At 45.5% G+C, this 68,637-nt stretch overlaps 4 protein-coding genes across 8 annotated transcripts in view; 1 reads left to right on the top strand and 3 right to left on the bottom strand.

The window, feature by feature from the left end:
* Window positions 1-17,826: 17,826 nt before the first annotated feature.
* paqr3a (progestin and adipoQ receptor family member IIIa) lies at window positions 17,827-25,834 on the top strand. Of its 3 annotated transcripts, none has more exons than XM_067227649.1 (7): window positions 17,827-18,235; window positions 20,592-20,808; window positions 21,120-21,282; window positions 22,479-22,634; window positions 23,987-24,178; window positions 24,429-24,519; window positions 24,651-25,834. In XM_067227649.1, the coding sequence occupies exons 2-7, from the start codon at window positions 20,624-20,626 to the stop codon at window positions 24,791-24,793; spliced, it is 930 nt and encodes a 309-aa protein (XP_067083750.1). In that variant the 5' UTR covers window positions 17,827-18,235; window positions 20,592-20,623; the 3' UTR covers window positions 24,794-25,834. The 3 variants fall into 3 exon arrangements, with proteins under 3 accessions (XP_067083750.1, XP_067083749.1, XP_067083748.1); XM_067227648.1 differs by lacking the exon at window positions 17,827-18,235 and adding an exon at window positions 19,288-19,473; XM_067227647.1 differs by lacking the exon at window positions 17,827-18,235 and adding an exon at window positions 19,978-20,140.
* A 122-nt stretch (window positions 25,835-25,956) lies between these two features.
* bmp2k (BMP2 inducible kinase) lies at window positions 25,957-58,323 on the bottom strand. Its single transcript, XM_067227646.1, has 16 exons — window positions 57,508-58,323; window positions 44,669-44,787; window positions 44,116-44,221; window positions 43,863-44,005; window positions 41,770-41,891; window positions 39,654-39,735; window positions 37,836-37,968; window positions 37,437-37,540; window positions 37,167-37,246; window positions 36,866-37,005; window positions 36,294-36,640; window positions 35,991-36,068; window positions 34,947-35,128; window positions 34,599-34,783; window positions 34,258-34,345; window positions 25,957-28,842 (listed from the first exon to the last, which is right to left on the bottom strand). Exons 1-16 carry the CDS (start codon window positions 57,650-57,652, stop codon window positions 27,396-27,398), a joined length of 3,501 nt encoding a protein of 1,166 aa, XP_067083747.1. The 5' UTR covers window positions 57,653-58,323; the 3' UTR covers window positions 25,957-27,395.
* A 2,543-nt stretch (window positions 58,324-60,866) lies between these two features.
* On the bottom strand, window positions 60,867-64,170 carry anxa3a (annexin A3a). 3 transcript variants are annotated; one of them, XM_067227797.1, is made up of 13 exons: window positions 64,108-64,170; window positions 63,857-63,892; window positions 63,399-63,486; window positions 63,128-63,222; window positions 62,782-62,895; window positions 62,609-62,699; window positions 62,422-62,501; window positions 62,207-62,263; window positions 61,998-62,091; window positions 61,772-61,867; window positions 61,523-61,581; window positions 61,230-61,352; window positions 60,867-61,049 (listed from the first exon to the last, which is right to left on the bottom strand). In XM_067227797.1, the coding sequence occupies exons 2-13, from the start codon at window positions 63,869-63,871 to the stop codon at window positions 60,990-60,992; spliced, it is 972 nt and encodes a 323-aa protein (XP_067083898.1). In that variant the 5' UTR covers window positions 63,872-63,892; window positions 64,108-64,170; the 3' UTR covers window positions 60,867-60,989. The 3 variants fall into 3 exon arrangements, with proteins under 3 accessions (XP_067083898.1, XP_067083899.1, XP_067083900.1); XM_067227798.1 differs by having other exon boundaries at window positions 63,857-63,962; window positions 64,108-64,159; XM_067227799.1 differs by lacking the exons at window positions 63,857-63,892; window positions 64,108-64,170 and adding an exon at window positions 63,713-63,829.
* Window positions 64,171-65,838: 1,668 nt separating this feature from the next.
* The window catches only part of fras1 (Fraser extracellular matrix complex subunit 1), a 71,920-nt gene continuing 69,121 nt past the window's right edge, over window positions 65,839-68,637 (bottom strand). The window contains exons 42-46 of the mRNA XM_067228524.1: window positions 68,635-68,637; window positions 68,149-68,315; window positions 67,755-67,960; window positions 66,963-67,109; window positions 65,839-66,752 (exon numbers count right to left, since the gene is read on the bottom strand). The exon at window positions 68,635-68,637 is cut by the window's right edge and continues 114 nt beyond it. Coding sequence (XP_067084625.1) covers window positions 66,114-66,752; window positions 66,963-67,109; window positions 67,755-67,960; window positions 68,149-68,315; window positions 68,635-68,637 — 1,162 coding nt within the window. The 3' untranslated portion in view covers window positions 65,839-66,113. The remainder of the gene's footprint in view (window positions 66,753-66,962; window positions 67,110-67,754; window positions 67,961-68,148; window positions 68,316-68,634) is intronic.

Raw genomic sequence — 68,637 nt, 5'->3', positions numbered from 1 at the left:
GCAGCTGGGCCATGTGCAGCTCAGAGGACAACCCAAGGAGGTGGGGAGAGGAGAGGAGGAGGAGGTGGGGAGAGAAGAGGAGGAGGTGGGGGGAGGTGGGGGCCTCCTGAGGAGGGTGGACTGTCTCAACACCTACTAACCTGAACTCATCACTGCACATCTGCTCAGACTGAACCTTGAGGCACAGGTGGGCAGGTAGAGCCCATATCTGGGGAGGGTTGCAGATTTTATGTGTCGCTTGACTTTACATTTGTGTCTTGTGACTGACTGACACTGATCTCTGCATGACTAAGTCAGGATTAATGTTTATGTTGATTAGATTAATGTGTGACAAGCCTGAAAAACACCCGCTGTATAGAGAATACCTCCGTATAAGGGCATATCCACACAGGGAAAGCCTTCAAACTAAAGGAGACATTATAACATTACGACACCAGAAACAAAAAACTGCACATTTATGTTGTGGTTAGCCTACATGTATTTCCTCAAAAGCCACCCTTTGAAAGACATAGATATAAATGCCTTTCTTCTAACCAAAAAATATAGAATATAATCATACAATAAATACGGTTTCTCTAACAAAGTGGTTAAAATCCAGCAGATAAAATCCGGTCAACTTAATAAGGGGGACGAGAGAGGGGGAGTGGAGGTTTTACATCCGCATCAGCAGCGTTCCACCACACCAGCCGTGAACAAAAGAGGGCCTCCTGATTTATCCAGCGGAAAAGAGGTGGCAAGGAATTATCCCAAAAGGTCATCCTCAATTTCTGTCTAGAAATGATCTTTTCCCACTATGTAATAAACATTTATCTGATCCCTTTATTGGCTTTATTGGATCTGACAGTTTAGTTAAGCCGTTTCCCGCCGCTGAGCGAGGTCATGACAGTTAACGTTGCGAAAAGTTCCATTGCCTGGTTTTGTAGAGAGGGTTAGGGACAAGGGTTAAGGACAGCAGAGCCTGGGCAGGGGCCCTATTACCCAGGGGCCCCAGCAGGGGCACTATTACCCAGGGGCCCCAGCAGGGGCACTATTACCCAGGGGCCCCAGCAGGGGCCCTATTACCCAGGGGCCCCAGCAGGTGCCCTATTACCCAGGGGCCCCAGCAGGGGCACTATTACCCAGGGGCCCCAGCAGGGGCCCTATTACCCAGGGGCCCCAGCAGGGGCACTATTACCCAGGGGCCCCAGCAGGGGCACTATTACCCAGGGGCCCCAGCAGGGGCACTATTACCCAGGGGCCCCAGCAGGGGCACTATTACCCAGGGGCCCCAGCAGGGGCCCAGACCTGCCACACACATTTAGCTGCTCAGAAATATCAGAGCACATGCTGGCCAAACACCTAGGCAGCATGAGGTGCAGGTAGCTTGTCGTGTTTTAGTTTGTTTTTGAATGTTTAACCGAAACCAAAATGGGCTAAGGCTGTATGGTTGTCAAGTGTCAGAATACCTCCAGTATAACTACAGTACAGCTGGGAGGGTTGAGCATTGAGTCAGGCATGCTTTCTAGGGCCAATGTAGGGTACCAGCTTAGGGTCATTGTTTATCTAGTGTCTTTCACTATAACTACATTTGCTTTGTTAGGTAAGCTGCATTTACACGTGTATAAGTGCAGGTGAATATGTATGTAATTTCCAGCGTACACAGTCCAGATACATCCTGTTTGTACACAGGGTCTGCTGTAACGGACCACCAGCCCTGGGAAGCTGCTTGCACACACAGGGTCTGCTGTAACGGACCACCAGCCCTGGGAAGCTGCTTGCACACACAGGGTCTGCTGTAACGGACCACCAGCCCTGGGAAGCTGCTTGCACACACAGGGTCTGCTGTAACGGACCACCAGCCCTGGGAAGCTGCTTGCACACACAGGGTCTGCTGTAACGGACCACCAGCCCTGGGAAGCTGCTTGCACACACAGGGTCTGCTGTAACGGACCACCAGCCCTGGGAAGCTGCTTGCACACACAGGGTCTGCTGTAACGGACCACCAGCCCTGGGAAGCTGCTTGCACACACAGGGTCTGCTGTAACGGACCACCAGCCCTGGGAAGCTGCTTGCACACACAGGGTCTGCTGTAACGGACCACCAGCCCTGGGAAGCTGCTTGCACACACAGGGTCTGCTGTAACGGACCACCAGCCCTGGGAAGCTGCTTGCACACACAGGGTCTGCTGTAACGGACCACCAGCCCTGGGAAGCTGCTTGCACACACAGGGTCTGCTGTAACGGACCACCAGCCCTGGGAAGCTGCTTGCACACACAGGGTCTGCTGTAACGGACCACCAGCCCTGGGAAGCTGCTTGCACATCCTCTGCATCAGGCATGAGAGTTAAAGTGCTGGAAGACCTTTTCATCTTGAAAAGATATTAAATAAACCCTTTCAGCTTTTCCATGGCTGTATCTTCAAGGACGTCTCTCTCCTCTACCATGATGGAATGTACTCTGTCTCCATTTCAGTCATTTGCGGAGGCAAACGATAAAAGCCCTGAGACACAAATTCTTATTTGTCTGTTTGAATGCGGCTGTTTACTCAGCTGTCGCTGGGTGAAATATTTCTCACTCACATTACTGGCCAGCTTGACTGATAAGCAGAGTACATATTTCCAATTCTTTACCTAAAGAACGGCATGCTTCAATGTCCTAACATGTTTTTTATGTTTGAGTTGGAGCTACTTAATTAGATTTATTAGCCCCCCCTTGCCACTGTTCTAGTGGGCTAACCATGTCAGAATTAGTCATTGCCTTTCCAAGGTTAATTAGGTGATCACGTCTTTAAATAGCAAGATCACATTGCTCTTCACTTTACTGCACCCTCCCCTCCTTCCACCGCTCTCCCCCCCTCTCCCCCTCCCCCTGTCGGAGCGCCTGGCGAGAGGGTCGCGGGGGGGCTGTCAGCAATTTAAGAAAGTCTTGGCGCCCAGCGCAGGGCAAGCGGGCTAAGTTGGTGTGAAAGTGAAGTTGTCAGTCCCAGACAGCAGAGGTTGGGCGTGGGGAGGAAGGGGCTGACGGGTCCTGCGCCCCTTCTGAATCTGGACCATCTGTGGCCCCAGCTGGAGCTGCTGCGATGGTCTGGCACTTGTACCGCGCCATATTTACAGATCTAAACACAAATGGCTACTGCCTGATTGTTTCACGATTCATTAGTCAGACAAGCTCTGCTCTCTCGCCAGCCCAGCTGTTACAGAGTAAACCTTTGTCACTTAATAGGGCTGCTTATTGCCTCCCATCAAAGTATTGATCTGGAGCAGCCTTCTGTAAGGTGAGAGGATGGGAGGGAGGCTCTGAGGTGCTACGTGGAGAGAATTAACTTGACATGATCCCAGAGGACTGTGTTATCTCCAAGTCTCCAAGAATGTAAGAATATGAATGTCATGTATCAATATACATTGTACTATAAAGATAAAATAAATACAGTATGTCCAGTATCCAACAGCCTAATGCATGACTGTGTTGGACTGATGTTGTTTCCTCCCTCAGATTATAAGGAGAGGGTGGATGTGGATGAAAGGTCTACAGTTAATACAAACCACTGGTTCAGCAGCAGCTGTAGCGCATTGAAAATCAAAAAAAAATCTTATTTGAGCTTATGGAATCTGAGCCACTGAGGTGAGAGGCAGAGAGAGGAAAGAGAGGCAGAGAGAGAAAGACAAAACTCAGGTCAACAGATTAACACCACTGGGGGCCTATTGATTTCACACGAAGGGAGTGGAGCAAGTCCACACTATCAACATCAGTCAGTGATCTGGACCTGAGAGGAGGGCTGGGCTATCGGCTTCCTGCCATTCTCCATCCACCTCAGCAGTATGTATGTGCGAGTTGGAAGCAACACTGAGCATATGGTGGTGTAACTGTTTTTTTCAGCTGTGATCGAAACACCGTTCATCCCAACTGCATCGGCAGGTCATTACTACTGATCGGGGGGGGGGGGGGGGGGGGGGGTTCTCTAACACAGAGACACATGTAGGAGAGAAATCCCTCTGGAACGGAAATCTGCCCCGGGATCAATTTACTTGACACTGTGTAAATTGTATTGACTCTGCCACCTCAGACACACAAACACATTCACACACTCTCTCCCATTACTTGCTCATGCAAACACACGCACACATCGGTAGCTTTCATACCTGGAGGTAAATTAAACTGTACGGTAGAATAAGCATTACATGTCTCAGAACTTTAACTACCTGATTTAATTAACATGTTATTAGCTAATTAGTGCATGTTAATTAATGCTCTATTAATTTTCTACAGAGCCAATTGAATCTTAAATTACTATTGGACATCAAAGTGGCAATTGTATAATTAGGCTCTGTCAATTTTGCAGTTGTGCTGATAAGATATTTTCAACATTCCTCACAAAACTGAATGTTGTAAAACTACTGTACAAACATCCAACGCCTTTAGGCCACTTTTTTATTGGACATGACTTTTGTATGACTTAATTAGCACACATTAGAAAATATGTATTTAACATGGCACGTGTGTCATGTGTTGTGGTGTGTGTGCACGTGTGTCATGTGTTGTGGTGTGTGTGTCATGTGTTGTGGTGTGTGTGTCATGTGTTGTGGTGTGTGTGCTCCCTTGTGTCTCCATGTGTGCTCCCTGTCACGTGTGTTGGGTACGTTTTCACACATGACGTCCTGTGGGTTTGCATGCACATGTGTACGTGTGGTTGTCTGGAGGTACGTTGCAGCTGTCGCACCAAGGCGGGCATGCGGAGGCCAGACGCTCCTCCGGGTCATCCATCATGGCGGTGACAAGCCTGTCCCCACATACTGTTCAAAGTGAGGTCTTCAGTATGGCTGCTTAGTGGAGAATTGATGGGTGCTGCCTGGTTTTTAGAAAGGGAAGCGAGGAAGCGCCTGCCGTCCGGTCAGGAGAACGTTAATGCGAAGAGTGAATCACTCTTTCATGACCCATAAAGCCATCTGCAATAACAAAGCTGCTACTCCATTAGAACTTAGCCCCAGAGTTGGGTTCAGGGGAAATTGATTACAGGCTTCGTGAAGTGTTTTGCAGATTTTTTTCACAGGATTCTGTTGGTAAGAAGGGGTTTCAGCTGTTTCTTTCAATGAAAATATCAAATCATTTGAGCTAAATAACATAATACATCCCATCCACAGGTGTAGAAGTTGGAGTCAGGTACATCAAACTACTGTTGGGATAAGAGTCCCTCTCTAACTTTGAAACTGTCTGGGAGGGATCAGGGATAACGCCTTTAAGCAGGGCCCAAATTACTTCCTATTCATGGTATGATTGAGGGAGAGAGACTCCCAGCCTGGTGTCCAGCAGGGTCCTGTATTCCTGGTGTCCAGCAGGGTCCTGTATTCCTGGTGTCCAGCAGGGTCCTGTATTCCTGTTGTCCAGCAGGGTCCTGTATTCCTGGTGTCCAGCAGGGTCCTGTATTCCTGGTGTCCAGCAGGGTCCTGTATTCCTGTTGTCCAGCAGGGTCCTGTATTCCTGGTGTCCAGCAGGGTCCTGTATTCCTGGTGTCCAGCAGGGTCCTGTATTCCTGTTGTCCAGCAGGGTCCTGTATTCCTGGTGTCCAGCAGGGTCCTGTATTCCTGTTGTCCAGCAGGGTCCTGTATTCCTGGTGTCCAGCAGGGTCCTGTATTCCTGGTGTCCAGCAGGGTCCTGTATTCCTGTTGTCCAGCAGGGTCCTGTATTCCTGGTGTCCAGCAGGGTCCTGTATTCCTGTTGTCCAGCAGGGTCCTGTATTCCTGGTGTCCAGCAGGGTCCTGTATTCCTGGTGTCCAGCAGGCTGAATAGGGAGGCACGGTGCACCTTGTCCCAGCAGATGGACAGCAAATATGAGAACGATGTATCTGCCCAGTGATGAACTGTGAGAAAACAACACCAAGAGGAGGCCCGTAATATATTCATGAAAATGTATTCATAAAAAATTATAATTGTGATGGAAGCCTTAGCTCAGCAGATGAGTCAATAAAACAGTTGAGAATTGACAAGCGCGTGTTGTATGGCCAGTGCCTGTGACACCAGATGGGAGGCTGGGCTGAGCGGGGCTTGATTGATCTCCATGTAGAATGGGGAAGTGTGAGAATGTTGCACAACACAAATGACTGCACATGAACTGATATCACTGATAAACTAGAGAGGATACAATTTCTGGGGAAATTGTAGGGTGTGCTTGCTTGCGTCGGTTGCACAGGGGTCTGTATATTTTATATAAAAATGCATCGGGCCTACTTATTATTTATAAAGATTACATAGATTTAAAAGCATCTTTTTTTTGCTGCTCATTTACAACTCAAAATACGAGTGAAGTGTAGAATGAAATATGATGTCTTCTCATTTCCCCTGCAAGAGGCAGCTGACAGGCTGAATCAAAACGAATACATTTGGCAGACCGGTGTACAAATGGACCTAATCTCTATGACTTAAACGTCCTTTTAAGTTGTCCCTTCTCGTGATATTTTCAGGCATTTAGCCTACTCATATCGCATTCATTCATTAATAAAGAACCCCCTTTGAAGATTATTCTACGACTTTACCGGCAGAAGATAGAATTGCGATTCAAACAGTACCATCTGCTAACTGAAAATATGCCCCCAAAAACGTAAATAAGCTTGACATTTATTTAGTGGAAAATAGCTCATTCATAAAAAGCTCACTGGTAGCGATCATTGTCAGTAACAACTCAAAATGCGATATAGCCCTGTGTGGAGAAGCTGCCCCGGTAAATTCTACTACTACAGTACAGTACTAGACTACTGCTGTGTTCGTCTTGATAGCGATTGCGTTGGTTGAATTCGATTAAACGTTCCGTTGTACGGTTTAGGCTGAAATTAATTATTTTCATGAACAGATTGACAAAGTTTAGGCTGTGGCAATGAAGTTCAGGTTAGTAGTCAGATAGTTTCCCTACGGAAAGACTTTTGAGTAAGGGGAGTGCCGAACATGTTCTGTTGCCGTTTGACTTAAACAGCTGAGGAGTTGTTGTTAGCTACTCACACTAGTGTCTCGGGTACAGTAGGCTACAGCGTTGCAGTGAGCTACACTGGTTTGAAACCACAGGTAATGGTAATTTCACCAACAAATCGTTTACTAATGTCAGAATAAATCCTACAACGAAAATGTATATGTGAGGAATGTTTATTTTAACGATTGAAAACAGATACATCATAGACCACTGTAGTATGTGTTGCCCGGGCAACACAGGCTAATGTCATGATGCTAATATGTCAGTGAAATAGTAGACTACTGTTTCCGAAAGTAGATGTACTTCCTTAATAATATCAGCTTATATTGTACATTACACATCACAATTGTGTGTCATATCACAAAGTAAAATGAGTAAATATTTATCACCCTGGCCTCTTTGTTTGTGGCGTTTCTGCAGCTGCCTTGCAGTAAAGCTATAGTTAGCCTAGCTATCCCCCAAGTTAACAGATGTGAAACGAATGTTCTGCCAAAGGTAGTCACGCGTGTTTTCGTGACATTATTGCAGACCGGTGTAAAAATTGACCTAATCTCTATGATTTAAACGTCATTTTAAGTTTTTCTCTTCTCATGATATTTTCAGGCATTTAGCCTACTCATATTGCATTCATTCATGAATAAACAACCCCTTTGAAGATTATTCTACGACGTTACCCGGCAGTAGTAGATGGAATCGCAATTCAAACGGTACCATCTGCTAACTGAAAATATGCCCCCCAAAACGTAAATAAGCTTGACATTTATTTAGTGGAAAATTGCTCATTCATAAAAAGCTCACTGGTAGCGATCATTGTCAGTAACAACGCAAAATGCGATATAGCCCTGTGTTGAGAAGCTGCCCCGGTAAATTGTACTACCACGGTACAGTACTAGACTACTGCTGTGTTCGTCTTGGTAGCGATTGCCTTGGTTGAATTGGATTTAACGTTCCGTTGTACGGTTTAGGCTGAAATTAATTATTGTCATGAACAGATTGACAACGTTTAGGCTGTGGCAATGAAGTTCAGGTTAGTAGTTAGATAGACTTTTGATTTAAGTAAGGGGAGTGCCGAACATTTTCTGTCGCTGTTTGACTTCCTAAACAGCTGTGTACTGTAGCTAGATGTTTTTGTAGTGTGTCTCGCGTAAGCTACAGCGTTGCAGTGAGCTACACTGGTTTGAAACCACAGGTAATGGTAATTTCACCAACAAATCGTTTTCTAATGTCAGAATAAATCCTACAACGAAAATGTATATGTGAGGAATGTTTATTTTAACGATTGAAAACAGATAACGCTACATCATAGACCACTGTAGTATGTGTTGCCCGGGAAACACAGGCTAATGTCATGATGCTAATACTTCAGTGAAATAGTAGACTACTGTTTCCGAAAGTAGATGTACTTCCTTAATAATATCAGCTTATATTGTACATTACACATCACAATTGTGTGTCATATCACAAAGTAAAATGAGTAAATAGTTATCACCCTGGCCTCTTTTCTTGTGGCGTTTCTGCAGCTGCCTTGCAGTAAAGCTATAGTTAGCCTAGCTATCCCCCAAGTTAACAGATGTGAAACGAATGTTCTGGCAAAGGTAGTCACGCGTGTTTTCGTGACGTTAGTGACGCAGTGACGTTAGTAACGTCAGTGACTGTGGCTAGCAAATTAGCCACCGTTAGCTTCACTTTTCGCCACAAAAACTTAACTTACGCTTAAACCATGCAACGGAACGTAAATTCCAATAGAAGCAACTCAATCGCTACCAAGACGAAACTTTTGACACCTACGTTGTCTATGTAGGCCAAGTATTTACTGAGTTTTAGGGGGGCAAAAAGAAATAAAAATAATAATAATAATATATATGTGAGAGAACAAAGGTTGTGCTCTCGCCGAAGGCTTGAGCACACCCAATAAGCTTTCTTTACCACAAGAAACGGTGGTTTTGCGACGGCAAGTGTGGAAACCCTGGTACACTTTCTCTTGTTAGGCTGCGGCTGACTGGCAGGATTTGGTCCAAAACTGGACACTTTTCAGACACGGATAGATGTTGGCCATTATCACAAGCAGCCATTTGTGCTGCTGTCTGACTTACTAATGACTGTCTTCCAGGCGGGAATCATCAGGTCCAAAACAGACTCATATATTCTGATTTAGTAGTTGGACATTAATTCTACACAATTAACTTATTAATAGTTCTAAATCTATATATAATACAGAAGTTGTATACTGTATATAATCTTAGGTTGCTATTATTTAGTCAAATGTGTCTTAGTGATCTGTTTAACAAGTTGGCAGCTAATTAGATGTGAGGTAGGATGCCAGCGTTGTGCCAGGCCAGGCCCATCTCTGGCATCCTCACCTGGACCCAGGCGCATGGTTCTGTCAACACAGACACTGTGTGTGTGTGTGTGTGCGTAGCATCCACATGTGTTGGAGAGCTGTTTGTGTGGTCAGAGGTGTTTGTGTGGTCTGAATGACAGCCTCTGTAGTGGAGGGCCATTGCATAGTGGACCTAGGGTTGTGTGTGTGTGTGTTCGTGTAGGGGGGGTTGTGCCCAAGCCCTTCAGTAAGGTCAGTGCCTTTTCTCCACTCCAAATATCCCTGGGAGAGAGAAGCGCCCGCAAAACGAGGAAGTACATTATAGCTAATGATGCCTTGCTCAGAGTTGCTGAGTGTGGGGCAGATAGGCAGGGAGGAGATATATGGCGGAGGCCCAAGCAGGCAGAGAGGAGAGAGGAGAGGGCTAGGGAACTCAGCTGTGAAGGCTCTCTCCACTGCATGAAGGTCAGCCGGCTGCCCCAGAGGTCCGGCACCAGTTCAGACAAGCCCCAGCTGCAAACTGGAAACAAAATGGCTGCCTGACGAAAAGACCAGCTGCACCACAGAGAGGGAGAGAGAGAGAGAGAGAGAGAGAGAGAGGGAGGGAGAGAGAGAGAGAGGGGGGGGGAGAGAGAGAGATATACAGCGGTTCTCCTACTCCAGCCAGATATAGGCATATTAATAATTAATATTTAAGTGTTAATATATATTATTCATATAACCCTCACTTTCAAATTGATTAAATTAATTATGTTGATAGAATTAGACTAGATTTGGAGGTTAATATGATAATGTTTGTCTTGTATTCGCAATAATAGATTCAGCGACATTACCTTTTAATTGGATTGATGACAGTTCAAAGCCGTAGGGGTCATTTGTACATCAAGACTTTACATTAGTCAAGTTACACTGAACATGGGCCAAACATAAGTTTGAAATGACTTTGTGGATGTCTATAGGAACGATAGAATCACAGAGCATACAGTTGTAAATTACCTTATAAAACCACTATACTATACAGACCCCAGCAGAGCTGTACTAACCCCAGCAGAGCTGTACTAACCCCTCCATACCAACCCCCTCACCCTCCTCCATACCAACCCCCTCACCCTCCTCCATACCAACCCCCTCACCCCCCTCACCCTCCTCCATACCAACCCCCTCACCCCCCTCCATACCAACCCCCTCACCCTCCTCCATACCAACCCCCTCACCCCCCTCACCCTCCTCCATACCAACCCCCTCACCCCCCTCCATACCAACCCCCTCACCCTCCTCCATACCAACCCCCACACCCCCCCTCACCCTCCTCCATACCAACCCCCTCACCCCCCTCACCCTCCTCCATACCAACCCCCTCAACCCCCTCCATACCAACCCCCACACCCCCCCTCACCTCCTCACACCAACCCCCTCACCCCCCTCCATACCAACCCCCTCACCCCCCCTCACCCTCCTCCATACCAACCCCCTCACCCCCCTCACCCTCCTCCATACCAACCCCCTCACTCCCCTCACCCTCCTCCATACCAACCCCCTCACCCCCCTCCATACCAACCCCCTCACCCCCCTCACCCTCCTCCATACCAACCCCCTCACACCCCTCCATACCAACCCCATCACCCCCCTCACCCTCCTCCATACCAACCCCCACACCCCCCCTCACCCTCCTCCATACCAACCCCCACACCCCCCCTCACCCTCCTCCATACCAACCTCCTCACCCCCCTTCATACCAACCCCCTCACCCCCCTTCATACCAACCCCCTCACCCCCCCTCACCCTCCTCCATACCAACCCCCTCACCCCCCTCACCCTCCTCCATACCAACCCCCACACCCCCCTCACCCTCCTCCATACCAACCCCCTCACCCCCCTCACCCTCCTCCATACCAACCCCCTCACCCCCCCTCACCCTCCTCCATACCAACCCCCTCACCCCCCCTCACCCTCCTCCATACCAACCCCCTCACCCCCCTCACCCCCCTTCATGCCAACCCCCACACCCCCCTTCATACCAACCCCCTCACCCTCCTCCATACCAACCCCCACACCCCCCCTCACCCTCCTCCATACCAACACACCAGACCTTCTAAATCATTTTCCATTTGTGCCGCTTTTTTCTTCTTCTTTTTTTTCTTTCTTCCCGTCGTCTCATCAACCTCCTCTGACTGATACTGGCTCATCATACTTAATCTAGGGTGAAATTTCCTAGTCTGTGCTAAATGACTTGCAGCCTTCATGAGCAGAGAGATATTTATTTTTCTCAGGGCTAATGACCTGTCCCCCGGCCCCGCCCACTGATAGTTATTTACTGGAGCCCAGATGCTCTGCCTCAACGTGAGTGGTCATGTCAGCGGGGGCCGTCCCTCATCGTGCAGGCTGGAGTCCCAGTGATCCCGTTGACATTGACTGTGCGACTTTTAAGGCCGTTACCTTCCACCGCCCAGAGATGATCACCTCATCATCGCTTCCGAGCTGACAGCTGATTAGCAACAAATTACTGACAGGAGAAGGCTTTGACACGGGGAGCAGGGGTGGGGGGGGTGGGGGAGGCTTGGGGGGGGGGGGGGTGGAGCATGGGCGTGGGGGGGAGGGGAGACAGAGACAGGGAGTCAGGAGCTCTCTTAACACACACATATGCAACCCCCCCTCACACTCACGTAACTCCCCCCCTCACACACACACACACGCACCCTTGGTGCAGAGTAATAGCCATGTCCATGATGTGCAAAGCTCATGATAATGTAATAAGCGTAGAGGCGCCGAGATGGGCTGTCTGGTGGGGAGGAAGAGAACAGCTGCTGCTGGTTGGGAGGAACGGGCACACTTCTTTCCCACTGTCGTTTTCTTTGACCTGATTGGATTATTCCAGCAAGAGCCACCAAACTAGAGGTTGGATGTGTTGCAACGAGGTCGCCAAAATTGATTCAGTTCAGCACATTGCACACATGAACTGGTAGATTCAAATACAGCTCAAGGGACTACTTAAACAAGGTAACATAAACAATGTGATGACTCTGTTTAACACACAAGGTAGCGTACTGGTATATATTACATATACATCTTTGTCGCTTTTCAAACCATCAGATAAAGGCAACACCCTAAATGTGTATATAAATATATGTACATCTCATACCAGAGATGATTTCATACATTCCTCTGCTTTCCTCATCGTAGCCTGAGACAGGCCTCACCAGACTGTACTACACAGTACATGACATCACTTCTTCTGGATAGAGATCCACTTCCTCCCCCCTCTGTGTGCAGATGCTGTAAGGCCTCGTCCTTCCCCTCCAGGACAGAACAAGATGGTGGCAGATGATGGAGGAGATGCTCCATTTTTAATGCTTGAGGGGTAATTTCTACCCCTTTTAATTACACCTCGGCCCCCTTCCCTGAGGATAAGGGAGAGTGGAATGTTTTTGAGCCCCACTGTTGGAGTAGTGACCAGTTGTTCTAAGTGACCAGTTGGTTTAAGTGACCAGGCCATCACAGGTACTGCTGCACCACCCTCCTCAGGAGGGGAATATGGAGTATGGATGGAATATAATATCAGTCTCATTGTTCTCCTCCAGGGTCCCACTACCTCCCGCTCCCTCAGATCCTCTTCCTCCATACACCTGTCTGTCCCCTCTGCCCATCTCACCACCATGGGGAGTAGGGCATTCAGCCGCTCTGCTCTCCGTCTCACCATCATGGTGAGTAGAGCATTCAGCTGCTCTGCTCTCCGTCTCACCACCATGGGGAGTAGAGCATTCAGCTGCTCTGCTCCCCGTCTGTGGAACTCACTACCACCCCAACTCATAAATATTGATTAATTCCCCCATTTAAATCACAACTCAAAACACATCTCTTTACTACTGCTTATTCCACGTAATGTCATTTGCACTGCTTCCTTCTGTTGTTTTAAATTTGTTGAAATTTTCTGCTGCTTTCAATGTTTTTTTATATACCTCTGTACGGTGTCCTTGAATGCCGAGAAAGGCGCCTTGGAAAATAAAATGTATTATTATTATTATTGTAGGAAATGTTTGTTTCGAATGCCTGGTAAAGATGGGTCTCTGCAGAAATGCTTTCATGGGTGCTGGTGAGGTGGAGGCTGTAGTGTGAGGGGGTGTGGCTTGAAAGGAAGTGGTCTGAACATTAAAGTAATTCAGCTTTTTAAGACAATGTTAAGAAAATATACTAAATATGAATGAACGTGAAACACACATGCTCATACCATAAACTACCCACACTATACAACACACACACACACACACACACACACACTTTGTGGGGCCCTCCCCCCGGGAGATGAGTGCTGTGGGCACTCTGACCAGACTGACGTGTCAGACACCTAGATTAACTGCCTCAACTTCCTTTTATCCCCTCTTCCAGAGCAACGCTCATTTACATAAACAGATAATCCCTGATAAAGAATTTCCATTAGACAAAGGTGAAATGGATCAATTTTCTCTGCCAAAATAAATCTTACATTTTACACCGACAGGGTCATTACACAAGCCACATTTCAGAAATAATGTATTTAAAAATCAGCCGATAGCCACCATTTCCTGCTTTCCAATTACCTTTAAGAAAAGCTTATTCTGTGGACAATAAAGCACATTATGGCACAATATGATACAGTCCATAAAGATCACAGTGTTTGATGAGAGGTTAGCGAAAGCTCAGCATATTTAGGGGGAATGTCACAACCTCGTGGTTATCGCTGACACCTCTCTGTGCTCAACATGCAAATGTCCTATTACGCCCAGTCCACATAGATTAAGAGGCCTGTACGAAAATAAACAGGTTTTTCCTTTTCTTTTTTCCCTTTCTCTCCCTCCCTCTCTCTCTCTCTCTCCATCCTCCTAGAGGACCTGATGAGGAGGCCGAGGGATTGACAGGACTGCGAGGTGATGCCACCAGTACAGGAAGGGAGAGAGAGGGATGAAAATCTCATTAGTTCTCTTCCACCCCAATTCATGGCTCTGCCTTTGACCTTGAGATACCTACACCCCTCTATCACCCCCCCCCCCCCCCCACACACACACACACACACACCCCTCCTACACCCCTCTATCACCCCACACACACACACCCCTCCCTCCTCTACCCCTCCTCCTCTCTTCCAGGTGGATCTCGTTGGCAGTGGGCTGCTCTGGCTGCTAGTGGCCGGGTCGCTGGGTGAGGGGTGGTGTGTGCCTCGGCGCTGAGTTAGAGCCCGTCCCTGAGACACACAGCACCGGCCACTCCTGAGGCCAAGGTTCAGGGCTGCCCCTCCCCCATATCTCTCTCCCCCCCATCTTTCTCCCTAACCTTGTCTCTCTCTCTGTGTATCCCTGTCTCTCTCTCCCCCTCTCCCTCTCTCTACCTCTACATCTCCCTCAGATGAAGAGGAGCCCCCTCCTGTGTGATCGGGCTGATGGGTAGAAGAGAAAGGGGGGGAGAGAGGAGGGGCCTCCTCTGTTTTGAGTGCTTGGCTGGCTGGAAACCAGTAGCTCCCGGCCAATCTCTTTCAATCATCTTTTTCAACATGAAGACTCATCACGACCTGCGAGGTATTAATTTTGTAGCAAGTGAGCTGTAATTTTCCCTGGCATGTGCAGTAGACAAGGGGCAACACACAGAGCTCTGGTGAAAACAAAGAAATCAGCAATGCTCCCCTCTTCTCCCTCCAACAGGAAAGATTAAACCTTTTATCTTGATGGCATAGGGCAGCATTCTTCTTAATGCTGGATCGCGATGATGATGATGATAATGATTTTCAAAACAAAATTCCACCATTTAGCTTGAACGCTTTTAACGTGATGGCAGGAAATCCTGTGAGCAAATCTGTTGTCATTTGATTTTGGTATATTAATATGAAATTGAATTCCTCACACACCAGTATTGAAACTCTGATCTATTGTGTACTAAAGTTTGTGTTTTAAACACAAAGAGCTTCCATCGATCTATCCCTGCCCTGTCAGTTTCATGATCATTAAATGGATTACTATTCTTTTGCGACTCATTTTTGACTAAAACACAGACAAAAGGAGGATGTCAAGTCTGTTGTTGGCGTCTCCCAGCCTCCGTCCTGAGATGCCTGCCAGTCGCCATGGAGACCCATAGCGCCACCTTCTGGCATGCACGGGGTCTTATAATACACACTGCAATACGCACACTGCAGTAGACACTGCACACACTGCAGTATACACACTGCAATAGACACAGTGCAATATATACACTGCAGTATACACACTGCAATAGACACAGTGCAATATATACACTGCAGTATACACACTGCAATATACACCCTGCAGTAGACACACAGCAATATACACACTGTAATACTACTAGGCTGTTGAATGTTTGCTGGTCTTTTATTTTTTGCTCTTGTGTTTGTCATGCAATTATTGTTTTGAAATGCCTATTTAATCCTAGCAAGAGAAATGCTCTGTATACTATATTGAATGTATAGTTACAGTTGAGCTGTGTAAAATCTAAAATATGAACTACTGTAGTGACAAATGGCTGGATCTGTGTCTGCTCTGGAGGACATAGCCAGGGTAGAGGCAGAGTGACACCTACAGCATGCTAGGCTAACTACAAGCTGACCAGGATGAAACCTACAGCACGCTAGGCTAACTACAAGCTGACCAGGATGAAACCTACAGCCCGCTAGGCTAACTACAAGCTGACCAGGATGAAACCTACAGCACGCTAGGCTAACTACAAGCTGACCAGGATGAAACCTACAGCCCGCTAGGCTAACTACAAGCTGACCAGGATGAAACCTACAGCAGCGAGAAGAATTCTGGATCAGAATTCTCCTTGGGTTCAGAAATAAGGTTGGACATTTCCCTCACCTATCACACACCTACCAGAAATGCCAACACTTGACACCCAATTTAATAGATTAGACATTTAAAAACCTGGATAATTGTGATTTGCTGGACGTATAGAGATTTATGATTACTTATTGTCTTAGGTTCAGTAATATGTGTTATTAAGAGAAAGACACATGTTCAATTTGTGTTCTGAAAGAGAACTGCTATCTGTCATAGCTCACAGCACAGTTCTCAGTTGCTTATGTTTTTACATCGTGCTAGTCCTGTTGTTGTTTGAGAATGTGATGGATCAGTTCTGTTGTTGTTTGAGAAGGTGGTGGAGGTGATGTATGAAGAGTCTTGTAAAAACATGTGGCAGTAAGCTGTTCAGTTTTTCTCTCGTCCAATGACATCCTTTTGTTTATATCCATGAAATCATGAAATCTTTGTCACAGTCTATTATAGTTGTTGAAGTGGAAGGTGACAAGTTAAATCCCCAATAAATATTTTTACGTATGAGAATATGCGATTACCCCATTATCTTACTAAATCTCATGGGAAAGCCCCAGAAAATCAATCTACTTTCCATGTAACGTGAAAAAAGAGGATAACTGCAAAAGAGCAATATGCAAATATAATCAACAATCAGTTTGATAATAAAGTGCTTATTTTTTTGTGTAGTTGCAAAAATAAGTACCCTTCGCACATAACTCCTGTTTCCCAAAAGCTTAGAATGTCTGCTACTTCAGTGACATGGAGGCTTATGACTTCATCCACAAATGAGGATTAAGTGGAAGTGCAGCCTTTTAGGAAGTGACACACGCCAAACCATTGTTGATATTAGACATTAATCGTGTTCCCAATGACAGCTAAATGCCGTAAAACAATCACCCTACCATCCTAATCTCTTGCTTATTGTGAAAATTGTTTTCTCTTTTCTTTATTAGATCCCAAGGGCATTATAAGACTGCGAGCCAGATGTACATCTTATTGAAAAGATAAGAAAAAAAGTAAAAGGAAGCTTCAAGATTAAGATTTAATTCCTTTCAATATTGTTGCAAGGATGAAACTTTTTGCAAAGTGCAAAGAGACTAAGGAAGGGCTTTTCATTGCTCTGAAGATTAGTGGCCCAGATGTAATATGAATTTGACAGTTTAACAAAAGCAGACTTGGTGGTAAAATATTTGGTAATGCAATTTTTGTTTTTTGAGGGCTTTTGAAGCGGGTCTTGTGTCTATCTGGCCCTTGTTATGAAACAACATACTTTTGCATTTCAAATCAGTATGGGCTGCATTGTAAACAATTTGTTTACACAAATGTTATTGTGTAATATGCCAAAAGATAAAGGTTTCTCTGGCATACAATGGTGGCAGCTAAAACATGTCTTAACTGATTTGTAATGCGATATTAATATATCAGTATTTAATGTTTCAAAGACAGGATTTAAAGGTAAAATCTAGTCTCAAGTGAATGTGTATCCTGGCAACAGTACATTCAGAATGTGTATTTATTTCTTCTTCAAACTAAACGGTTGTTTTCTTGCTTTATTCTTTTCAGGAACATGGTGTTTTCATGCTGTTCTCTGAAACCGTGGCCTTCTCACTCCAAGCCCAGCGTTGTGAGGAGAAAAAAGACTTGCCATTTTGTGTCAAGGCCAGCAGCACGGGATGGTGTAAGAGTGCAAGACCTACTGTTGTGAAGAGAGAGGGAGAGAGAGAGAGGCCACATCACACATCCACAGAGCTGCATCCCAAGTGTCACCGTCCCAAAAATAGAGCTGGCGACCAGACTGCAGCACCAAACAAACAACAGCTCTCAGATCCAGTAAACATCGGCCAGCGCTGAGACACAACACACTGTGAAGGCTCCCTCTGTCTTCCGATCGCGTTAATCAGGGCCAAGGAGATGGCGATGGGAAGGGACACCCATCCTATTGGAGCAAAGTGAGGCCTAGTCGCCCCCACCCCAGACGGCTCCCTCTGTGTAGACACCAGGGACAGAGTCGTGTCTGCAGCAGATGTCTTGTGGCGCCGTCTATAAATAAAGTGGATGAGACCGGCTGAGGGCTGATGCCACCGCCATGAGGTCACTGGCCAGGCGGACCTGATAGGAACCAGGACTGTCACTCCTGTTGAGGCTCTGGCCACAGTGGTGGACTGTGAGGAGAAGAATATTGTGTTGCCAGGTTTGGGGTTTGAATGTGCAGAATGAAAGTGGCCTTGACAATACGAGTATTTCCACTATTGAAATTTCCTCTAGCTCAACAGCTCAACAAAACATGTGAGACATTTGTCTCAAAAGAATTATCTTCTGTGACACAATAGCATATCGGAAGCTGTTAGTCTGTTTCCATCTTTATTGCACCTGTTTTCAGTACAAAACAATGAGGAGCAATATAGTATACACATTTCAAACTTATTTTTGCAGATTGACTATATATAAACAATATATTATTTTCCATATTATGCGTATTAGTCTTTCAGTAAGAAAGACTCCCCTCTGCTTTTCGTTTGTGCCAAGTTTGCAGTAAGTAGAAAGAGTTTAATTTCATGTTTCATTACACGTTGCGTACGTGCACAATTACAGGGAAGGTGGAGCACACCTCTCCACGTTCACTCTGACAGGAAAATGGAGGACAAAAGGCAGACGAGGCTCTGGAAAAGGCGCACACCACAGATTGTCACAGTGAATCAGTCTGGAGTCAGAAAGAAGGTTGCAGGCCGAGGAGCAGTCAGGATGTCTGGAGGAGAAATAGTGTAGAGAGAACTTACACCGGCGCTGACATCTAACCCTCTTCAGCTGGTACCAGAGGTGGAAACACTACCTCCTGGGACCAAGAGCTCTAAGAGTTTCCTTCGTTGAATGGTTTGAACCAGTTGAATGGTATAATGAGACCCAGTAGTACCCAGACAGTTGTACTACACAAGAGCTACATTTAGAAAACATGGTTGCCAAAGAATATATTCCAGTCTTACTCATCTGTTCCAGGACTATTTTAGATACATGCTGAGTATTTCTAGGAAAAAAAGTGTCTTGACGTTCTAGCACTTGCCCTTGCCTGTGGTATTATCTTGGCAGACCGTTTGACAGTTTGTTGAAGTGGATGTGCTGAGAGGTGTATTAGAGGTGCTAATGAAGAACACACTCCCACTTGAGAATGAAGCAGTTAACTAATCCTGTCTGGGGTGTAAAAAGAGGAGGGAGGAGGACAGGAAGTGTGATTTCCCTCCTGAGGGGCACTCGAACATCTCGCTACTGAAATGTCTGACGAGGAAAATGCCTCGTGAGCGCGTTGCGACCGTAGAGACCAGAAATCACCGGTTCAAGCTGTCAGAGTCAGATGGGATGTCTCTAGGAAGGACGTGGTCTTGTGTGTCTCAGTCATCTCTGAGCATGTGCAGTCATAGGGTTTACAAATTATAGGTGAGTCGGGTAGATGGTACACATGCAATCAACAACCATGAAATTTGCTTATAGGCTACAACATGTTTATAGGAGATACAACTGCTATGTAGTAATTTTAATATCTTCCCCATATTCGCAAACAGAAAGGCTACTTATCTGTGGAAATTTATAATGTCAGGCAGGAGTGTCTGTGTGTATCTCGAGAACAGGTCGCTATATGAAGTTTAGAAGTGGAGGTGTTTGCGGGGTGGTGTGTGAGGGGTTAAGTATCAAGTAAATCATTTAAAAAGAAGACATTTCGAACTTTAAAATTACTTTACATTTAAATATCGCAGACAATGGAAAAAGTGAGAATGAGTTTAATACGCGAAAATCTAAAAGTAATTAAGCGAACATCACTGTCTTGCTTCAGACTTGCACAGATTTTTTGCTGAATACAATTACTCAGGCGTTCTAGTTACTTCGCATGCTGAAAGGGGTCCTTAATGACGTCGCAGCCATTGACGATTTGGAAAAGGAAACTTGAAACCACTCATTTTGCACGCCAAATAAATGGTTACAGCTACATAAAACGCGGTTGTATATGAATATATATTTGTCCTGTTGTATAATATACATATTTAAATGTATAATACGTCGTACAAGAACACTAATGGGTCCAACTATGCATACACAAAACTGAAAGGTACGTCTCTCAGTACATTAGCTTTTAGCTGGCTCTATAGTTAGCCTAGCTGCTGTAGCAAGCTACCGTAGCCAATAGAAACCGCAACAACAACATACCTAGTCACTAGCAACTAATGTTGTTTGAGCAGTTCGACGTAGCTAGCTTCAAAGTTAGCACGGCTAGTAGAAGCTAGCGGCTTCTTACTAGCCTAGATAACTTCATGTTATCCCATTGTTAGCTGGCTAACCGTTAGCTAGTGCTAAACGATAGCATGTTTCAATTCATCCCAACAAAAACGAACGTTAATCGTTATGTCTGTTCTTTGTTCGTTTACCATTGTCAACGTTTAACTTAACCTAGTTCCCGTTCATGACATTGGCAAGTTGTTGGCTAGCAGGGGACGCTAGTCCTTGTCAATTTAATTATTTCGTAGTTATTTTAATTGTGGTTTATGTTCTTCCAATTAAAGTGCATGCTAAGGAGAAAACAACGGATCCAACCATGTCACAAAAACTAATGAAGAGCGCGCACTACATCGAACTGGGCAGTTACCAGTACTGGCCGGTGCTGGTCCCCAGAGGTATTAGGCTTTACACGTATGAGCAGATCCCGGTGTTCCTGAGAGACAACCCGTACATCACGGACGGATACAGAGCTTATTTACCTTCAAGACTATGCATCAAAAGGTGAGTGAGCACGTCTAACTTCAATCTCAGCTTCTTAAAACAACTCATAGGCCTGTATGTACTCAACACCCCTCAATATATCTTCATTCTGGAAACATGCTTATAATAGACATGAATTATCCACGAGACATTCAAGCTCAACACATTTGAGTAAAATAGTTTTAGAGTTCATTTTTGTACTTGGAACTTAGAAGTGTTACATATAAATGTATGTCTCCCTACACATAGTATAATAATAGTAATACACAGAATTTAACCCAGCGCTGCTTGCTCCTGGTTCCATGATGGGTAATATGACTGTTGCCCTGCAGCATCTTCATCCTGTCCAATGAGACAGTGAACATCTGGAGCCACGTGCTGGGCTTCCTGCTGTTCTTCTCCCTGGGCGTGTACGACATGGCCGCCGTGCTGCCCTCCTCCGGCGCCTCCCGCGAGGACTACGTCATCTACTCCATCGGCCTGTTCTGCTTCCAGGTGGGGGCTCTCTTCAACCACACACCTGTTACGATAGTAGCCATAGTCTGCTACCACACACCTGTTACCATGGTAGCAATACAACCTACTACCACAAACCTGTTACCACAGGAGCCATTGAGTCTACTACCACACACCTGTTACCATGGTAACAGTAGAGTCTAATACGACACACCTGGAGCCGAGTGCACCAGCTGGGCGTAAAAAAGTTGGTCTTAACTCTTACGTCGGTCTTAGCTACGTCCGACTTTGTGATTTGAATTTACACCGAGTGCACCAAGTTTGACAGGCCACGGTCGTAGCTACGCCTGGTTTTAAGATGCGCGTCCTTGTGAAAATGCGAAAGCGTCGATCGTTGCCAAGAAACACATTTAAGAGCCACTTAGCTAGCCTATCTCCCTTCAAAACAAGCCATGATTTAAAAAAGAAAAGGAAAATACATTTTACTGATAGAGAAATTAGAAAACCTCTAGAGTTGTTTACTCAGAATAGAAGCGTGCTCACGGGGAAATTTAATAATATCAACACAAACAAACAAACAGAAACAATCAGTTTGGAAATAGATCACCAATAAAATTAACAGTGGATTTGTGCGATCACGGACAACTTTTTCTCGCCTTAATGTCCTTTCCATATGTTGCCTATAAACAACATGCGCTGCATGTGCGATCAAACTGTTGTACATTATAATTACCATGGATATTAGTCTGATTTTCCAACTTATGCCTGCTCCCCACTAGACGTAAAATGTACACCCAGATGCAGCACATAAAGGGCTTAAGTCTAATTGGTGCACTAGTCGTAACTTTGTTAGTCGTAACTTTCAGTTCTACGTCGGACGTAGTGTTACACCCAGGCGTACGCCCAGCTGGTGCACTCGGCTCCTGTTGTTTATCCAGGTGTTTTACTGTGAGGTGTGTGTTTGTGCTGTTCATCCAGGTGTGGGTTCTGTGTGTCCAGGTGTGTGTTTGTGCTGTTCATCCAGGTGTGAGTTTTGTGTGTCCAGGTTTGTTATTGTGAGGGGTTCATCCAGGTGTGGGTTCTGTGTGTCCAGGTGTGTTATTGTGAGGTGTGTATTCTGTGTCCAGGTGTGTGTTTGTGCTGTTAATCCAGGTGTGGGTTCTGTGTGTCCAGGTGTGTTATTGTGAGGTGTGTGTCCAGGTGTGTTATTGTGAGGTATGGTTCTGTGTGTCCAGGTGTGCATGCTATGCTCGGTGGGGTACCACCTGTTCTGCTGCCACCGCTCTGAGAAGACGAGCCGGCGCTGGATGGCGCTGGACTACGCGGGCATCTCCATCGGGATCCTGGGGTGCTACGTGCCTGGAGTCTTCTACTCCTTCTACTGCAACAACGTAGGTCCACTTCCTGCAGCCCCCTCAGCTCAGGCCTATTACAGCCTGCTAACCCAGCAGGACAGGACAGCCAGCTTAGAGATCAGAGACAACCCTGTCTAGATGGTGTGCTTCCCTTAGAGGCATTTCCTTTGGAATAGTTGTCTTTTAGATGAAAACAAGATTATTCTATGTCAAATTTTTCTCTGACTTTGACCCTTTTGTTAATAAGATGTTTTCTTAGAACAGTCTGTTATTACATTAGGGAGAATTTAGGAAAATGTGATATTGTTTGCATACTGACAATGTGGGCACTTGATAGACTTGGGTCACATAAAGTGATTACTCTGCAGCACATTGGACTGAGTTTGATCACACATTCCCCAGAGACTTGAATGTACTCAGCTACTACAGTTTGACATGGTCGCCTTCTGAAGTAGATAATTGAAAAAAGCAGGAGTAAAGCCCATAGTTTGGTGTGCTTGATGAGCTGATTGTTCCCAGCACAGAAGCATGGTGACATCTCAGTGCTGGAACAAGCGCCTCAGGCGTGGGTGAAGTCGTCGCCGTCTCCCACCTGTTCTTGCGGGTGTGACTCTTCTCAGAGTTCTGGCCTCGGCTCCGGCTCGTGGTCCCCCCCCCATCCCCCCCCCCCCCCCGCATATTGGAAGTGCCGAGCTATTGTGCCCCCAGAACGCAGCTGAAATCTGCTCCAGTCCAAACCAGATGGCTGCGTTCATGAAACAGTCCGTCACTCCTATTCCCCACCATATGACATTCACACTTAGGGGAGCCATCTCCAAATCCCCTCCTCTCTGCCAAGACCGGGGCTCCGCTTATGGACGTTGTCTCCCATCAGCCAACTCCCGAAAGAAAACAGCAGTTATATTTAGTCAAACTCTAACAATACAGTGCAGTTGGAATTTTATGGATGGGTTTGTGTTGGAAAATCAAATTTGGCAAAATGCATGGTATCCAGATATATGCCTGTAAGTGGGAATAGGTTTCAATCTTGGCATTTCAGATTGGGCATTTTACAGCATGCAAATTTATTCACTGTGAAATTTGTCAGGACTTGTCTTGTGAGGGTGTGTTTGAATGCCAGCCAAGGCTTCATGTCCGTTAAATTGCAAAACCTTCACTTGCATTTAAATTAAGGTGTGGGTTTCATATTCCTCAAACATTCATCAGTTACATTTATGAACAAACTATAGTGCTGAATCCCATGTCCAGGACCCCAGCATGTTAACCTTCCTCTGCTGTAGCAGCCTCATGTTACATAGCAAACTATATTGTCCATACCTATAGATTATACCAATCTGTATTAGTATTTCTGCCATGCCTGCTTGTAGACCTGTGGTTGTGTTCCTCAGTACTGGCGGCAGGTGTATCTGGTGACTGTGCTGGCGATGATCCTGGCTGTGTTCCTGGCTCAGATCCACCCCCACTACCTCAGCCACCAGCGGCTGCGCTCGCTCACCTTCTGCTGTGTGGCTGGCTGTGGCCTGGTCCCCACTGCCCACTGGGTGCTGCTCAGTGGAGGCTTCTCCTCTGACATCGTGCAGGTCAGTTCCCCAGCAGGAACCAACCACTGGAACACGATTGGGTTGGTTTAAGAAGGGACCATGCACATTTACATGAGCACTTTGAGTCCATCATGTTAATGTGTCTGAAGAGACTGCACTTCCAGTCTCTGATTATCTGCTGCATTTATGCAGTTTTTGTACGTAGTTTTGTATCACATATCACCTGACTACAAAACACAGTTCCTTCCAGTTAGTGTTTCTGGTCGGTTGACGACCACCCTGCCCCCAGGTGTTCCTCCCCCGCGTCCTGGGCATGTACGGCATGGCAGCGCTGGCATTCCTCTTCTATGTTTCTAAAGTCCCTGAACGCTACTTCCCAGGTAAGGCGCCGATTCCTGTTGCACTTGTTGACATTTAACATATGCTAATGGTGATGGTAATGGTGGGGGTAATGGTGGGGGTAATGGTGGGGGTAATGGTGGGGTAATGGTGTGGTATCTGCCATCTCCAGGCCAGCTGAACTACGTGGGCTCCAGCCACCAGCTGTGGCACGTCCTGGTGGTGCTGATGTTCTACTGGTGGCACCAGTCTGCCGAGTACATCATGACCTACCGCCACAGCCACCCCTGCCCTGACTACCCACAACACACTTAGGACATGCAACACGCTTAGGAGCCAACAAGCCAAGGAGCCGGCAGGATCAGGGCTCCAGGTGGGGCCGTGAAAGTGCAACAGGCCTCAGGCCTTTGTGTGGCCTCACAGCTGAGGAAACAGGCCTCAGGCCTTTGTGTGGCCTCACAGCTGAGGCAACAGGCCTCAGGCCTTTGTGGGGCCTCACAGCTGAGGTCACTGTTGGGTTCAACTGGACGTCCTTTTGCCATCCTCCTAAATGAGCAAAATCATGCCAATGTTACCTTTCAAAACACAAGACTTTATTATAAGGATTTTACTCAATTTGAGTAAATATTTGTAGCAGTAACAGACCGAAGGAGGCTTGGTTTTCTTGACCGACAAAAGCTTTGAAATCCTGAGCTATTCTCCCTTCGTGCTGATCACACAAGGTAGCACATTAATATTTTAAATATTTTTCCATATAACTGATGGCGGATGCTATACCACTGACAAGGTACTTGAAACATAAAGGAGCAACATATTTATTCCCCTTTATTTGATTTACACACGCAAATGAACTAGGCGAATCTAAACTTCAGTGATGAGCAAAATTCATTGCATTGAGACTGTAATAAGTGTTGACACATTTAGTCAATTATTTATTTTATTGGGGGTGTCCCAGACAGCATATAAACAACTGGGTTCCTCACAGCTACTAGAACGTTCTTCAACACAGTGGTCTAGTTGACCTCTGCTGCCCCTCCGACGGACGCTCTCTACACTGTCATCCTCTCATCAGAGGGGATTTAGCTGGATAACTGTATTACTTGTACATTTGTTAAAACGTAAAGCTGTGAGACTGCCGAATTTAGTTTTACCGTAGCAAAATCTGTTGTCTGCCTTCCCCATGAGAAGCATAGATGATTAAGACTTTCATTAACATCAGTTGAACATTGACAAAGGCTATTCATGATGTACTTCTTTAACCTATGAGGGGCTTGTGCAATGACAATGTTACTTGTTTAATTTGTATTCTTAAGTATTTAAACTTGAGAGATTTTGAATGAACAAAAATGTTACTTGGTATTATGTCTGATTCTCATTTGCTGTATTGTTAAATATTTATGCATAAGTCGGTTTCAAAGTAGTTTTGTGTAAGCACATATCCTTATCATGGGGATTAAATGAAGAGGCCTCGGGTCCTTTAGTGCTAAAACTCTTTTCTGTATGATTACATTTATTTTTCAAGTATCTCTTGGGTTTAAAATGAATAGTACATAAACAGCTTTCTCAGAATCATTGCTATGGGTTACGACATTAATCAAAAGTTTATTGCAGTAGACAGCAGTTGGTGTGATGAGTATGTAAGTATGATTTAACATTTTTAAGGATAAAAACTAATTCAATTATATCAATTACAAAGCAGTAACCTGTATATTAATATGATGGATAGAATACTTCGAAGGCCATCTGTGTAAAAAGAGAAGCATGACATTTACCAAAAAATACTTTAAAAGTCAATTTATTTTAAAACGTGAACAATTTCTTGGCCAATTTAAATTCCTAGTTGTACTGGGTAATATTTTTACTTCTCGTTTCTGCAACATTTGTGGCAGTAATCATGTAAGACAGTAAAGCTCTACTTTACAAGTCTGCACTAAAAAGATGAACCTTTCAGTAGCTCCTTATTTTGCTCTTCATTTCAAGAGTGGAAGTGCACACAGTCAGGAAGTCTTTCAGATGGATGCGAGTACTTCCATACATTTCATGCAGGAAATATAATTTCTTTCCAAATAAAATTACATTTGAGGTAAAATATAACTTTCAAATAGAACAGTACTTTTACACATAGCTGTAATACTCAGAAGTTTGGAAATGGACACCTAATATTCTAGATTAAAACCATTCTGATTAAAACCAATCTTAAAGAAATTCAACAAACGAATCCCTTGTATTAAATATTTTCTTCTAACTAATCTGAACCAATGACAGAATCTAAAAGTAAAAATATGCATAGAAAAAGGTCTAACTTGAACGTGAAATAGTGATAAAGGCCTACTTCAAAAAAAAATTCTTCCACAAATAGTAATGTTACCTATTGTGTACTAGATTACGAGGTACTGTGCAGCAAGGCGGGGCCTTGTAAGGCTTTATGGTGCTAAATTAATCTTACTGTTGGATGAAGAAGCAGCCCACTACTGTATATAACCCTAACCCCTCCAGCTTCTCATTTCAGTTTTTTGCAGCAACTCAAGCAGTTGGACACTGAGGAAGCTTGTGACAGTATGATCGAGTGAAACCGGAGTCCTTTTCACTTGTATCAATGCGATGCTCAGAACACATATTATATGATGCAGCATTACAGGCTTCTCAGCAAATAGGTATAGGCGGAATACAGAACCTGAAATAAATCGTCTTTGCTCCTCAGGTTTAACTTTGTGTTATTCGGTCGTTGTGCATTAAAAGGTCCCCTGCAAAAATAAGGAGACCCTTCAGAGCAGTGGTGTAGAAAGCACAGGCTAAGAAGACCAGCTGCCACAACACCACAAAGCTGCCATCTTCTTCATGGCATTGTCCATCCCGTAACTGCAAAGACTGTTACACAGCGATGTGCTGGAGTCAGCATTTCTGGAAGACCACAGGTTCAGGGTTTGGAAGGGAACGGCGCAGCTCCAAAGGGGTCCAGCTCTCCCTGCTGGGGTGGCAGCTGAGCACCGCTGCTGACCTCCGCAAAGGGCACCGCTCCAAAGTCATCCATGATGTTGCTGTCCCCAAGTGCTCCGTGCAGAGAGCAGGTTCGGGGTCTGGCGCAGGCTGAGCCCAGGTCCCCCTTTCCATCGGCCAGGCTTTGGTACTGGCCGTGCCGACCACCGTCCTGGGGATGAAAGGGCTTGGCTCCGAAAGGGTCCAAGATGGCATCCTCCGCCGGCAAGGAGGCCCCTTTGTCTTTCCCGTCACTAATCGTCACACCAACACTAATGTTTTCTTTTGAGTCAGAGGTGCTAAGAAACTCATTGCTGCTCTGAGAGTCCCTCCTGCCGACCTTCTTGTGCCTACGGACTTTCTCTGGGGTGCGGAAATTGGGCTTGTTGCTCTTGCGCCCCCCAGTGGGAGTACCATGGTGCCGCTTGCCGTTGCTTCCGGTGGAAGTGTCCTGCTTGGTTTTCCTCTGGCGTGAGGAGAGCTTCTGGAGGCTGCGCTGCTTCATCCTCTGCTGCTGCATGGGACTTGGTGCCTTCTCAAAAGATGGACGGAAGATGTCTTCAGCACTTCTGGATGTCATCGGGGCAGTGGGGCCAGGTTGGAAGGGAGAAAACCCAAACACGTCAATGGCCTCTGGGGAAATGGGTGGTGTTTGGCCCATGGGGACGTCACTGGAACTCTTTCCTGACTTAGAAAGGTTCCTGCTGAATGGTGCTTTTGTGAAGACATCAAACTCGTCCATGGCCTGCTGCTCTTGGCTAACCTGCCTGAAAGGTGCCCTGGCAAAAATGTCAGCACTCTCTGAGGTTCCTTTGGGCTGCGCTCCTCCAAGGAAGGGAACAGCGCCAAACACGTCCACGGCACCGCCACCAGGGGGCGCTCCCACAGAATCTCTGGGAGACTCCGGAGGGGTGATCAGGGACTCCTGCGGACTGGGACAAATGCCCACAACTGCATCTTTAGTGCCTGGAAGCTTTCTTGCTCGACCCTTGATCCTCCTGGTGTCGTAGTCCGAGTCAGAGCTGTGCTTGTCGTCCTCTTCCTCTGCCTCCTCTTCAGAGTCCATGAGCAGAGGTCTCTGGCCCAGGTTCTCAGGTTCTGTGTCGTCATTGAACTCGCCGTGCTCACTGTTCAGTCCTTCATCCTCCTCTGGTTCATCCTCCTCACTGCTCTTGGGGGAAGGTGGATCGGACTCAAAGTCACTGTCAGACTCCTCCCCTGGCCTGCGGGTGTGCAGGCTGGCAGAGTTGTCTTTCCTCCGCCCTGGTTTGTGCTCCTTGGCTGGTGGTGGCAGGTTCTCCTCGGTGGTTGAAGCAGGAAGGGCCTCAAGGCCGAGACCAGGGAGGCTAAGCTCTACGCTGGTCTGCTCAGTCAGCATCACACTGGATCTTCCTGGAGAAAGGGAAATTAAATGGATCATTAAAAGAAAGAAAATGCTGCAAAATAAGATGCACAAGAAAGTCTAATGGGACATAACCTATGCAAAATAATATCTGAGATCTGAATGTGAGAGCAGCGTTCTCTATCACATTGCCTTCCCAGAAAACTGCATTTATGCATGAACAATATGAAGATGAAATTCAAAATCATAAACCCTACTTTCCAGATTATCAAAAATTCTCCCTAGATCGCTAGAGCTGTACAGATGGACCAGAACTTAATACAATAAAGGTTTAAAGACAACACTAAGAGTGGAGAGGGGTAACATCTTAAGACTTGAAACATGATTGTTATGTTGTAAATCAGACAACAATGCTTCTTTAGCTCTTGTAAATTCTCTAATATCACAAGGATGTAGTCGTCTCAATCTGGATTACACCACCACTCCGGTTGGCTTTCCCAACGTGTCCTTCATGACATCTTGGAATTATTTAAGAAAAAATATAAATCCCAAGTTTGGCCTGTGTCAAAGCAGAAGGCACACCAGAGGAATATTACAAAACTCATATGGTCCAAAAGCTGCTCTTTTTTCCCATGCCTTTATCATGTGACCCAGCAAAAACAGGCATTGGACGCAGCAGGGGTAAAACACCAAGCCTTTAAAACCTCCAGTTTGATGTAAACCTCCATTAAGAGGCTGATTCAGACCTCTGAGGGTGACTCTCCCATTGATTTTCTAACGGTTTCATTATATTATAACTAGTTGTGTAGTTAAAGATATGCCTTTAAACATTAAATGATAGGGAATTATTAGGTTTTTTTAGGGTTTAATAAACTGTATACAATATTGCCTTGCAACATGAAACATGTTGCAACTAAAAAGTAAGCATTTGTCAAATGTGAAACCGTGTATGGAGCAGTATCATAAAAGACCAACTTTAGTCTACGAGCCAGATTTCATTTCCTAGGAGTGAAATAATTATAGTAGAAATATGAGCATAAACTCCCTGCTGTGCAGACAGAGATGGACATCTGTCATATCTGAATCTCAAAACTGAAAGGATTTGACAACAGTTGAGCCAATGTTCTAGATAAATTAACAATCAAGGGGAGGTGAAGGAACTTCAAAAATAAATATACTAAACTCTTTAAAGCACTTGTGAGACACGCAAGTCCTCATGTACCGTATCTGGTCTATCTCGTCTACTTGTTTTCCCTCTGCATCAAAACAATCTGCAGCGCCGCACAATGGAACATCTTTAATCATATAAGAAGATCTAAACCTGGAGAACAAATTTATGTGCTGATGTTCTTATTTGAGGTCAGCGGATTACAGTTACAGCCCTTGTTAAAAGTGGTAATAACATGTAGTACAGAATAAGCTTTTTGGGTGGGAGCCAAGGTGGTCTGTGGCCTAGGCTTCTCTAGGTCTTAGTGCCAGAAGGTTTTTCCCACACTGGACTGTCAGGGCAGCGCTGGGGCCACACAGCTGTGCAGTGGATTACCCAGACTCCTCGAGCAGCTGCTGTTAGAGAGTAATGATGAGGGCAGAACAAACCCAAAGTAAAATCAATTTAGAATGTGAAAAGCCTCCTGATGTACAGGGCCATGTCGTACAAACTCCTGAAGAATCAGGTGAAGCACGTTTCAGCTGTTCAATACAGAATGTTTAGAGTGGAAACATATTCAGTTACACAGTCTAATTAACAGGTCTGAGATTAGGTACAACAAAGATATAGGAGACTATGCATCCCAGTCTTTCCATCTGAAGGAAGACAGAATGATCCTACAAACAGCCATCAGTACTTAGCCAACCTTGAATGATGAGATTAGGACAATAAACAGACACGTTAATGGTCACATTAGTCTGCATCCATGACAAGGTCAAATACATTTACAGTGTAGGTTTAAATATGAATGTCTACAAATTAATCTTGAGAATCTGGGTTAACCTACAGTGAGTATTAGAAAAATATTTGGTTTTGGGCACTTAACAAAATTATAATCCAGAAGAATAACTCAATTCTATGTTACATCAACTGAAACAACCAGCCTGTTTTGTACCATTAAATAGCAATTAAACTTGTCAAATTTGTACCACGTTAAGTGTTAGTGTGCAAGTTCTTTTAACAGGCCTGGACAATAACACCTTACCTCCAGAGTACCCCCTGAAAGCACACACACAGGAAACAGGCAAGTTACTACTTTAGACGCTTCTAATTAGATCGCTCTATGGGTTTATACCAAGTTTTAACCTCCATGCAGTTTTATGTTTTAGTACAGTGGGACAGGAAAGCCATTTGTTGGTTTATCTTCACCTGGTTATCCTTTAATGCAACATATTTCTTTTTAAGGTTGTAACGACTGCATTGTAGTTCTGTGTCAGTACGATGCAGGAGGTTAGTGGAAGCATTGTGGTTGCACTAATTAGACAGCCATGCTAGGAGGAACATCTTGCTCAGGTGGTGTAATGGTGGGCAGACACTATTTGTCCCTAAAATATTTTATACCGTTACAAGAAAAATGAACAAAAGTTGTATTTCTTTTGAATATGTTTATTTATCGTTAGCAGTCTATAAAGAAACACATTCACACTCACAGTATGATACAGAATCCTGTACAGTGTCTGTTGTAAAACAGAACATGTTATACAACTTATCTAAAAATGGATTTACCACATGAGGTGGAACATTACAGCTGAAAATGTGTTTCCAAACAGAGATTACATTTTTAAACTGATAGCTGTACTTTTACAAGAACCGTTTAAATCAACATGTATAGCGAACAGAATGCTCATGTTTTGGGGTTCAGGAACACCTTAAAAAACCCACTAGCTTGGAATTGAAACCAAGCCACAAAACCAAGGATGCAAAATTAAAAATAACAAGTCAAACATTAACATATTAATAATCATTTCTGAACAGTATTTGTGGGGTCTTAACCAACCGCAAATTGCTCATTAATGTATCCTTTTTGTCTGGCACTTTTATCATCAGTGCAGTCAAATGGCTTTATGCGTCCCTTCAAACTTCTTTTGTTTAATAAATACATTATGGCTGTCAATTTAGAATCTTTCCACCACTACACAATTTGAACAAGATGTTTCAGTATGGCTGTTGTCAAAATGAAAACGAGGTATGAAAGGGAATTCATGAATTAAAGGGTCATGGGTTGAGAGATCAAGTGATGAAATGCAGGAACACATTTTGGGGATTCCCCGACGATACCAGTTTTGGAGTATACTTACCTTTGGTGAAAAATAACTAAATGAATGCAGGCATTAGATTTTTGTAAACAGATTTAAAAACTACTTCTGTGTCTCGATACAAAACCACAAATGACCTGCGAGCTAACATAATCAACGTTACAAACAGATTGAAAGGCAGTAATTACATCGCCTTTCCAGACTATGAACTAAGGGATTTTGTGAGACTGGGAGACTGCAGTTTAAAGTGTTTTTTCTTTAAGTGAATGTCAGTGTCATTAAAGGTGCCATGACACTATGAACATGCCTCCTTCGGAGTGCTGAGAGCGCTGAGACAACACAGCCTTCCCACAAGCTCAGGCCTCGGCTCCCTTCATCAGGAGTTCTCTAAACTAAATGAAACTTTTTCCTAGCACCTTCATTTTACTAGCACTAACTTTAATCACGGCCAACCTAGGTGTTATGATATGATGATATATGGACTGGAATGTTCCCTCAAAATAAACACTGCAAAAAAGTATGCTAAAGTAGATGTTTGAAACTGACTGTTGGAATCCCTGAATGTCTTCTTGACAACTGCCACTACAGAGAAACAAACAAACATTTTAACTCAATAACACTGGCAGAAATAATCAAATTGGCTGATCTAGAATCTGTAACCAAATTCCTTCAAGCCATCCAATTGGGATGACACCCATCCTATACAGGGCCGAACCACCCATCCTATACAGGGCCGAACCACCCATCCTATACAGGGCCTAACCACCCATTCTATACAGGGCCTAACCACCCATCCTATTACAGGGCCTAACCAAAATCCTCCCTTCAAACTGTTTGGCTTTGGTTGTGATCAATTTGATCACAAATCATTAGCAATAAGTAGAAACATATATACTGGATATTTCAATGTAATAATAATGATGTTTTGCATCATTGTGTTGCAGTTATGTAATCTATTCTGCAGATATCACATATCATAATTATATATATGGACACAGTTGAGCCATTAAATAAATTCTATACATTTCAAAAAGTTTGATCTCGATTGGGTATAAAATGACCAATTCACATTTAAGGAGCCCTAAGTACATAGGCACAGAAGCTTATTGCTGCCACGATACATCCAGACATACTGCACTTCCATGGACTGATATTCACATGATCTTCCTACTGTAATGTTAGTGAGAGAGGCTGGAGCCTCCTAAGGCAGGACAAAGCAGGCGTGTTGATGAGGCACACAGGAGAGGGTATGAACCCTAACCCGTCCAGCCCAGACCAACAGAAACATGAGGTCCATGTGACACCTACTCTTATAAACACACAAGCAGAGCCTTAAAACGAGGGCCAGTTCAACTCTACGTCAGACCTAATGTAAACACATGGCTAAACAGATACTAAATGGCAAGTTCTGGGAAGCAAATATTCAACAAATGATATTAATCTTTCAAGACCAGTTTCTATGCGTACCTGTTTTGTGCTCAAGTATATGTTGGTAACACCCATAGAGTAATAGCACACAGAAAGTAGTGGAAGTATCACAACTAGGTATTCCAGTTACCAAGCTTGTCCTTGTAATTCTCTGTATGACCCAACGTGACGCTTTCATACTATAAAATGTCATAATTACTATACATAGATATAGGGATTGTATTAATGTATAGTAAAAAGTTCTCTCAATCCAAATCCCCAGTTAAGAGTTCAGAAAAATCTGGCTTGTTCACATGGCTACACTTGTCTGAAACAGGCCATTGCCCTTTGCTAAACCTTCCCTTCAGGTTAATTTAAGTATTTGCACCCCCACCCCTCCTCTAAGGGGTAACCATGACTCTTCACATTTGACCTAATTGACTACAAAGCACCCTTTAATTGGGGGATTCTCTGAAGAGAGATCATCAGGTTCTGGTACCCCACCATCTCATCCTAAGTACCACATGCTGCCCTGGCTGTGAGCAGGGGGGATCAGGGGTACTGGAGGGGTAGGAGGGGGTACTGGAGGGGGAGGAGGGGGTACTGGAGGGGGAGGAGGGGGTACTGGAGGGGGAGGAGGGGGTACTGGAGGGGGAGGAGGGGTACTGGAGGGGGTACTGGAGGGGGAGGAGGGGGAGCAGGGGTACTGCAGGGGGAGGAGGGGGTACTGGAGGGGGAGGAGGGGGTACTGGAGGGGGAGCAGAGAGTAGTGGCTCCACAGTGTTGGGTCCTCTCAGGGCTCCATCATGACTTGCCTGCTCCAGCCAGGAAGGGGACAGAGCCAAACAGGTCCTCAGGGACAAGGGGCGGGGGGGCGGGCGCTCTGTCCACGGGCTTGCCTGCAGAGCAGGGGAGGGACTGATTACACAGACAACACCAACTCCTACCAAGAAGATCAAATCTCTGGAAGAGTTCATGATTCAGAGAATTAATTCAAATGAAAATACAACAATTCAAATACAAACATTTTAAAACTCCACAGTGCCAAGACTGGAAAAGGTGCTGTGAGGACAGTTGCTGTCCCAGTACTGGCATGGTGAATCAGATTTGAAAGTGTTTGTATTTGAGTGGTTGTGTGTGTGCGTGACATACTTGCTCTGAGAAGGTCAAACTCTCGGTCCAGCAGTTCCTCCTCGGTGAGCCTGGAGAAGTTGTCCTCTCCAAAGGGGTTCCAGCGAGACATGTCTGGTGGGATGCTGACGGCACCCTGGGTGGGAGGGGTCACCAGGGGGGTCACCACCTCGGGGGCCTGAGGGGGGGTCACCATGCCGGGGGCTCTGAGGGGGAGATGCTGGGTGAGGCTTTTGTGCTGGCTGGAGGTGGAGTGTGTGTGTGTGTGTGTGTGTAGCCATGTTTTCAACACTGCACCAACACTAGTCCCAGAGTCCTACACTAGTAGAATCCTACACTACCCAACACTAGTTCACATCACTACGTTACCTGTTGTTGGTGTATGGAGGGTCCACAGGTGGAGATCCTGACAGGTGAACAGGTCCAGCCCCAGCAGGGCTGTAGGAGCCCAGGGGCAGCTGAAGGTCCAGAGGGGAGGTCAGGTATGGGAGCGGCTGGGGGCTGTGCAGCTGCTGCTGCTGCTGGACGAAGGCCTGCTGGTACTGGTGCATCTGGTGGAGGGAACAAGGACATTGAATTACCCAGCTGCAGGTAATACAGGATACTGCACATGGTTTAGTACAGCCCTACACTACCCACATTCCTACACTAGTACAGTCCTACACTTGTCCTACCATGGAGACATGGAAGCAACAGCACTCAAATTTAGCTTCCCTGAACACTTCAGAAGAGAGGGAGAAAGATTATAGAAATAAAGAGAGAGCAAGGCAGAGATCCCAACAGTGTAATTGCTTCATATGTCACGATTTAACACACATAAATTGGTCGATCCCCCCCTCCTATCCCCTGGTGGTTGTGAGTGGAGAGCAGATTGCCTCAGAAATTAAACAGATGGTAACCGTTTGGTGGAAAGAAGCTAAAAATTGCGCCGCCTTTACATCATGTATTTGGAAGCCTTGTGTTTGCTTTTGAGTGGAGGGTATGTAAAGAGCGTTCTTAAGGACTTTTTTTAGTTAAGGAGTTAAGACGTTACAGCTGATCTGCACACACGCTAGAATCGAAGCCGGGTTTTACTTTGTATTCGGTTTGTTAAGATTCGGTATGTTGAAAGAAAGGATATTTTAAAGACCACCCCAATTGAATGTGAATCTTGTTTAAGATATTACACCGGTTACAAAACTGTTGCTCTACTGTTCTTTACTGCCCATCAAGCATCACAACATGTCACTGGTTAGACTAGGGTTGGACTGTAGTGTAGTGGAACTGGTTATAATCTCACTATGGCTGTGTAGTGGACCTGGTTATAATCTCACTATGGCTGTGTAGGGTTAGGGTTACCATGGCTGTGTAGGGTTAGGGTTACCATGGCTGTGTAGGGTTAGGGTTACCATGGCTGTGTAGGGTTAGGGTTACCATGGCAGTGTAGTGGGCCTGGGACTGGTGTTGATACAGCGGCTGCATCATCATGTGCTGCTGCAAGGCCTGCTGGTACTGAGGAGGGAGGAGGGAGGGGAGAGGGAAGGGGGCATATGAACACAACAAATTAAACATTATGGAGTAGATCCCATTTCGGAGTAGAATGTGGACCAATGTACCAGCAAAAACATACTTAAAGGCAAAAACAAAGAATAGGCAACAATATCTGATGTCACCACATTAATCTGACACTGGCTTAGTGTGGGGTTGCTGCTGTTGTGTGTGTGTGTGTGTGTGTACCTGGAGGTATTGGAACTGTTGTGCGTTTGCCTGAACAGTATGTTGTTGTAGCTGCTGAAGTCGCAGGTCTCCTGGCTGCAGTTGCTGCAGAACACGATTCTGCAGGCTGCTCTGCTGCAGGCTGCTCTGCTGCAGGCTGCTCTGCTGCAGGCTGCTCTGCTGCAGGCTGCTCTGTTGCAGGCTGCTCTGCTGCAGGCTGCTCTGCTGCAGGCTGCTCTGCTGCAGGCTGCTCTGCTGCAGGCTGCTCTGCTGCAGGCTGCTCTGCTGCAGGCTGCTCTGCTGTAGGCTGTTCTGCTGCTGGGGCTGCTGTGTCAGCATGACTGAAGGCCCGTTCCCAGGAGTTGTAGCTGCAGCATGCAGGAACACGCACACAGAATACCACTTTAGGAAGGTAGAACAGAGAGAACAGAATACCAAAACAATGACAGCACATTTGTGCTACTTCTGCATGATCTCGTCCATGGATCCAAAAGAAACATTAAGTAAAAGAAAAGGATTGTGAATACATGTTCATGTGCCATGCGTTTACATGTTCGAGGGTGTGTGCATGTGGACTGTTTGCATCTGTGCACCTTTCTGGCCGTTGCTGACGGGGGCAGAGGGCACGGGCATCTTGGCTGGGGGGACGGTGGGGAGGGCGTTGCTGCCGGCCGCTTTCGGACGCTGCCTCGGGGCGATGGAGGTCTCCGTAGGGCCCACGCTCTCAGTTATCCTGGAACCACCAGAAACACTCATTATCCTGGAACCACCAGAAACACTCATTATCCTGGAACCACCAGAAACACACTCATTATCCTGGAACCACTGTGAAAATGGACCCCACGTACAACCATCACACACGGGTCATGGTCAGGTGCTACACCTGAGGTGTACCTGGCTTTTGTCATGCTCCTCCTGGCTGCGACCTCGCTGGCGGTTAGCGGCTCTGGAAGTGCTGTGGGCAGGGGAGAGCTCTGAGGAGAGGAACACACAGTACATCAACACACTGCTGAAGAACGCTGATCGTGACAAACCCAACAAGGTATTACTGCCACAAGGACCTAACTAATACCTGCATGAGGAGAAATAAGCTACAAACATTAAAGTTCAAAAAAAGTTATGTTTCTTTAAGGTGGGAAAGAGGCAGTGTTTGAAACCACTTACAAAGAGGTTTGGCACTGGGCAGTCCTTCCCAGCAAACTTGAAGGCAAAGTAGGAGACTTGATAGATGTCAGGCCTCTTCTCCTGCTCCGGCTCAAGCATGTATCCTGAACAGTGGGAGGAGACGGAGGATCTAGTCTCAAACCGACATCTAGCCATCAAGAGAATCTGAACATGTTAACAAATGATCCCATTCGGTTGTAAGGTATGTTCATATCTGCAGCTGCCACATTTGGCCACAAGGGGGAGCTATTGACTAAATTTGGACATGCGAAAAGTTCTCTTCAGGACAAATTAATATTACATGTGATTTATGGAAATATGGTGATCGATGGCATTGCTTGATTGATGTGGCTGATTGTGGTTTGTTATTTTGATAATCGGAGAAAAAGTTCTACTTACTGATTAAGCAGTGCAGCTTGAAGGAGAATTTGGAATTATCCGGAATGATAAAGGATCCGTCACATATGGCAACTTGACTCTCCCCAAACGGGAGAGAGAAGAAGCACAGCTTGTACAACAAGCATCCAAGTGCCTGCAACACACGACACAGTCAGACGCAGCAACCACAAAGCAAGGATTTGTTGTTAAATAATCGCCCGCACATCGAAGCTTCTTTATGATCCCAATCTGGCAAGTTCTTTGAAATACACTAGAACTCACCAAGCACACCTCTGTCATGTACCTCGAGTTATAGACAGTGTTTCCATCTGGCTAAGCTCTTCACTCCTCAATATTCTGACTATTTCAGACTTGGCTTTTTAGCTGACATAGTCATGAAAGATGAAAGGGAATGCAGAATTAGCCTGGGCAGGCAGGCAGGCAGGCTGAAGAGTCCATGTTTCATTAGTCATCAGACAGGCCCAGCTGGACTAGTAGCCTTGATGGTCCCTTCCTGCAGACAGGCCTCCCCACGACTATATAACCAGTATGACTGTATAACCAGTATGAATATATAACCAGTATGACTGTATAAGCAGTATGAATATATAACCAGTATGATTGTATAACCAGGATGTGTTTGGGACACATCAGTCAAGTCAATTTTATTGATCCCACTAGGGGAAATTTGTTTGTAGACAGGTATTAAAACACATTCAATCCATCATAAAATATTACATAAACAGCATACCTGACACCACACAAGACAACACACAATACATTACAATACAGTACAAGGATCACTTAATGTTGAAAACCCAGAATAAGTTCCGTCCATAAATACTTCATGCCATTCATTTATGCACATTTAGCCTCCCAATAGCAAAACGAACAACAGTCCCCAAATCGTTTTGTTCTGTGGGTGGGAGCTCTATACCTTCTTCCTGAAGGCAAGAGCTCAAACTCCCCCTTCAGGGGATGGTCAGTACAAGCCAATATGGACTGGGTCTTCCTTGCGACCTGCCAAACATAAAGCTCAGAGAGAGCTGGACTTGGTTTACCCCAATGACTTTACTGGCCACTCTGACAAGCCGTTCAAGCCTGTTCTTATTAGCCAGATTCAGATTCCCAAACCATACCACCACACAAAATTACTCAATAAAAGTTCTATAAAACAGCATCATCATTTTTCTCAGGAAATAGAGACGTTGCTGTACCTTTTTTTAAATGGCATCTGTGTTGTTCTGAAAGCACAGCCTGTTATCAAACACACACCAGCTAGACACAGGAAATTGGTTTCCACATCACTGTTAATTTCCAGGCTTTCTGTCTGCTGTGGTGGTGTTTCTCCTACAGCACAGAAAGTCCCCCAAAACCTTAACCTCTTGCCTGGTAACCTGCCTGACCAGCAATGATGGGTAACCTATAGGAATGCAGGAAGGCAGGAGTGACTGAGAGGAAGGACATGATCAACCAGGCTCCTCCCCTGGTTTCCTAGAGAGACGCTGTGGTCAGACATGTGGTGAGCTTGCTAGCCAGTCAGCACCTGCCAACTGCTGCGATAACAGACACATCCTTAGAAGCTGTTACTTACTCTGCATGTATTTATGCCAACTACAAATTGAGGTCAGAGTTAGTGACCATCAGCCTAGATGTTGCTTGGTACCTGATGGGTACAGCAGCACCAGGCTCAACTCAATAAAACTACAAACATGGCCCAGGCTTACCCAAACATAACTACATGGATTAGCCTACTGTAGTAAAGATGCATTATTCAAACAGGTTTGGTTGCAATCACCGGCAGGAGGCCAAACCAGCTTTGCTTGGAAACACACTTACCCATATATCTGCCTTAGGGGTGATGGGTTTCCCCGTATACAGATTAATCATCTCTGGGGCTCGATATGACAGGGTTGTGTACCTGCAAGGAGACAATAGGACGTGGTCAGAGAGGTAAAGGTCAAACTGCAGCAGGGCAAAGGAGGCGAGGGAAGATTTGTGCGCGCACACACACACACACACACACACTAATCTAACTATGAAGTGGTATAACTATAAAGTAGAATAAAGACAGGAATCTGTGTGTATCTGTGGGGTGAATATCTCAGTAACCAGGGACAAGCAGCCAAAGGGAATGGCGCTAGTGTGGAGAGAAGGTGGGAGGAGTTAGATGACCTCACAAGCAGCAAGAGGGCATGGCGCTAGTGTGGAGAGAAGGTGGGAGGAGTTAGATGACCTCACAAGCAGCAAGAGGGCATGGCGCTAGTATGGAGAGAAGGTGGGAGGAGTTTCCCAAACATGACTTCCAAAACAGACAAGCAGAGACGGAAGGTATTTGTACATTGTTACTTTTATCTTTCACTCCTTACATTTTGTACATAAATATCTGTACTTTACTTCACAATTTATTTTTCTGACAAATTCTTAATCCTTTAAATACTTAAATTCTTGACACAAATATCTGTGCTTTCTACTTCTTACATTTTCAAACTGTGTAAAACAGTTGTATTACACTGATTACACTTTGTACACCGTTATTACACTGTTATTACACTGTTATTACACTGTTAGCGTTATTATGCATTGTTATTCCACTGCTATTCCACTGTTACACATTGCTACCATGCTGTTTTTACAGTTTTATTAGTGTTATTACAGTTTTATTAGTGTTATTACTAGTGGTGGGCATAGATTATTATTTTTTATCTAGATTAATATCACTGTAATCTTGGCGTTAATTTAGATTAATATAGATTAAAATGGCTCATTTGAATTCCGCCGAAGACATTCAGAATATGTGTGCTACCCAAATAATGACTAAAAGTAAGTCTTTGAGAACGGGTTTCTCAAGCCAGGTGGCGCATTAGACAAGGAGCTCATCTCCTCTTTCCAAAATGCATCACAAACTGCTTGAGAAAGTTGTTCTACTATGATAATTGGTGATGAAAATAAATTATGTTCAATAAGATGTACTTGTGTTTATTAACTGTTTATTAGATTAGTTAGCTTGGCTGATAGAGCTGTGCTGACGGGCTTGCCTCGGTTGCACTCAAACATCGTAGCTTGACGACGACTCTTCCCCTGCGCTACATCAGTGCTTGGCCCGGCATCTTCCGCATTAGCTAAGGGATGCTTTGCGTTTAGGTGGTATTTGAGACTGGAAGAACTCCTACAGTAAACTAATTCCGCATAGCACAAGGTGCAAACAACCTTAGTCTTGTCGAGGTTTCCATTGGGAAGCTTCTTAAAAATACATTTTCCCTGAAGCAAACCAGGCGGCTTCATAGCTGCATCCATGTTAGCACGTCACATTTGATGTGATAATTTCATACACAAGGCATACACACAGGTTCGAAGACTCGTTCTCGCCCCCTACAGTGCAATTCGGCTAGGTATACATCTGTGCTAAAATATCAAGGTGAAAGTCATCATAGCTTGCGTATATAGACCCAGCTCCAAACCCAACTTTGAGAATAGATTAACGGCGATATTTTTTTTATCGCCGATAAGAGTCGCAGCGCGTTAACGCCGATAACGGCCCACCACTAGTTATTACACTTAGTTACGTAAGGCTGGGATTTTTCTGTAGTCAATACTTCAACTTTTACCTGGGTCTTTTAAAACATGAGTATCTGTACTTCTACTTGAGTGAAGGATGTGTACTTTTGCCATCCCTGCAGACAAGTCTGTCGAACAGACCCACAGGATCACAGCTGTTTGCATGTTTGTTTGATTAACCTCTGGGTCTGTATGTAAAAGGCCATTTTATAGGTTTGGTCCCATTTGCTCTCTGTGCAGAAGTTTCTAGAGGTTTCTACCTCGCTAGTGAGAGTAGTCACTTGCGTAGGAGTACAAGGTCAAACTGGGTTTATCGTGAAGTTGTAAATATGATACAGTGACTTATCAGTGCTGTACTTTCAGTAGTAACCCTAACCCACAGGGTTAACACACTCACTTCTTGATTTCGTCCTCCACGGCAGTGACTCCATCTTTGTGCGGGAGCAACACTTTGTGTGTGGCGCTCCCAAAGTCACACAGGACGTAGCTCCCCTGGTCGTTCAGCAGGATGTTCTCAACCTGCACAAACACACACACACACACACACGGGCCATGTTTACACAACATTAGCATACACCTCATAACTGTTCTCCAACATCCTCATTGGTGGCCAAGCCACGAAGCCACCTTAAGTGTTTCTACCTTTTCTTATTATTATTATTACACATCTTCTTCTGCCATGGGAGTCTATGGCAGCCCCTAGAACCGTATTGTCAGAAGTTGTGAAATTTGGCACACTCTTTGGGACCAGTCCCCTCATCAATTTCACCAAGTTTCATGTCTCCCATTCCAACCATCTAGCGCCACCAATGGGTCAAAGTTGAAGGTGTGTTTACACACGTTACTTTTGAACCATATGCCTCATTTTCCAAAATGAGGTATTGTTGTATTCCCTGGATCAAGACGAGTCCAATGATGTCATACCCAGTTATATAGATTCTCCGCCATTTTGAATGTTAAGGAAAAGCGTTTTTTCGCTACTCCTCCTACAATTCTTGTCGAATCTTCTTCAAAATTGCCACAGATGATCTTCAGACCAAGCCTCATAAAAGTTATCCCCTGGATTTCCGCAACCGTTTGTTAGTAACAGCCAATCAAATTGATGTGGCCGCCATTTTGAATATAACGTTTTTTCGCTACCTCTCCTATAAGGTTTGTCCAATCTTCACCAAATTTGGCACATATCATCTTCAGACCAAGCCTCACAAAAGACATCACATGTTTTGATTATCTAAACCTTTTGACTGGAACAGCCAATCAAAGTCGTCAAAAAAGCCACCATAAAAGAAGTGAGGTCATATCTCAGCACCTCTTTACTGCATTGACACCAAATTTGGTATAAGGACTAGGGACCCTGTTCTAAAGATGTCCAAAATAGGTCATGCCATTTCACCTCTAGGTGGCGCTGCAATAAGCAGCACCATTTATCTTCAGATCAAGCCTCACAAACCTTTTCACATTCCAGTAAAGCTGATCAAAGTCGGCGATGAAGATCATATCTCAGGAAATATTCGCTGAATTGACAACAAACTTGGTACAGGTGCTCGGGACCCTGTTTCAAAGAGGTCCACAAAAGGTTGTGTCATCTAACCTCTAGGGGGCGATCCCGTGTCTGACACATATTCAATTGTGATACCAGCTGAATTGATGTGGCCGCCATTTTGAATGAATGAATAAAACGTTTTTGGTGAATACCAAATATTCACCTAATTTGGCACAGATTATCTTCAGACCACAATCACCAAATCTGGGACAAATCTGACAACCGCTTGCCACAGGAAAAATTCCTTATATTTTTACGCAGTCACTGAAATCTGATTTCCAGCACTGAGAATAGCTCACTAGGATAAATTGGTGTCCTGGCAATGTCAACGTCAGAGGTTCAAATCCAGCCAAAGATGACAAGCTTGTCATGTCTCTGATTCTCTGTTTAGCGAGACTATAAGCCACTACAAAAGGAAGCCAGGTACACCGCAGTGACTAGATGTCGAAAGTTTCTTCTGGTTTATCTGACCTGCTTGGCCACCACATTGCTGCTTGCAGCTATATTTCATGTCCATTTGATATATTCAAGATTTACTGCATCTTATTTTGAGCTCTAAGTATCCAGTGAGAGCCAGTATCAATAACAGTGAGACCGAGGGACAGTCAGGTAGGGACTCTGGCCAGATACAGCAGGTCTAGGGATTACAGTGTAATGATGTCAGATACAGCAGGTCTGGGGACTACAGTGTAATGATGTCAGATACAGCAGGTCTAGGGACTACAGTGTAATGATGTCAGATACAGCAGGTCTAGGGACTACAGTGTAATGATGTCAGATACAGCAGGTCTAGGGACTACAGTGTAATGATTTCATCACTGGTCCCAAGAGAAACGGCAAGCAAAAGAAGCCTCAGTGCCTTGAGGTCGTCTTGAAGGACCAGGGCGGGGGGTTGGGATGAGGGTTAGGGTTGGGGTTAAGATTAGGGTTAGGGGTTGTCTCCTTGCCTTGAGGTCACGGTGGAGGACCGGAGTCTTGCACTGGTGCAGCCGAGCCACCGCCTCACAGGTGTCGCAGAAGATGGTGAGAACCTCGGGCTCGCTGAAGCCCACACCTAGCCTCTCGTTCATCTGCTTCACCACCTGGCCCGCTGGAGACACACACTGACTTCAACTACCAGGACTAGAATGAACTGTGTGGAGATCCCATCAAGAAGTACCATTGAAGGAATGATGGGAGGGAGACAGGAGGAAAGCCTACCTTTACAATACTCCATCAGGATGAGCACCTCCCACACACTGTCAGAGACAGCATTGATGGACGAGTCGAGGTACCCCACTATGTTCTTGTGACCAGACAGCTCCTTCTGCAGACCAAAGGACACAGTTGGAAAACCGATGCATTACATCCCTCTTTTTATTAGTCAACGAGATTACTATTACAGCCATTACAATGTATGATATTGTTGTAAAGTTCAAAGGTAAATACGATAAGGAGTTGCAGAGCCCAATTCTTTCATGATGTAGCCTATTAACAATTGCGATAACTAAGCTTAACCTGGCGTTACATTACATTTAGTCATTTAGCAGACACTCTTATCCAGAGCGACTTACAGTAAGTACAGGGACATACCCCCCGAGGCAAGTAGGGTGAAGTGCCTTGCCCAAGGACACAACGTCATTCTGCACGGCCGGGAATCGAACTGGCAACCTTCTGATTACTAGCCCGCTTCCCTAACCGCTCAGCCACCTGACTCCCTACACGTATTGATTTCTACATGTTGGGCTCAGGACCACAGTGTTGATGACCTCACCATGATGGTGACCTCCCTCCTGTAGATGTTCAGATCGGGGACATTGTTCACATACATCCTTTTCAGGGCACATCGGACACCAGCGTGCGTGCGAGCCAAGAACACCACGGAGAAGCCCCCTGTGGAGGCAGAGCGGAAGAGCAGGGGTTAGGGAGGAGGAAGGTTGTGATGATATTCAGATCCAGACAGACACAAAGTGAAATATGTCATGTTGTTGCTGAAGCATTAGAAGATGCTCGTGTGTCTCTGAATACAGCCGTTCTTCCAAAAACCGACTGGTCTGTGGACCAACTGCTACACAAGGTGAAGCTTGCAGATCCTCTCAGTCCAGCCAGGAGGCAGCAGATGCTCTGTTCACCAGGCTGAATCTGCCAACATCGAGACGGGTCCTTCCAGCTCATAATGAGAACGACCAGGCAAGCAAAACCACTTGTGACATAACATCGCATCTCAGTAAGCTTCCCTCCAGCTGCACTGCTTCAAGTTCAAGTCTTTTATTGTCAGATGCACAGAACAACACAGGGTCAGACTGGGCACTGAAATTCTTTGGACAAGACAACACAAAGCAACCTGGCATGACATAACATATAAGTTCTCAGAACATAGGTGTAACCTATGATAAGCTAACATAATATAATAAATCTCCTAAATATACAATATAATAAATACAGTATACTAAACCTATAATACACATAATATCTTATACTAACCTTATAACCTACAATAACCTAGAGACAAGCTCCCTCCACAGCCAGCAGGTAGAGGCAAACAAAGGAGGCCACGCTCTCCAGAGCAACAGGGTGAATAGGAAGTTGGTCAAGTTGGCTGACATGACCAAGACTCAACTGAGATGACATGCTAATGACTGACAATGGTCCACTGCTGTTCTAGGAGGCAGGATGTCACTCCTGACAATGGCAGCCATTATTAAAGACTACAGTGAGTGTAAAACAAGTCAGGGTGAGATAGTGAGCAGAGCGTGAACACACCAGGGAACATAGCAACTGCTCTGACAACAGAACACCAACAGGAAGGGTTGTGATGCACTCAGCAGCATTAAGGCTGAAACACCTTGTACTCTTAAAGATGCACTAGGACATTAAAGTGATGCGTGAAGGGGAGGAGATAAAGACCAACGTCTGGGAAGAAAATATAATATTTTCTCCTGAGCAGAGAACATGCTGTTCTAGAAGGTTCCTGTCAGTGGTCTTATCTGTAACTTATTTTGTGTAATGTATTTCATCTTGACAACTTGACTAATGACTGGAAAAAATAAGCAAAAAAAAAGTAAAGGGGTTAAATTACTACTACTAAAGTAAGGGGTTAAATTAGGTAACAGGACAGCTATGATTCAGGTTAACAACAGTTTATACAGTAGCATTACCAGGTTAATCATATTTGTTTCCGGAGATGTTTTAACAGTGTTACCCAGTGGAACATTCCTCCCCCGGAGGGTTCTGTGGAGCAGACACAGAGAAGGCATGTTCTGCTGTAGCTCCAACACAGCAGGAATCAAACCTGTAGCTCCAACACAGCAGGAATCAAACCTGTAGCTCCAACACAGCAGGAATCAAACCTGTAGCTCCAACATAGCAGGAATCAAACCTGTAGCTCCAACATAGCAGGAATCAAACCTGTAGCTCCAACACAGCAGGAATCAAACCTGTAGCTCCAACACAGCAGGAATCAAACCTGTAGCTCCAACACAGCAGGAATCAAACCTGTAGCTCCAACACAGCAGGAATCAAACCTGTTTGTCGGCTTTGAATGTTGCTTATTGATTCTCTCCCCCCCCCCCCCATGCAAGCCAAACAGCTGGGTTGGGCTCACAGTGATCTCCTAACCCTAACCCAACAAGCAGGACTGGAACGCCTGGCAGAGGAATCACATGACAGAAATAATTGTGTAAAAGCTGTGTTGAAAAGCAGAAGTGTGCTGGTGTAGGTTGAGGTAGTTTATGACTCCAGATGACTGAACAGGCATGTCGGTCTGTCTACTGGTTGGAGTTGAACAAAACGGCAGAGAATAATGACATCTACTCAGTTGTACTCATCCATATGCTTCACATCCATCCTCAGAGATTCATACACCAGCTGTTGCCTGCATTTAGCAGAGGGGGGACTTTTATTGTGAAGTGGGGACGTATTGTGCTGGTCCCTTCAGCAGGCGGTGCAGTCTGGGGCAGACACAGGTGGCCTCCAAGAGGCCCCAAGACCAGCCAGCCAGACCAGCCAGCCAGACCTGCCTGCTCGACTCTGCTGATGGAGGCCATATGCTCCAGGCTCAGGTTCTCTGAATCCGTCCCAGGGTCTTTGTTGCCTGCCTCTGCAGTGCCAGGCATGGAGCCGGGGCCACAGAGGACATTATTCCACCAGGGTGCCTCTGGAGGGATGATTTGTTAGGAGGCTTTGTGCCCAGAGAACCAACTCTCTGAATAAATAGGGAGAGGGGGGGCTGCAAAAGAACACAAAAGGGTGGCTCGCTGCACAGGAGATTGGCTTGGCGTGGCCACGGGAACAACAAGGTTGTCTTTGACTGACTGACATTCAGACGGTTAGCAGACGAGATACCATTGCTCTGCGAGGGCTGATCCCCATGACAGTAGTCCTGTTATTAACCAAGACCGCAAAGCGTGACACCATCCCAAACTAGTCTTACAGAGTAAAACTAAAAACCTTCAGTTTCCACTTCTTACAAATAATGTGTTTTCAGAAACTCCTCTCTAGCAATGGATGAATCCATGCAGGTCAAATTCCACTCATACCCAACCAACTGGCTCAGCACGTTTGTCAGCAAAAGGAAAAACATTGTTTTAGTCTAGTCTTGTCCATGAGGGAGTTGTGGGGAAGCGTTGCAGTGTGATAGCACCGTCAGGAGAGAGAGTGACTGAACAGAGGAGTGGGCTGGTCAGAGGAGAGGACTGGTCCACATTACTGGGGAATTTTCTAACCCCTTCAGAGCATTACATCACTACATGACATCACTACAGCAGCTCAGCGAAGCCCCACCAACTACCCACCTAACCCAGAGGGCCTGAGGGATGTGTCACGTGACTCTACTGAGCTCAGCATGGGGACAGATGTTCTCCCTCTGAGTTATGATGTCATCTCCGACCGCCCTCTGTTATTACGAGCTTCCACTCTCTCTGGGCCCCTAGAGATGACCCCCCCCCCCCCCCCCCCAGACACTCTCACACCCCAGAGGGGGTCTCAACACGGGCTAAATCATGGAAAAGCATAAAATCAGATATTATTCAAATGACTACATGTTAAAGAAAGAAAAAAAGACATGATTTAGAGTATACAATGGAGTGTCATTAGTGGGACCCCTTTCCCCAGTATGACCTACTTTACATGCAAGCTTCTAAAACAGCCCTACTTAATCTGCATAGAAATATGTCTAGGCTAGTTGAGTAATTATGTTAAACCCTAATGTAGCAACTTGGGTTACTGAGTTCACAAATAGTTAAAGGGAACTTCCTCATGAACTTGAAAATAGAACTGCTGAGTATTTGGTATCTGTCATTCCATGTGACCAAGACAGAAAATAAGTGAAGTATGGTTTCCACAGGGCAGGTTTCTCCAGCGCTCCCATCCAGCCCCCCCCCCCCCCCCCCCCCCCCTCCCCACTTCCTCCAGAGCGCTTTTCCATATGAGCCACAGTCCCATCTTTAACCATCTTCTCAACCAAGGTCGCCAAAAATAAGCTTAGAAGAAAAGTACTTCCAAATATGCATGTTTGAAACATCCTTTCATGTTTATCCATCTGTGAAACAGAAAACACACATGACCTGCAGTCAGCCCTATCCCTGTGCTGATGGTGCATTTTTCCCAGCTCCCAAACATCACGGTGGTCTTTGTAGACTACTTTCCTCAGTCGAGCAAATATCTGTTAAGAACTTCTCTTGAAAAGGTTCCCCAGAGTCTTCCAAGATTACACTATAATGATGCTCCAAACTCCATGTGTGAAGGTTGCCACTGTAGGGCTGTTTTGGCAGCCCCTTTGTCACTGGTCACCCAGACACTCGTCTGGGACAGTCATTGATTTGCATGAATGCTAAAATGACAGTCACACCTTAATGACAAACCTCTGGAAAGGTGGTCTCAACAGTTGAAGAGGAAGGTGGACTGAGGAAGACTGAAATGATCATTAAAAGTTGTGTTCTTGTAAATATAGTTCTAAACAGCTTTTTATGTCACGTTTGATATGATTGTGTTTCTTATTTTACGTATTACATTCTAGTAATAATTGTAATGCTGTAACATGTACATGTACAGGGTTTACAGAGTTTGTGCTTGCAGCAGACCAACATGTGTTTAACATATTCCCTTGTCTTGCAAAGGCACCACTTGGTCTACTGCAGCCTTGATTAATGATCCAATTTGAATTTGTATGCATCAGACAACCTTTCAGTCATATGACCGGTGTCCCCATTTTAGTCAGGTTTGGGTGTATATAGGAAGAAGTTTTTACCACTCACTTTGAGTTCTGTTTACGATACAGCTCCGGTGCGTTAGGTGCCTAGTCTTCATTGTGAATACCTTTGTTAACCATTGCTCTGAATACTTTAGGGTCAATGCTCTGATCAAGCAGACGATTTTTACCTACACCAGAGTTTCATGTCATTAACTGTTTAGCACTCAAGGTTACAGGTAACGCACTTGTGCACATTTCTAAAATTGGAGTCAGATATTAAAGAGATATCAATTATCTCCCTGAACATCTAACCAGAATTGAATTGGGTTTCCCAAGCCGGGGACAAACACCAAGTGTCTCCGGCCTTACGATCCTCCTACCTACATCACGATGGTGCAGCTCTTGCTGTTGTGGGTTACAACTCTCACTTTCCCCGCCAGGACCGCGCTGACTGCATTCTGCTGGAACCTTCCAGGCAGCAGCTTAACTAGAGCTCTCTATGAAACATAAAGACTCTTGATTCATTCAGGAATCTCCATTCTTACCGTTATTAACCTTCTCTAGGCCTCCTCAACTGACAGTATAAACTAAACAGACTAAAAGGATATTAAACAGGATGTACCTGGAAAAGTCAAATACTGTAGAATGATTTTCCATGTTGCTGAATTTCCTTTCTGAGTCAGAAACCATATTCAGATATCTTAGCATTAGGAGAGCCAGACCTGCTCTGTGGTGGATGTGACCAAGCTGCCTCCTGACCTCGTGAGGAAACCTCACATGACATCATTAGAAAGAGACCTAGAATACAATCAAGATGTAAAAGCAGGTTGGAGCATTTCCTACAAGATGGTCACCCCTGCCTGTATTGTCATATCCTCACGTCGAAACAGTCTTCATCACCACCGGCCCTGCTCCACTTCCACCAGCCCTGCTCCACCTCCACCAGCCCTGCTCCACCTCCACCAGCCCTGCTCCACCTCCACCAGCCCTGCTCCACCTCCACCAGCCCTGCTCCACCTCCATCAGGCATGACGAGGAGATGATGATGGTGGTTCTGGGTCAGATATTTTTAAACCTGTTAACTGGTCCAGCAACAATTATTGGTCAATGTGGTGTAATATGCTACTGAAATGTCATTATGAAAGGGCACAGTGATTACCAGAACAGAGCACAAACAGGTTACCTCACATCATGGAGCTCCCGGCCCTGTCTGGTAATTTGACAGTAGGAATAGGTTGGTCTGATGACCACTTCTTCTATGAGAAGTGGAGATTACTCTGGGAAGCTAATAAACTCCTCATAACAAATGTTCATTACCTGAGACAGTAGTTTCTCTACAACAGATACAACTGCTGCCATCTAAACAGAGTCATGTTAGATATTTAAACCCCAACTTTTTTTTATTTTGGGTAAGAGATGTTAACAATTTTGGGCAATAACAAAAATGATTACACGAAATGTACTATCGTACACGAACGATTACACTGTCCACTTATGATGCCTGACAGATGCAGGCAGGTGGATAGCAGGCTTTCTTCAACGCATCAAAAGCAGGAAAATATGGGTTATCAATATTGGGCATTTTTAAAGCTAATGCTTAACTGTCAATATAGCATGTTGTTTTGAATATCATTGATGCTCATCATCGTTAATACAATGGTGCATCCCTAGCATATTAGGGAGTGTACTCGATCAGTTAGGACGCTTAGAGAAAGCCAGTGTCACTGTGAACTCATTCCAAAAGTGTTCCTTTTATGGACCTTGTGAGGAGGATGGGAGGCTTACAACATTGATCCTGTCATGTTTCTCTGCAGAGGGAGCCTGCTTGTTGATACTTGCAGAGGCTTGATCTGGTTAATCTTCTTTCAGTTTTAAGCTCATAATTTATTAGAATCTAATTTCCTACAGATACTAAAACAGGAACTAGAACACAACAGAAACATCGTTGTGAAGAAACAAACCTGAGATGGGCTCCCTTCTCCTCCTGATCACAGAATATGAAGTCACACTCATGACTGGAGAGATCCAATCCAGTTTACAGTTGAGAGAAGAATTGTGATTCTAACAGCCAAACACCACAAAAACTATTCAGCTCGGAGAAACCCTCCAGCCTTAATTCAACTAGCTCAGACTTGACTGAGACACTTCCTCCACAGCTCCACTAGGTGCAGGGCTGCACCTACAGGGCTGCTCCTGTATCCTAAATGTGAAGGAATCTTCTGTCAATCAGAAGAAGTCCTGTACAAACGACTTATGTTCCTCCACATCACTTCAACTCTCTTCCCCCACTGTGCTGGTGAGATATTACGATATATCTTCATATGAAGAGCAGACACACTGCAGCTCATGTGTTCAGATTGTGACTCAATCACAGTTATGATCGGCCCTAAAGTTATAAACATGCCACTCATAAATAATCTCTGCTTCCATGTTAACGTAAGTAGAACAAAACACATCAGATTTGTATCAAAGTTCCACCTCTCATCTGCCTCTCCTCAGCAGACTGGACTATTCTGCCTCATCTGCCTCTCCTCAGCAGACTGGACTATTCTGCCTCTCATCTGCCTCTCCTCAGCAGACTGGACTATTCTGGGTGATTTCAAGTGATGATTGGAAGAACAACACGGGTGTGAGGTTGTAAGGAGAGGCAGATATGAAGAGGCAGATATGAAGAGGCAGATATGAAGAGGCAGATATGGAGAGGCAGATATGGAGAGGCAGATATGGAGAGGCAGATATGGAGAGGCAGATATGGAGAGGCAGATATGGAGAGGCAGATATGGAGAGGCAGATATGGAGAGGCAGATATGGAGAGGCAGATATGGAGAGGCAGATATGGAGGCCCTAAATGAGCAGACACAAAGCCTCGACCATGGGACCCAGCGCTGCACAGTACCAGCCCTAACCCTAACACTCACAGGCTGCTGGGACAAAAGAGCACAATCTAACCATCACTCGTACAGTATGCAAATAATGTCAAAGGGAGGCATTTTCCCCACGGTCCGCTGCAGGAAGATGGGATGATCAGATGGACCTTAGGCTGCATAGGACCATAACATTGATTGATCGCATTTTTTAAACAACAGGGAATTGTGAAGACTCATTCAATACAAAGCATCAAATGTTAGAATCTTTTACACAATTGTCCAGTCGCTCTGGATAAGAGCGTCTGCTAAATGACTAAAATGTAATTGTGTAAAAGAAATTTTTACACAATTGTTTTGAGGCAGGCTTTCTGTCAGGTAAGTAAGTAAGTAAGACTTTATTTATATAGCACTTTTCATACAAGAATTACAGCTCAAAGTGCTTTACATAAAATCAACAAAAACAATAATACAAGTGTTGATCTAAAACGTTTAACAAACCAAACTAGCCGCACTATCTGCGGTCTCTCGAATCCATCTTAGATCCGAGCTGCCACTTGCAGTTTCTAATACACAAACATGACAAGGGGGTAGACAGAACGAGACTAGAAAGTTACAGCATAACATGAGGAGAGAGGAGAGAAAAAGGCAACACACAGACAATGCTCCTAGAGGAGTACAGTGTGGGAACAGACAAAAACCTCAGCACATAAGCACAACAACATTTACAAAAACACGTGACTTGCAACGGGGAGTGGGGGGGGGGGTAGACAAGCAGCATCTGGACCTGCAGCCATGGTAGGCGCTGGACACAGACCCGCCAGCCACCCTGGGGAAACAAGCAGGCGAAGGCGTTGGATGGGGGTGGGGGGGTGGTGATATCTGTAGTAGGTGAAAGTTAATGTGTGAGTAGGTCTGGGTTGGCGCCCTCGACCTAGGCCACAATCAGTCCGATTCTCCCTATGCAGATTGTGTTGGCCAGGAGACATCCTTGGTCATGACCCGGGCAGAGACCAAACCACAGATGTCGGTGGGGGGGGGGGGGGGGGGGGGGGAGGAGGAGGAGCAAGATAGTCTCGCTTCAGCGCTCTCCAGGGGAGTTGTTTTCCAGCGACGGCCTTGGCCAAGGCCTGTGCTGGTTACGGGGCCGAAAGTGGATAAGATTGGGGTAGTTGTTTTGACGAGTAGCCCTCCATCTTCCTTTGCAGAGCCGCAAACTTATCCCTGTTGTAATCAATGCTGCGTTGTAAGTTCACAGTCTGAGCTCCAACAACTCTGCCCACCGCATCAATCATATCGGGCAGCCTAACGGGGCTTTTGACGGCTGCAGCCGTTTCCTTAATTTTCCAATATACAAAGCCAGCGCCTATTCCAAACAGCAGAAAGCCTGTAATCATGGTTCCGAATATGAAGATGTCTTCAACGTCCTCCACGGAAAGCCCCGCTAGACATACGACACGCCAATTCTCCCACGCGTCCATCGTGTAGCCAGCTGCGAACGTCCCGTCCGGACAGTTGGGTTCCCCCAAACCCGAGCTTCTCTTCGAGAAGATGGTGTCAATAGCATTGAGAGACAAGCTAATTAATTCCATGTTTCTAGTTTCGGAGAGTGATGATGAGAGAGTATCTTGAGACAAGACAAGACACAGCCAAGCAGGGAAGGTCAGGGAGGGGAGGATAAAATGCGACCGCCTTCGTCGAGAGCCAAGAAAAGAGTCAGGTGGCTGAGTGGTTATGGAATCGGGCTAGTAATCTGAAGGTTGCCAGTTCGATTACCGGCCGTGACAAATGACGTTGTGTCCTTGGGCAAGGCACTTCACCCTACTTGCCTCGGGGGAATGTCCCTGTACTTACTGTAAGTCGCTCTGGATAAGAGCGTCTGCTAAATAACTAAATGTAAATGTAAAAGAGTGAACTCTGCATATCTTTTACAGTATCAGACATTTAAGCTAAACACATCTGCTGATGCCATTTAAATGAAAGAAATCTTTCAAACTGAATTGAAACCACAGCCTGTGTGGACAGCAAGCACACCATGTTACACATAGAACACGTCTAGTCAGTCATGAACTTCTGCCTGAAACTTGTGTTGGACTTTATAGAGGACATTTGTTCACTGAGAACACACCAGCTGTTTGCATGGAAACCCTGTTTGAGCTTCTAGTGTTTACATGATCCTCTGTGGGTCTGCTTGGGTTAGGGCTGTATTATCTGCATGAGGATAGCCTCTCTGAAACCCCCTGGGCCAGGACCTAAATCAGACTGAATCAAAAAGTATGGAAGACGCTTGACCAGACATTCCCAGAACATAAAGTGTCAGTTTCAGGATTACTTGCTGACAGAAAATGGAAATCCTGTGGAGTCAGCGTTCTCTCCAGCTGAACACGCCGACAGACCCTCCCTCCCTCGCTCCCTCCCTCCTACGCTGCAAGCCTCGTTTGTGGCTCTACATTTACACCTTTAAGGTTGAGCACAAAAGAGATCAAAATGGATCCTGAAAATGTGGGAACTATTATTTCTCCAACTTAAGGTTGAGGTCATCTTGTAAACCTGGTGTTACAGAATTCACTGCTTCTGACAAAAGTCTGGTCTCAGTTTTCCAAGAAGTTGAGTATGTATGTAAACATAGGCTGTTTGCAATGTACACACACACACACACCAAGACCAAATGTTCCCGAACAGCACGGCCCCACAAACGGGTCCCCCAAGTTCAGTCTGTCTTTAGTTGGTGTAGCTAGAGGGAAGACAGTCTGTTTGGGTCCCCCAAGTTCAGTCTGTCTTTAGTTGGTGTAGCTAGAGGGAAGCCAGTCTGTTTACTAAGGACAGCCTTATACCAAACACAATCTGGCAGAAGCCTTGTGTGCCACAAAAAAAACACCATTTAATGAAAACTCTTTCTACTTTACCATTTCAAAACAGGCCTACTATTCCTATGACATGAGGGTGGGAGGGTGTGGGCTGCTGTCAATGGTCAAGGACAAATTACTGAGCGACACATTACTTTAAGGTTAGGCTACATTAACTACATAACAAAACCTTAACAACATTGTAGTTACATAGGAACTGTGTAAATACCGTCAATTTGGATGTTTTCTTTTTTCTTATGGAATTACAAATAATCGTTAATCGATTGTGTAAATATTTGTTAGTTGGAGCCCTATAGTTAATGTAACCTGCAAGTAACGTGCTGCAGCTCGGTCTTTGAGGGAGTATGTGCTGGTGGGGAGGACAAGCAGGGTGACCTGCATGCAGATGTTTCCTGAGACTATCTTCGAATGTCTGCATCCTTCACTGACAAGCCAGACCACAGCTGGCAAGGAGGGGAAATGAGCAAGTTCCTGCTCAACTCTGCAGATAGGGGACTAACAACAGAAAAAACATGTCAACGTTGAAGAAGTTTATTGTTTAATATTCAAACATGTGCATGTACATTTTTGTGCATGTAAACCAAACATGTCCACATAGGACAAAGTATTTAAGGCAACTACCATCAGCAGCTTAATCCAGTTCTCTGGTGGCTCTGAGGGAACCTGCTGCGGCAGCAGACATGCTGAGTAAAGGCTGGGCGAGGCCCAGGGTGAGACCCAGGGTGAGACCCAGGGTGAGACCCAGGGTGAGACCCAGGGTGAGGCCCTGAGTAGAGGCTGGGTGAGGCCCTGAGTAGAGGCTGGGTGAGGCCCAGGGTGTGGCCCTGAGTAGAGGCTGGGTGAGGCCCTGAGTAGAGGCTGGGTGAGGCCCAGGGTGAGGCCCTGAGTAGAGGCTGGGTGAGGCCCAGGGTGAGGCCCCCGAGAAGCAGCCCATGATTCAGTGAGCGTCAGGCTAGCAGCTCCCTGCCTGCCTGCCCTGCCTGCCAGCAGCAGGCTGGGGGGGCCGGACAGGCCTGCATGCTGAGGAGGTGTCTGCCCTCACCGTCCTCCAGCACCGGGGGCCAGGCTAGGGGCAGGGCCGGGGGCCAGGCTAGGGGACAGGGCCAGGGGCCAGGCTCGGGGCAGGGCCGGGGGCCAGGCTAGGGGGCAGGGCCGGGGGCCAGGCTAGGGGGCAGGGCCGGGGGCCAGGCTAGGAGACAGGGCCGGGGGCCAGGCTAGGGGACAGGGCCGGGGAACAGGGCCAGGCTAGGAGACAGGGCCGGGGGTCAATGCTAGGGGCAGGGCCGGGGGACAGGCTCTCCTGGAAGCCCTTCACATCAGAAGGATGTGCTGAAGCGTGCCTTAGAGTGTCTACCTTAAGGACTGGAACCTGCTTAATGCTGGAACCCTGCTGGAACCTCTGCTACCCAGACAGTCTACTGAAGAGTTAGGGTTAGTTACTGAGGAGTCCACTCTGCCGGACGTTTCCCTTAGTGTTCTGTACAGAAACCGAAGGGGAAGCTACCCTCATGTTGGAGATTTTGATTGAAAAAAATATATACACATATACATTAGTTTCACAGCCAAACTGGGTTCAATAACCAACATTCTTGCCTTGCATTTAGGTGAGTGTCATGGGTACTGTTGAAAGCAACAACCTTCCTTGGCACCAATGATTAGCCTACAATTCAATTAATTTGTAACATAGGAGGAAAGTCATGGTTTAAAGGACGACAGGCCAACTGGAGGCTCTGTTAGGGAACAACACTGAACCAGAATGTGGGACCACCTCAGTCTGCCCCAGCTTCCTCCTTCTCTCCCCACTTCTCCAATTGTGTATTTTGGGTACTTCTAGAGCACGGTCAACAACAGTCTATTTCAATTAATAGAAAATGTTAGCTGGCTGCTTTTTGTATGTCCGTTTTAATCCACTCCAGTTTAAATCTAACACAGAGCCAAGTACTATTTATCAGAAGCACAACAGCCAGTTAGTCTGCGCCATGCTAAGAGGTTCTGAAGTAGGAAGTTGAGAAATACAAGATGACTTAAAAACCTTTTATGGTAAATGAGGATTTAGAAGAGAGCTTTGATGGGACAGTGTGTAGGTGTGCTAGTTTGATGATTAGCCTATACTCTTTTTTCTCTGATAAGTAACTAAAATAAAGGACAGCAATTGTGCAAACTAAATGCACTTGAAACTTTTGCCCCAGCGTTGGTCCAAGCAATGCTATACGTAGCCAATCATGATAACAGAACAGATAAAACAGAACTTGGTACTTGTTTGACGACACAAGACAAGACACTGGCAAAACCCCAAAGACTAATGTATTGATTTAGCCAAACAGTTGCGAGGCTGAGAGGTTCTTTCCTGCTTGAGTGGGATCCTAGCCTGGGTGACAGCTTGAGGTTAGGCCAGGGACTTTTAAGTCACTTTGATTTCACTGAATTCAAACAACCACCTGATTAGAAAATGTGTCGAAATCTTGTAATATTGTCATTCAGTCGATTCACATAAAAATGACATTGGAAATTGACAGATCTGTCTAGTTAGACTCCTGTCAGCAAACATCGATGATTAACAACTCCACCCCCAAAAAAGGAGGATTGTAGATCGTGGTCTGTGTGTTGCCCACTGCATTGCTTTGTAGGGCAGGTATACTATTGATTTATGTTATTTGTGACGTGAGAATGGTGGCATTGCACATGGACCTACCTTCGGCAATTAGCTCTTCCACGGTGACCTGATATCGCCCGACAGCAAACACTTTCCCGAAGTAGTTACTGACTCCAGAGCTGGAGCCGGCCCCACCTCCAAGTCCCCCGCTTTCAGACTTGGGCATTCGCGAAAACTTCTTCATTCTTTCTTTCGAGACGGACTTAAAAATACAGTCCTTGAAGCTACAGATTATATCTATTTGATAATTCCAGTGTCCCCTATCTACTAATCCCTAATCCTTTTTTATCCTGCATACTCTGCGTCTGAGCTCTTCAGAAGACTCAAAGTTAGCTGGCTAGCTAGCTAGCTTTAATTTGAGCGGACTGTCATGACAAGGCGTCACTCACAATAGGATAATGTTGCCCAGCGTTCAGTCTGAGGACTAGAGAACAGATGTGGTTGCTGGTCGTCTTTAGGGGTCTAAATGTGATAACCAATGTCAATAACTCGGCTAACCTAGAACAGACGCTAACTAGCTGGCAAGGTAGCACGTATTCCTGCAAGCATGGGGTTGGACCCCGATTGTCGACAATACAGTCAGCCACCACAGGCAGCAAGCATTCTCAAGCGGCACAATATAAAGCGTGTGACACCCTTGCGACCGGTGCTCCTAACACGTTCAGTGGCTTCGCAGTGGCTCAATGGCATATAATTTGTTCAGAGCGTTTCTTGACCGAAGAACACGTTCACCACGCTGCAACTTATGGTGTTCAGATTCAGATGCAAGCGTTAGGTAGCTAACTTGCTAGCGTGCTGGCTAGCTGGCTTTTACTATCACTGACCGAAATAGCAAGCTTCAGCGTCGCAAATTCTGTCAACATCCGAGGGTAATTTCTAACCAGTGCACTTTATTTACGTGCAACCGCGATCGTTTGATTAATATTCGGTCACCTCGTGTCTTCTTCCTTCTCCTCACCGAACTCTCGTGACTCTTAGAACAAATAAGTGGGTGGTTTGTTATTGCCCAGACTGACAACCTAACCCAGGCGCTGTCCTTCCCTTCCTATTGTTATGATTGGTGTAAGGAGAGCGAACTCAGACAATGCTCTTCTCTGATGGGGTGGTGTGAATGACTGTCTATGCGTTTCACCTTCGGTATAGGAAGAACACAACCGCTTTAATTGTGTTATGCTAGTGTTTGGTCTCATCTTGTCGATTGATGCATACAATCAATTTGAAATCAAAAGTAAGGGCCTTATGAGTAAGAAACGTACCTTGTATGACATGTGACACGTATCATTCTGTCATAGTCGGTGCATCTCTTATTACAAAAAAAAATATATATATTTATTCGATGTAGGTGTAATGTTGCAGTATGGTTTTGTGTTGTAGGTTGAGTTACTGTATGTGACCGTCAGTGGGGATTTTCCAAGTAATATTGGGGGAAGTGGCATATATAGCATGTGACAGTCATTGCACAACTAGTTATCCACACGTTTAACAGTTACACATAAAGGTTTGAATTTGCAAATTATGTTTGCCTCCTAGATGATGAAAAAACGAATCTCTTAACTATGGACTTACACCAGTTAAACAAACTCAGACATTTTACACCAGCACTTAGTCAGGGACCCTCTGTCCTGCATATTCTAGATGTTTTCTTGCTCCGACACACCTGATAACAACCCTTTCATTTGAATAAAGGTGTGTTGGAGCTGGGGAACATCTAACCATGCAGGGCTGGGGTCTAGCATTGAGAAGGGCTGGACTAGATCACTGGACCAGGCAAAGCACATGGCTAAAACCACGATTACATAAGAGATGGAGGATAGTCACATGACTATCTGCCTGGCGTAGCGAGCATAAGAGACGGAGGACAGTCACATGACTATCTGCCTGCCGTCCTGGTGTAGCGAGGGGCTCGCTCACGTTGCTGCTCTCCAGACCTGCAGCCAGCTGTCGGTGTTTCTCCACAGGGCTGCTCCTCCACACACAACTTTGTGAACAAAGCTGTTTCAAACTGTTTCCTGGGTGGGATCCCTATTGGTTTACCAGTTACATTGTTGACTCTGTGGTCTTGATAAGAAAGATAGGAATCGCAAATAGCATCTTCACTAAAGCAACCTTTTTACTCACCGAAATGTCATCTCTCTCCCCAAAACACAGACACACAAACGCACACACACACACACACACACACACACACACAACGCGCACACACACACACACACACAGGTGGGAAGATAAATATGTTGTTTGGGAGTATTTGTTTTCTCTCCCACTCGTTGAAACAGAGAAGAAGAAAGTCCAAGCAGGACAGTTATATTAAAGGATGCTGCTCCTACATATTTCAGATGTTTTCTCTCAATAATCTTTGTAACCTCCAACCACCCTCAACACCAACAGGCAGCGTTTGTATTCCTGGAACCTCTTGCCCAAGTCTTACAGCATTAGACTCAGGGACTCCAAGGTTGTGGAAAATGAGAAGCATTGATTTACTAACTTCCTTAATGGACTACAGGCCCGCCTCAGAGCCGGCCTGTGTCTTGCTCTCCAGCGAGGTAACAGATGCTAGCAGGCCAGCTCAGAGGCCTAAGAATGCTGAGAGTTGAAACCAGGTTCTGTCTTTAGGTGCAAAACAGGGCTGAACACTCTTTATAACAGATCTGTGTGTAAATGAGGAATCCTAACCTCAGAGAGAAAAGGGGATCCTAACATCGAGGCAGTTGTATCAAGGAGACCAGTCACAGCCCCGAGTCCCGTTGGTCTGAAGAGACAACATCCCCATCTGCTGGACACTATCAGACAGAGGAGCCAGGACACAGTGAGACAGGAATACTGAATACTGTGTTTACAAACAGAGAGAAGTTAGGAATGAACCACCTACAAAACACAAAATAGCACATAGTTGGTGTTTTTATTATATAGGTTATGTATTATGTCAACTTTGCAATGTTTGCCTGAACATAACTTACACAGTACATGTTTATTGCATGACTAAAAACATGCTTGACAAACTGTTAAGCAAACATCAACAACCTTCCTTTTCACTGATATTAAATTCCTAATGTTTGCACTGTAAAGATTGTCTACCTCAACTGTACTTCTAACCACATATCTCGAGGAACCACGAGTTGAGGAGAAGCAGCTGAGAAGGTCCTATCATGCATCGTCTCCTCCAGAGGGTCAGTACAGTCTTCTGATAGTTTCGATGGGTATGAGACTTTGAAGAGAGAAAATAAACTTTCTAACCTCCTTAAGTCTTGTGGCTCTTAAGTTAGCTGTTCTATCCTGACACCTTCAAACAGTTGTACCATTTATGTACATTCAAACTTTCATTATTTCCTATACTATCAACTGCATGTATATGCTTTAATTTTTAAAGAGTTTCATTTGAAAAGAAGTAGATAATGATAAGAAATATGAGTATTGATTTATTGAGTGTAGATGCAGTAGGAACTGTCAGTACTGTCCTAAAGACCAACAGAACAGTCCCTGAAATCTCTCCCGGAGTGGAGTCAGTCGTCCCCGGAGTGGAGTCAGTCGTCCCCTCCACATATCTGCAGCAGACAGGCCCCCAGGTTTCCGGACACGTCAGACTAGAGACGGAAGTAGGACAGGGAAGGGCTCAAAACCAGAGCCCACGTAGGCCACGCCCACACGTAGGCCACACCCACACATAGGCCACGCCCACACGTAGGCCACGCCCACACGTAGGCCACGCCCCCCACATCCTCCAGGATAACCTTCACCATGACCTCCCCACCTCCTCTCCTCACCTTGATGGCAGAGTGCAGGGAGTGCTGGTATTGCTTCTTGAACTCAGCCCTGATGTCCAGCAGGTCCACCTCCGAGCGGCTCACCATAATGCGGGTGAGTGTGGCCTCGTCGGTGCCCCCTCCCTGCAAGCACAGACACACTCAGACAGCAGGCATGATCAACACAAACACACATGTGGAAACACACATGGAGCCCCGGGTGCTCTCTTCTCAAGGGTGCTCTTGAACCCTCGGTCACAGTCCAGGGTTCTCTTGAGGAACCCTGGGTCACATTATGAGACAGGCTGAGGTACCTTCATGCTCTGATGGAGAAGCTCAGCAAAGTATGCAGGGACACTCTTCACACACTTCACTGGTAAAAGAACACAAATAAACCCTTGTTAGCATCAGCGCTAACATCAGGAGGCGGCACCAATCCAGCATGTTGTTCCTGTCGTTTAACAACGCACTCTGTTAGCTGGCTAACTACGGCATCTAACCAAAATTGACCACCAGTACAGTGAAAAAACGGTAGTATCTGTGTGTACGAGTGTGTTTAGTACCGATAGCCACCAGCAGGTCTTCCAGAGGTCCAGACATCTCCCCCTCGATGCTCTGCTGAAGAGTCTTCCCACTAAGGCTGTGGTACTCCACCAGCGCTGGCGAAGCAGAAGCACGTACCCACATCAAGTCATTCAGATATCAGAAGTCCTTAAGTCCTAAAGTCCTTACTTTAACGCAAGGGCGTTTAACTGTTTAGTTTAGTTCAGGACAGAGGCGGGGGCCTACTTTGTCTGAGTTGAGGAATGCTCCTCTGGCACAAGATCTCTATGAACTTGGCCTCATCCGTTCCCCACTTCTTCTCTCCAGCATTGTACAAAGCCTGGTGACGACAGATCCACAAACATCTCTCTTACTTCTCCATCAAGGTGTGATGTGTTCTCATGTTATGACAAGACTGACAGTTGATTGAGAGGTAAAAGATAACACTATGCTACCTTGGCATCTTCTTTTGCTTTCCCTGCATCCACCTGTGTGCTCTCGTCTCTCTTGCCCTGGCAAACAACAACACATTTACACAACAAGATATCTGATAATTTTACTGGCACCGACCGTATAGTTTGGATTCTGTATTTTCAAATTGACAGTCCAGCCATTATTTGGCTTCTGCCAAAATTGAACTGGGTTCTAGTGTGGAGTCTAGCAGACATACTTGAGCAAGGAGGAGAATAGTGGTGCCAAATTCTTTTGTGGTTTCCTTCTTAAGATCAAAAGTCAACTTCCTCTCTGTTTCTGTGGAAGATAACACACAGCACAGGGAATGGTCCATCCGTCTGAACATTCAGGCCTTATTGACTTATGGAGGGTAAAGAAAAGTGAGTTCAACTCTCAATGCTTACCTTTCAAATAGACATCGCAGAGCACTTTTATCTGTTGGTTGGACCTTGAAGAGAAGATTTCTATCAAGATGCTGTCATCGGTTCCAACTCCCTGTGAGAGGACAGTTGTCCAGTGAGCTGGGATGGTTTAGACCACTCGAACAACACAGGAAGTACATGACGAGGTGGCTCACCTCCATGGCTCTCCTGACTTCCTGACAGTCGTACAAGGCTGGGGGCGTGGCCAGGGCCACCAGCAGCTTTTCAAAGTGCCCGTGGGTGTCGCCTTTCACGTCCTGCACCAACGTCTGGTAGAAACATAGGTCAGTAGGATGAGATGGTGTAGCTGTCCTCATAACATCAGAGAGAGAGAGCAGGAGACATATAGAGAGATAGAGAGAAGAGTGAAAGAGATAGACAGTGAGACAGTGAGACAGATAGACAGATAGACAGATAGACAGTGAAAGAGATAAAGAAAGTGAGAGAAAGTGAGAGAGAAATAGAGAAAGGGAGATAGATAGTGAGAGAGAGAGCTCTTACTTTGCCAGCGTCTTCCAGATAAGCTTTACAGATCACCTGACGCTGAGCATTAGTCCTGTGAGTTAGGATGTCAATCAGAGTCTCCTCTGTGGTGCCTGGGAAGGAGAGCCAAGGCTTGCTGGTTAGACAACACAGAGACTGCTAATGTGCCAGCTGATGATGGTGTTCACTGTTTTGAGGAGCTTCTTTGTCAACTCTCCAGAAGCCTAAATCATTCAAGACTTAAAAGCAGTTCATGAACATATACAGTCAATGAAAATTGTGCCGTCACCTAATCCCTTCATGGCCTTTTTAAGAGCCACAGCATCTTCTGTTGCATTGAAGTTAGCTTTGGGTTTGATGGTCCCTCTGTCCCCAGTCTGCACAGCAAATCAGTCTTTAGTATACATCCACCTCATCACAACCGATCACAAAGCCCTTTAGCACTTCAACCCCACCACTAACAACAACAACAGTTGACATGATGGTAAGAAGTGTGTATCTCCTGTCCTATATAATAAGTCCAAGAAGGATCCATGCAGAACTATTTGGATCGATGAAGCCCCAGTCCTTAACCCGGTAGGTGCTCTAGTAAAGTTGACTTACAACAGCAGCGAAAGAGTTGGGAGCGTCCGTGACACAGCTCTCCAAATCATCCTGCAGTTGTTTTTCAGTGTTAAAAACAAAGTGGCCGAACAAAAATAATCATGATGAAAAATTACATCAAAATGATTCATTAGGTATCCTTACCCATAAAGAAGCCATTTCGATAGTCGTTAGCGAAAACTAAAACAAAAACACAAAAAACGTAGCGTTGAAAACGCAACAGATGACACGTCCCATAGTGTCGGGAACCCTGAAATGATTAAATCTACTCAAGTAGACATAGCTTAATACAAAACCAAAACTAATAGATTAAAATAGTTAACTGTTACAAAGATAAAATGTATGACTTTCAACAAGCGTCGTAAAATAAACTGATTATATCTGGCGGGTCTTACCTGATGATTTTCAATGCGACCTCTCGTGACTCACGAACACTTCAGCGCCACACCCTTGACCTGCTGTGAAGACATGCAGGATGTGACGTGCTTGAAAACTTACCTGAGTTACTGATCCTTCCTACATTCAAGGTAACGATGTGAACCTTAGAAAGTGAAAAATCACTAGGGAAGGCCCCAATTACTCATCATATTGGCCTAGCAATAGCTCATTTTAATGAGGTTAGCATAGTCTATTGACAAATGTGAGGTAATGCTAGTATACATCTCTGTGTTATTCCTCAAGAAATTAACTTTTGTCCTAAAGATGCAGGGCTAGCATGAATCACTGCAGGTCAACTGTTACTCCGTTCTGAGTGTGGAGGCATGATAGACACCTTGGTAAACCTGAAAACTCTCATTCCCAAAATAACTGGAACAGTCACCTAATAAATAATAGAAATCCATTTTGACAGGAAATGTGGTTTAAATTTTTTTATTACTAAAAAGGCACCAAATACAGGTATCATGCTGACAGTATTGTAATTATTTCCATAAAATGATAGCACCAAAACAATGCTATCTCCCCAACTTCCCACAGGGTTTTTTGATAGGCACAAAGTATTATGAACAGAGAAAGAGAGAGAGAGAAAACAACATGGAGTGATTCAGAACATTCAGTGCAGTGAGATGTTGGGTTTCAGAAATTAACCGTCAAACCAGTCATCTCACCTCAAGCACACTGTGTTGATCATTCAACAGACTATTGAGAAAACTGAAGATAAACCATACAGTTCACATAATACATGATATGAGGGTAATATTGGAAAATACACAATATAATGAAACATAACATAATAATGGAAACTATGTCAGTAAATGAACACCGTCGATGTGGGACTGAACTGGTATGTACATGAGGAGAAAACAAAACTGAGGAATTGTGTCTTTTGGCAGAATGTAGGCATAAAACAGCAGACGAATATTGTAGAAAATACCACAATATATCCAGTATAGAGTTACAGCATTGTAGAGTGAGTGGGTTAGATACATTGCACTACCTCCAGTAGTACTCAAAAGTGCAGTTAATCAAAATTCTTGTTTTTCTCATCATGGTTAGCAAACAATAATAATGTTTCCTAGAGTCAAATTGGACACCCTTGAACAATACTTTGGATGATCTGTTTGGGTATTTGAAATGCATGAAAGATAAAATACTGCATGGCACTTTTTTGGGCAGCTGTTGTTATTCATGGTCAGCGTCAAGTAAAACTTGTACTACAATACATTGTAACATATGTTTAAAAAATACATAAGGCTTCAAGAACATAACTGCATATGAGGAGGGATTATGGTGGAATTGCACTTGAATGGGTTTCCTTTTCCACCCCATTAACCCACACAGGCTTAATACTTTCAAAGTGGTTCATTATTGTTGGCACTCAAATGAAATACGCTGAGAAACTGAACCATTCATCAAAAAACGATCTGGAGCCAAAGTGCCTGAGCTACCGAGGACAAGTCGAAGAACAAAACACTTCTGCTGACTTGAATAAATTGTTGTCGGATGGCAAAGTGGGAAAAAAGCTTGTACATTTAGTCATTTAGCAGACGCTCTTATCCAGAGCGACTTACAGTAAGTACAGGGACATTCCCCTGAGGCAAGTAGGGTGAAGTGCCTTGCCCAAGGACACAACGTCAGTTGGCATGACCGGGAATCGAACTGGCAACCTTCGGATTACTAGCCCGACTCCCTCACCGCTCAGCCAACTGACTCCCTGTAGAACCTAACTTCACAAGATGGTGGGGCTTGGTGTTTGATAGTGGATTGTCTTGATTCCTGAGGTAGCTCAGTTGTGAAATTATTCTGATGCTGCATAGCTCGGACACTTTCCCTTTTTAATCTTGTATAAAAATACATTAACAAAGAATTCCATAATAACAAACAATGCTTTAGAAAATACAATTTCCTCGTTTTCACTTAAGATCCTCTTCCTCCGTTCTCGGCAGGTGTTACAAGGGTTGGATCAGACTTCAGTGCCATCGTTCAAGTTGTTCTGGAGTTTGACCTCCAGGTTTACCTGCTTGACCTTGACCCCAGCATTGACCTTACCGTTGACCTTTCCGCTGATGTCCTGGGTCCGGTTCAGGATGTTGATGTTGCGCACCGTGCAGTGCTTGGTGCTGAAGTTCTTCTCCAGGCACTTCTCCAGGCACACCTCCACCTTGGTGTTGAGGGGGTACTCCTCCGCCATCTTGGGAGCACTCTTCTTCCTCCTCCCGGACCGCCGGCACTTCCTGAACAGCAAGCAGAAGGCCAGCAGCACCAGCACCAGCAGGGTCACCGCGGCGATGCCCCCGCCCACAGAGCTGCCCAGTTGGGGGTTAAAGGTCGCGGAGGCCTCCACCTCCAGCCTGAGGGTCTTCATGTTGGTGCCATTCTTCACCTGGTCGCCTTCGTTGTCGTAGATGAGCGACTCATCCAGCGTCAGCCGCCCGCTGCGGTCCACCAGGTCGCGGCGAGGGCGGCCGTTGCCGTGGGCACCAGTGTTGCCATGGGCACGGGCCAGCTGGTAGCTAAGCGAACGCTGGATCCGGGGACCAGATATAGACTCCGGCCCGATGACATAGATCACCTGCAGGTACCACTGATGCCCCGCCTCCACCTGTCAATCACCACAAGGAACACTTGGTGATTGGTTGAAACTTTACGACTTCATCACATCAACAGAAATATGGATGAAATATTAATCATTGGCCAAACCTTCAACTGTGGGTATAAGGGGGCAAACATCTGCCGCATATAGGAAAGATAGTTCATTACAACCAGCTGTGTGCTAGTGCTGCTCTTCCTGCCTGCTGACTGGGCTACAAACCTTGTACAGGGCATCCACCTTCAGGGTGAAGCCGTCCACACCTGGCATGCCTGTCATGGCCTGCAGGTCGGGAACATCCGACGCAAAGTTGGCCTCGAAGGGCACGTCGTGGAAATACCTGTCACACACGTCTGGCTGCTTGCGATCCTGTGGAGGCAAAACTCAAGTGACCACCACATCCCCACAGCAGCAACACCCTCTGTACATGCAGGAGCATAGCCAGGTCTGCTAACAACTAGAACCCTAACCCCAACTACAACCCTAACCCAACCCTAACCCAACCCCACCCTAACGACATACTCAACTACAAAACAACAGAAGCACATCTGTGTCTTCATTGGAGCTCCACCTGTTAGAATCCTCTCTTGTACCTGATCTACTATACCTGCTCTCTTATACCTGCTTTCTTATAGCTGCTCTCCTATACCTGCTCTCTTATACCTGCTCTCTTATACCTGCCCCACAGGAGCCTGGAACCAGTACAACCTGGAACTGGTGGACGGGCTGTCATGGCAGATGACATACCACGGTTTAAGATGCAGCTCTTATCAAACTCACAATCCAACCATGGGGACACTACACCAGGATACTTGGATCTAGAACATTCTAGAGATCCTTCTACCTCTTTACACCAAGAACCAGGCTTGCTGTGTTACGCCTCATCATGTAACACCAGACTACTGGTCAACAGGAGGGTTTGTTGGTATTCACATCCTCATGAGGGGGTTTGATTCGTCCCTGAGGGTGGAAGCAGCTCTGTTGTGTTGTGTGAGAGCGAGAGAGCATCTTTACCAGCAGCAGGAACCTGTGTTTGAGGTGCTTGTTGGGTTGGATGCAGCCGTACTGAGGCCCCTCGTTGTACAGGGTTCCTGTGGGGTCGAAGAACGGGACGTATCCATCTCGGCCCGTACACAGGTACACCTTCTCCAGCTGCAGCTTGTAGGCTGCGTTCAGGTTCTGCTCCGGGTTCCACAGCACCCTGCCGTACAGGGTCTGACCTGAGGGGGCAGCAGAGGGAGACATCGCAACCATGACGACTGATGCTTCTCTGCCAGCTCACTACAACCTTACCCTTAAAGCACTTTATTATAAACTTGTCACTCAGACTGTAACAAACATTGAAAGGGACAACTGACTTTTGTTCAAGTTTGAAATCATCCCTAGCAGGCGTGTAGTTCCTCCCTACCCATGGAGAAGGCCCCCTTGTAGTCCATCTCAGCCATGGACACGTCTGCTGAGGCTGGGTCCAGCATGAAGATCTTCTCGTTGTTGCACAGCTGGAACTCTGTGTTGAGGGAGTAGACCACGGGGACCGGGCGGTTGGTCTGCTGGAAGGCGATGGGCACCAGGAACCTTTAAACCGGGAGAGACACGTCAGGGGACACTTTATGATGATGCACAACATCGAAGCCCAAGGCAGTTGATAAAAAATAAATTTAGTGCACTTTATTCACCTCCCTTGAATGGGAAGACTGCATTTCTAGGCAGTGTATCAAGGTGTGTGTGTGTGTGTTTTGCATTAAGGTGTGTGTGTGTTTTGCATTAAGGTGTGTGTTTTGCAATAAGGTGTGTGTTTTGCATTAAGGTGTGTGTTTTGCATTAAGGTGTGTATGTTTTGCATTAAGGTGTGTTTGTTGTGACAGAGAGCCTGGTGGTGTGTGTGGAGGCGTACTTC

Source organism: Osmerus mordax, chromosome 24 (genome assembly GCF_038355195.1).
Source record: "Osmerus mordax isolate fOsmMor3 chromosome 24, fOsmMor3.pri, whole genome shotgun sequence".
Classification (NCBI taxonomy): domain Eukaryota; kingdom Metazoa; phylum Chordata; class Actinopteri; order Osmeriformes; family Osmeridae; genus Osmerus; species Osmerus mordax.
The sequence above is the reverse complement of the archived record's forward strand: the minus strand, read 5'-3'. Positions and strand labels throughout refer to the sequence as shown.

What these genes read in the sequence shown, in the direction of transcription:
- paqr3a (XM_067227647.1), top strand. Translation starts at nt 20,080, where the DNA reads ATGTATAATACGTCGTACAAGAACACTAATGGGTCCAACTATGCATAC. An exon ending in TCAAGACTATGCATCAAAAG is followed by an intron (nt 20,809 to 21,119) that starts GTGAGTGAGCAC and finishes GTTGCCCTGCAG; the next exon opens with CATCTTCATCCTGTCCAATG. An exon ending in ACTCCTTCTACTGCAACAAC is followed by an intron (nt 22,635 to 23,986) that starts GTAGGTCCACTT and finishes TGTGTTCCTCAG; the next exon opens with TACTGGCGGCAGGTGTATCT.
- bmp2k (XM_067227646.1), bottom strand. Translation starts at nt 57,652, where the DNA reads ATGAAGAAGTTTTCGCGAATGCCCAAGTCTGAAAGCGGGGGACTTGGA. An exon ending in GGAAGAGCTAATTGCCGAAG is followed by an intron (nt 44,788 to 57,507) that starts GTAGGTCCATGT and finishes CTGCCTCCACAG; the next exon opens with GGGGCTTCTCCGTGGTGTTC. An exon ending in CAAGCTGCACTGCTTAATCA is followed by an intron (nt 37,541 to 37,835) that starts GTAAGTAGAACT and finishes CCCACTGTTCAG; the next exon opens with GATACATGCTTGAGCCGGAG.
- anxa3a (XM_067227797.1), bottom strand. An exon ending in ATCTGGAAGACGCTGGCAAA is followed by an intron (nt 62,896 to 63,127) that starts GTAAGAGCTCTC and finishes TGTTTCTACCAG; the next exon opens with ACGTTGGTGCAGGACGTGAA. An exon ending in AGACCTGCTGGTGGCTATCG is followed by an intron (nt 61,582 to 61,771) that starts GTACTAAACACA and finishes TTCTTTTACCAG; the next exon opens with TGAAGTGTGTGAAGAGTGTC.